Source organism: Podarcis muralis, chromosome 4, assembly GCF_964188315.1.
Source record: "Podarcis muralis chromosome 4, rPodMur119.hap1.1, whole genome shotgun sequence".
Taxonomy (NCBI): Eukaryota; Metazoa; Chordata; class Lepidosauria; order Squamata; family Lacertidae; genus Podarcis; species Podarcis muralis.
The window spans coordinates 35,816,892-35,888,980 of NC_135658.1; the positions used below are offsets into that span (position 1 = coordinate 35,816,892).

At 41.4% G+C, this 72,089-nt stretch overlaps 1 protein-coding gene and 1 long non-coding RNA gene across 2 annotated transcripts; one reads left to right on the top strand and one right to left on the bottom strand.

Moving 5' to 3' along the window:
* The first annotated feature begins 11,510 nt into the window (after positions 1–11,510).
* Positions 11,511–47,058, top strand: ZPLD1 (zona pellucida like domain containing 1). Its single transcript, XM_028725625.2, has 10 exons — positions 11,511–11,619; positions 25,339–25,559; positions 29,985–30,166; positions 30,898–30,970; positions 36,959–37,056; positions 38,859–38,939; positions 40,396–40,567; positions 42,034–42,142; positions 43,613–43,642; positions 45,415–47,058. The coding sequence occupies exons 1-10, from the start codon at positions 11,514–11,516 to the stop codon at positions 45,591–45,593; spliced, it is 1,251 nt and encodes a 416-aa protein (XP_028581458.2). The 5' UTR covers positions 11,511–11,513; the 3' UTR covers positions 45,594–47,058.
* A 4,558-nt stretch (positions 47,059–51,616) lies between these two features.
* On the bottom strand, positions 51,617–51,965 carry LOC144327378 (uncharacterized). Its single transcript, XR_013392463.1, has 2 exons — positions 51,739–51,965; positions 51,617–51,707 (listed from the first exon to the last, which is right to left on the bottom strand). It is a non-coding gene; the product is annotated as an uncharacterized LOC144327378 (long non-coding RNA).
* Between the last annotated feature and the right edge of the window lie 20,124 nt (positions 51,966–72,089).

The window sequence follows — 72,089 nt, forward strand, 5'->3', positions numbered from 1 at the left end:
GGTTACAATGCAGGAACACCTACACAGTTTACAGTTAAAGTTTACTGCGCTACAGGAAAGAGACTGTGCGTTAGACCAGCAGGAGAAGGTGGCTATTATTTTGAGTTCTCTCCCGGAAAGCTGGGATAATTTAGTTTTGTCTCTAGAAGGCATGCAGGAGCATGATTTATCAGTCAGTTACGTTACTGGGCGTTTGATTGAAGAATGGCAGAAGAGGCAAGAAAGGTCATTGGCTGCAGAGGCTTCTACAGACGGGCGGTTTGGAAGGAGTTCTCATGCCGTGCCAGAGGTGAAGCAAAAGCAGCGTACCGGTGAGGAGTCAGCGTTTGCTGTTAGACGTTGTTTCCGATGTGGGTCTTCAGCGCATCTAAAACGACAATGTCCGGAGTTGGTCAAGTCTCAGTTGCCGGTGCAGGAGCAGAGACGAGATCAGCAGCAGCAGCGTAAAAAGAAATTCTTCAAACAAAAACAGTCGGCTCAGCTGGTGACCGGCGAGGTCAAGATTGCTGATGAGAAACAAGCGGTCTGGGTGGTCGATTCAGGAGCATCTCGCCACATCGTGAATTCAGATGAATTGTTTGTTTCCAAGAACTCAGCACAGCGCAGCCAGGTGGCTCTAGCAGATGGAAGTACTTCCGAAGTGATTTCGGGGGGTGCAGTTTTTGTTCCTTGTCTTCGTGAATGCCTGCAAAATGTACTTTGTGTGCCTTCATTAAGGAGCAATCTGATGTCTGTAGATTGTTTGCTAAAAGCTGGGTTTAAAGTGTATTTTGAAGGAGACAGTTGCATTATTAAGAAGGCTGGTGAGATTTTAGGCACTGCTAAGTCAGAGGGAGGCTTGTTTTGGCTTAAAGCAGGATCTCAAGTTGCAGCAGTAGTCAGTAAATCTCAGCCTGCAGTGAATAACAAAGCTATACATGACAACTGTGTGCACTTATTGCATAGGAAAATGGGGCATGCTTGCTGGAAAAGTGTACTAAAAATGTCTGAATTGGCTGATGGGGGTAATTTAAAGAGTTGTAACAAGTACCTTGATTGTAATGTTTGTAAAAAGGTTAAAACCCACAGAGTCTCTTACCTCAGAAGTGACAGAGTTAGTGAGTCACCACTACAGCTGGTTCACATGGACGTAATTGGTCCATTTGCTGTAAGCAGGGGTGGATCGCGCTTTTCACTAACAATTGTGGATGACGCCACGCGTTATTCTTGGGTTTTTCCCATGAAGAATAAGGGTGACGTGTTCACTAAGTTTAAAGGCTGGGTGGCATCTGTGGAAAGATTTCTGTCCATTAAACTTAAAAGGATTCAGACGGACAGAGGTGGTGAATTTATGTCAAATGCCTTTAAAGATTGGTTACAAAAGCGTGGCATTGGGCATAGAAAAACGAACGTTTTTCCCCCAGAGGAGAATGGCGTTGCAGAGCGAAAAAACAGATCTTTACAAGATATGATGTTTGCCATGCTTGACGATGCTGATTTGCCCATGTCTTATTGGGGGGAGAGCATGCTCACCGCGTGTTATCTCCAAAACAGGCTCTTTCATCAAACAATAGGTACAACCCCGTACTTTAAATTGTTTCAGAAAAACCCCAAAATTGACCATTTGCATGTGTTTGGATCAAAAGCCTGGGTATTAATTCCAAAACAAATGAGGAAGAAGGGAGATCCTAAGACCAAACAGTTAGTGTTTGTGGGTTACCAGGAGCTGGGAAAAGGTTTCCGCTTTGCTGAAGGGACAAATGGCATTGTGATCTCCAGGAATGCCAGTTTTTGTGAACATAGTGGCTGGGAGAGACTACATGCCAATACTGAGGTTTGGTTTGAACCTTCCCAGGAGCTTCATGACTCTGAAAGTAGACACAGAGAATCAGAGTCTGAGGGGGAGGAAAGTTCAGATAAGAGCTCTCAAGAAAGTGGAGTTAGCCAAAGACCAGTTGCTAAGCAACAAAAGAGAGGTCGTAGTTCTGAGGAGGAAAGTGGGTCAGAAGAAAAAATTTCTCCCAGAAGATCTAAAAGACAAAACAAAGGAGTGCCTCCGGTGCGTTTTTCTCCAGATACTGCAAATGTGTTTAGTGTAAGTGCAGAACCCAAGAGTTTTCAGGAGGTGTTAAAGTTACCAAAAGAGGAGGCAGAGCTCTGGAAACAGGCAATGGAGGAAGAGATGTCCTCTCTGAATGAGCACAAGGTCTTTACACCAGTAGCAGCGCCTGAGGGGGCAAAGATTGTAGGCTGCAGGTAGATAAACAAACTAAAAGGTTTGCCAAGCAATTGTCCAGTAAGTTCAAAGTGAAAGACTTAGGCCCGGTTAGGACATATCTAGGGTTGGAAGTGTGCTGGGCCCAAGATGGCAGCTGTCTAATTAGTCAGCAGAACAAAGTTAAACAACTACTGACTACATACAGGATGCAGGATTGCAAAGGGGCAGTGGTGCCTATGGATCCAGGTTTCATAAAAACACTTCATATAGATGAGAGTCCTGAATTTGAACATCCTGATGTATATCATTCTGTAATTGGAAGTTTATTGTATATAGCACAGTGGTCCAGACCTGATATTAGCTATGCAGCAGGCATTTTAAGTAGATTGGTCTCAAAACCCACACTAAATGCCTGGAAAGGGGTAAAACAAGTTCTGAGATATCTCAAACAGACAATTGGCTATATGTTACAATTAAATTCTTCAGAGGATGAAATGTTGAGTTGCTACTGTGATAGTGACTGGGGAAATTTGCCGGATAGAAAATCTGTCACAGGACTAGTCATAATGGTCGGTGGAGCTTTAATCAGCTGGCGGTCACGCAAGCAAGACGTTGTAAGTGTGTCATCAACGGAATCAGAATACGCCGCATTGAGTGAATTGTGCAACGAGGTGATTTATTTCAAGCATTTGTTAGCAGATTTAAATGTAAATTGTGGAGAACCAGTACAAGTTTACATTGATAATCAAGCTTGTATAACCTTAAGTAAAACAGAGGGTTTCAAATCTCGTTCCAAACATATCTCTGTAAAATACCAAAATGTACGTTGCTGTGTACAAGACAATGTAATCACCTGTACTTATGTATCAAGTGAAGAAAATGTAGCAGATGTGTTAACTAAACCATTGGCAAAGATAAAGAACAAGCGAATGTGCAAGGGTTTAGGTTTGCTGGAAAAATGATCTCCTACATAGGTGTATTTGATGTTAATTGTTCAGCAGAATCTGTGAGGGGGTGTTCAGTTTCTGTTAATTGGTTCTCGTGGGAAACTTGCAGATTCTAGCTTCGCACAATTAACTCAGGCTGGTGTCAATTTACTCTTGGCAGAAAGCCCAGGTCTGCTTGACCTAGAAACTACTTACTCTGATTGGTTAACGACCAGCACTCAACTCTGTTATCAAGGGATTGCTAGCTCAGTTTGAAGTGAGGTGTGTTAGGAGTAGAAGTGCTGTGTATGGTTTTGAGAGAGAGAAAGAGAGGGTTTATTTTGCTTTGTTTTGTATGCAGAAACTCTGCTGGTTTTATTTTCTCCTTTTAATAAATCCTGTAAATAGTTATTCTGAGTCTAGCTGACTTGTCATTACTGCCGCAACTAGCTTCCTCGCTGTGCAGGAAAACTCTGCTACGTTTGGGCTAAAGCCAATAGGGCTATGCCTGACACTTCAAAGTTCCATGATTTAAAGCCCTAAATGGCCTCGGCCCAGTATACCTGAAGGAGTGTTTCCACCCCCATCGTTCGCTGAGGTTCAGCGCTGAGGGCCTTCTGGTGGTTCCCTCACTGTGAGAAGTGAGGTTACAGGGAACCAGGCAGAGGGTCTTTTCAGTAGTGGCGCCTGCCCTGTGGAACATCCTCCCATCAGATGTCAAGGCAATAAGCAACTATCTTACTTTTAAAAGACATCTGAAGGCAGCCGCTTTTTAAATGTTTTTCATGTTTAATGCTGTATTGTGTTTTTAATATTCGGTTGGGAGCCGCCCAGAGTGGCTGGGGAAACCCAGCCTGATGGGCGGGGTATAAATAATAAATTGTTGTTGTTGTTGTTGTTGTCATCGTCTCTGATTCACATCTAGTGTGGTGAGGTTCCTCCTGCCCACCATGAGTTGCTGCACCAGCAAATACATGGGTGGGGTGGTGCATACACCAACTCAGCCCAACGAAACATGGTGTTTTGCTACCTCTGCAAGGATTGCTATGCTGCTATAGATTTCATTTTCAGAAGCTGCATCCTTAACTCCCATTACTACAATGCATTATACGTAAGGCTGCCTCTGAAAATGGTTCAGAAATTTCAGCTGGTGCAGAATTCGGTGCCCAGGTTGCTCAGCAATCCTAGCCGAACTGCACTGGCTGCCAATTACTTTCAGGTTCCAATTCAATACTCTGGTTTTGACCTATAAAGCCTTAAACAGCTCAGAACATCATTACTTCAAGGACTGCCTCACCACATGTTAACCAACCCAAGCCATGCCATCATCTGAGGCCCTTCTTCATGTGCCTCTTCCACAAGAGCTCCAGAGCAGGGCAACATGAGAATGGGCCTTTTCTGCAGTGGCTCCTCGTTTGTGGAATACTCTCCCCAGGGTGGCTTCACTATATATTTTTAGGTGACAGGCAAACATTTCCCTCTAAATCCAGGCCTTTGGCCTTTAACTATAGTATCTGTGGCCTTTTAGAAGTGGGTGGGATGTTTCTGAATGTAGCTATGTGAGGTTTTTTCTTTGTATGTTTGGTTGGTTAGTTATTGATTGTAAGTTGCTTTGGGCAAGATAAAGCAAGTAACAAATTTAATAAATGATGATGATAATTAACATTTACTGAGCAGAGTATTTGTCACTAGACCTGTTCAAAAGTAATTAGCCACTAGTAGATGTATACCATTTTGATTATACATTATTTTGATTATTATGTATTATAATTATACAAAATTTGATATTTCTGGGTCATTTGCAAGCAAAAGCTAAAATCATAAAAGACAAAAATGTATCATGAAAATAAAGTTTAAAACAGAAAAAAATGCTAAACATGTCATAATTGCAACAAAATTAAAAGGGTTAAAAACATTTTGTAAATGAAAAGGTCTCCTGGCACCAGAATGATGGTCATATTGGGCCTCCATGAGGAGGCCATTTCATAACAGGGACACCAATATTGAAAAGACCTTGTAGTAGCTACCCACTGGACCTTATTTGGCAAAGCTACTGTGAGAAGGGCTCAGAAGCTGATCTCAGGGTTCTGGTAGGTATAAACTGGTGGAGGCAATCCTTTAAGTACCGTTGACTTCAGTGAAGTGGATGCATTTCTTGGGTGCGATCAAAACCCACAGGAAATAACTAAACAAGAAAATGCTGTGACCGTTATTTTGGACTTTCTTCCATTAGTTAAATGTTGTTAAATAGTGATAATGCCTCTTGCTTCCCTGGTTGCTGGTTGGAGGATGGAGAGATATGTGGGGTGGGGGTGGGGGGGAGAGAGCAGAAACCTCTGCAACGTAGCCTACTGTTCAACAACAGTACTGTTCAACTGTTCAACAGTAAGAGGCTTATCTCTTGCTCCACCTGCTTTTGCCTCTGGCCACTCCCACTTCTGCCTCTAGCTCCACCCACCAGTGGCATGCTTCCCTCAGAAAGTTGCGTATGAGCAATGTGGCCCTTGTGCTGATAAAGGTTCTACACCCCTTAAGTCTGGCATACACCCAACGCTCTGTGACTTAAATCTGTTTTGTTTCTTTCCTGCTGTTGGTATGAAAGGTGTTCCGTTTGCCATCTGCTCAGATTTGTACCTTTGTAGTCATTTATATGGAATATTCCAAAATAAAATAAAACCCAGCAGAATGATTTTTTAAACATACAGTAAAGCTGCAATAGGATGACTCACATATTAAGTCAGAAGATTAATTTTTTTAAACAAAATCAGTAAGTAAATCAAGAAATCGATAAATACACTAATGATAAGTAAAAATCACCACAGCATTAAAAAATTATTTGCAGCATAGTAAAATGAGCCACTGAAACCTTTCAAGTTTCACTGCATTATGAAAATACTCCAGTTTCCTATAAGCTGTTGCCTTTCCTCATTCTAATGAAGTTTGTTAATTTGACTACATGCATTATCTTTCCAATTTTTAATGTCTATTCTGTTATTGATGCAGCCTTTCCCCAAGGTTTTACTGGTGGTCACTTTGGCTGCAGTGAGAAGATTTATCATCATTTCCTTTTCTTATTCTAAAATTAATGATCAAACATGCCAAAACAATAAGATCAAGAGACTTAGCAGGATAATATAACAACCACACCCTGCATGTTGGTCAACACTAGCTTCTGGTATCCCAGTTTCTAGCTGCTTGATCTATTCCATTATGTTCAGCTGGTTTTGTATGTATATAGATACCTTGCTGGTGAATTGTATTCTGATGACAACTGCATTCACAGCAACATCACATATCACATTTTATCTCAACAAGAAATGTGTTGCCCCCTGTTTCTCGCTCTCTGGTTTTGAGTATGATCACAATTGAAAAAGGGTTAGAAATTTCTCACAAAGCACAACAGAACACTGATAACTGGCTGATGCTATCTCCAGGCTTTCTTTTCTCCCTTCTCTCTCTCTCTTTTGAGCAGACAAGATTTTCCCTCAATGAGCTGATGACAGAATAATATCTCCAGATTGATTGCTCACCCCCCACAGACCTCTTGAAATATTTCTACCCTGGAAAGTTGAAGATCAAAAGCATAGGTTTTTTTTTAAAAAAGGACACAGAACTGAAAAAGCCATCATAAAGAAACTACTCCGATTTCAGTCTGGTGATGAACAGGCTTGTTAAGCATTTTGAGAATTGGCAGCCTTTCCCATCTAATATCCAGACATACTTTTAAAAAGAATTTCCATAATGAGTGTCTCTTTCCCCATCAGAGGAGATGGAGTATTTTCTGAAAAAGTTCTGCTAGGCAGTGATGTTAAACACTCGCTTACATGCAGCAGCACAGGATACATGGAGTACAGCTGACTCAACAGCTACAGGGGATTTGGGTAAGTGCCCTTCATGTAAGCCACTTAAAAAAGGTCCAAGATCTTTTCGGTTAGTCTCAATGGATGTGTACATTCCCCCCAAGTATCCTTTGTATCACTTGTCAGGCATTAAGGGTTCGTGGGTAACTCCTGTTGAGTTGTTGGACGTTGATTATGGGCATGGAGAAGCAAAGTTCTGTCAAAGTCCCAGTGTGAGAGGAAGTGTTCATTTTTTTTTATCCTGGTTTGTAGTTGCTGAAATCCAGCTGCACATTGTTCTTTTGATCTGAGAAGTGCACTAGGACAGGAAATTGTCTTAGGATGGTGAAGTAGATCTAACACAAAACTTTGCAACTGGTTCCACGAAGCGGAACAGACAATCTTACCCGGCTAATGGTGTCAGTCTAGCAAGTTCGCACAATCAACTCAGTAAGAGATGCAAATGGGGAAGTTAGATAAGGGAGATTTCTTATCAGGATTCCATTGCAACTGAAGGGATTAATTCAATGACTGGAAGAGTAATCTCAAATTGTTGATGTGAAGACTGGACATTATTTTTGTTTCTCTAAAATGGCTATGCATTTCTGAGTGAGAAATAAGTTGGCTTTGAAATAAAATCCTTTTTTGGTTATTGACGTAGTTCAGAACAACATGTGGACATTAATAGTTAAATGTATTCTGAGAAGGTTTTCATCGTCCTCTGAAGATAACCAAAATGGGCATACAATCCCACTTACTATTACTCTCAATCCGAGGATATATTATAGTGAATGGCACATATTTCCCCTTTTTCCTCTCAACTAGATGATTCCCAAAATTGTTTCCAGTACGACTTCAAAGTTTCTTTGAGTGAGAGTCAAAGTACATAAAGGAATCAGTTTTCAATTTCATCATAAAATTTACCTCCCCGCACTGAGTTTTTAAATAAAAAAACTGTGGGAATTGTGAATTTAAAGGCTTAGGATTCTATTAGCATTTTGTGTGCTTACTTAATGAAATATCAGAAACCTTATATACCCAAAGGTGTATATATAACTTTTCAGGCTTAGATAAGCTTGTATTATACTTCAACCAAATAGCACATTTCTTTCAGGCAATTTCTTTTTCTGAAGAAATGAAATCAGGAATGGTTCTAAGTGATAAAGGGATACTACCTTTATTTTAAAGCTGGAAGTGAGAAGCTACAATATGATCTAATTGCTAATACCTTCAATCATATGTGAACAATTTATATTTATATGTTCACTTATTTGTTTTATCCCTCTATCATGGGAGGCAAGACTGGTGTCAACTCAACATACCGGTACAACCTTTTCTGTTCTGCCATCTGCCCCATGGAATGCATTGCAGAGTGAACTGTATTAGGCCCCGTTACAGATGGGTAGCCGTGTTGGTCTGCCATAGTCAAAACAAAAAAAAATTCCTTCCAGTAGCACCTTAAAGACCAACTAAGTTAGTTCTTGGTATGAGCTTTCGTGTGCATGCACACTTCTTCAGATTGGCCCCATCATGGTACATATTTTAGGTGGTTGGTGAAAACTTTGGTTAACTTTGTAATTTTTAATTGGATTAGCTTTATGTATATTTGTATGCTGGAGGAATTTGCTAAATTAGTTGTTTATTGTTTTGTGTTTGATTTGTTCTGTTTTAATGTCATTATCATCTCTTGTTAGCCACCTTCAGTCTCTTTGGAGAATACAACAGGATAGAAAATTTCATAACGGAATAAAGTATTTCTTTATTATTCCCTATTGATTCTTTCCTCACAACAAAAGTTCTCTAGTCCACCCTCTGCAAGCGTATACAGGTTAATTAAACCCAAATGATATTTACTTTGATCTGCATTCACATCTGGAATATGGGAATATCCTATAACATGAAGCTGCCTTCTACTGGGATCATTGATCTATCTAGTCCATGGATTGACTTCTCTGAAAGAAACTGAGCTTCCCTTCTGACAGTGGGGAAAACATCTTGCTCTGCAGAGATCATGAGGATTATATTGGGACCATCTGTATGCATTAAGCAACATGCTCACCAACATGTTATAGGTTCCCCTCTCAGAACTCACAAGTGTCACAAGATTCAGAGGCAACTTACTTTTCAGAATGGAGTTAGGAGACAGAATTGCAGTGCAACAACTCTGTTTTCTCACAGCTGGAAATAAGCTGCTCATTGCAAGATTGAAGAAAAATTGTTTCATTAGCATGAGTCACAGATGCATAGCTTTTAAAAAAATAATATTAAAAATCACTGCTGTTATGAAAATTGTGTCATTTGTTCTTTGAAGAGTAGATGTGTGCAACCAAACAAGCCGCTTATTAGAAGTTAATTTATAAAAATAAACATATCACATGCAGTGTTGGAAAAGGGTCAAAGTGAAATCACATAGGGAATCTAGGCTGCAATCCTAACTACACTTAAGTGGGAGTAAGTGTTATTGAACCCAGTGGAACTTATTCTGAATAAATATACCAAGCATCTTGCTATTATTTTTTCAGAAACTCTGCAGAAAGTTCTTTGTCCTTGTAAAATTCTTAAATAATGTTTGTGTAATGATCATTATTTAAAGAATAATGATTCTTCATATTATTAAATATCCCAAAGGAGCATAACTCAGCAGGTTATAAAACTACAAACAGTTCAATAGTTTCTGGTTGTCTTGCATGCATTTGGTGTCTGTTAATACTTGAGGGAGTGTAGTGGACTTCTATCCTGGTTATTGAAATTTGTGGCAAGGCTTCTGTCTCATTCCATTAGGAAAGGATTTATGTTCTCTCCTTCAAATAGATATTTCAAAGAATCTACTTGCACCTCTCATTCTTGAAATTGAAATGAACTGCACTAAAATTGAAATATTTTCATACTAGTTAGTTACACTGAAACCTCACAATTAGATGTAGAGACTTCAGGTTATACGTATTTTTGAGCATTTATAAGCAGCCTTCTTTCTGACTGAGTCGTGATATGATTCCAAAACAGGCTAGATAGCCAACTGGTTATAATGCTATTATCACATTATAATATATGCTTTTTGGAATAATCATTGGATACAACTGAATAAACTGGAGAGTCTTTAGTGAAGGGAAAGCAATAGGTGCTGGCACAAATGTCCCAAATGTCGTACTTCATATTTGATCAGTGGCTCAACGCCACTTTTCAGATTATTAAATGCTGTAGGAATGATTGCTTTGACCGCTAAGCCTCGCCATAGATTTGTTCCAATATTATTTTGATAACTGACTATACAGCATCACAGAACCAAAGAGCTTGCTGATATGAACATGAGCATTTATCCCATTGATACAGCAGACAAAAATATATAGGAAGAAAAGTGATAGCCACAGTTGCACATCTTGCAGCTGGAGAAGCCTGAATTTTTGTGCTACCTAAAAAGAAACAAATGTAACAAAAGCAAGAGGTCCCTTTTGAATCTGAAGGACTTCAATGTGAGCCAAAAGGAACTGCAGAATATAATCCGTAACCATGATAGTCAAATACTGGCAAGTAGAACATATGCTTACATTTTGGCATGTAAGCGGTATGTAAATTAAAACAACAGCAGCAACCACCACCGCTGCCCAAAGGAGGGAGGGATGTAGCCCAGTAGTACAGCATCTCCAGGGAGAGACCCTTAACCCAAGACTCTGGAGAGCCACTTACAGTCACTGTCGATGGTACTGAGTTGCATGGGCCAATGATCTGATTCTGCAGAAGGGCACCTTCCAATGTTCCTATGCTTTGCACACAGAAGGTCCCGGCAGAGCAGGGGTTTTGCATGCATAAGCTCCCAGGTTCATTCCCTGGAATTTGACAGGTCTTGGAAACTGCTGTTTGAAAACCTGGTAACCTGCTGCCAGTCAATGTAGACAATTCTCATCTGAGCAGACCAGTAGCTTGACTCAGTTTAATGCATCTTCCTATGTTGTGTTACTAGAAGAAGCTATTAATGTCAACAATCTATTTTGGGCGGCACGATGAGACTCCTACCTGGATATTATGCACACAATGTGGCACAGAAGCCAGCACACTTACAGAGCAATCCTATACATGTGTACTCATAAGTCCTCTTACTGTGCTCTGTCAGGCTTCTTCCCTCGCCTAGGTTCACAGCCTGAAACCCAACTGGGAAAACAGTACGGGGCTCTGTGATGTATAGTTTAAGCACAAAAACCCGGCGGAGAACCTTGGAAGAAAAGGAGTTCAAAGCTGTGCCAGAGCACAAAGAATGCAATGAACTGAATACAAGAGGCATGAAAATAATGCCCTCTCATTTAGGCACAGGGATGTAAGCACCAGCAGAGACATTCTATGCCATGAGGTGGGTTTCCTCCTGGCGAGCCTTTGTTGATTAGCCATTCTTTCATCCATAGACCTGTTGCTTTAAAATCAGGCAAGATGGTCAACTTCACAGCGGATCCTTGTTATTTCAGACCTGATCCAATGATCACGGAACAATCACAATAAGTATCTCTGGTGCAGTAAATGGGGACACAGAATAATCGCCTCATGTTTTCCTTAGGTTTTACAATGGAACGAGCATGGTTGCTGCTCCTGCTGACTGCAAAGTTTCTCACAGTGACCGCGCAGTTCAATGGATACAACTGTGATGCCAACCTCCACAGCAGGTTTCCTGGTAAGTGTTAATTGAAACATATTAATTATAAGTCCTTTGTTAGCTTGTTTGTAGAGACTACAAAGCTTTAAAGTAAATGAAGCATTTGGAACAAACTCCTCATTAACTAACTAATGGTGAGTGAAATTCCTCTGAAGTAGCACAGAGCTTGCTACCCATGGGCACAGCTACCCATAATAACAACAGGGTTCCATCCTCTTTCGTGAAGGCTGAGTTTCGTGCATTAATTCACTATGCACAGAATACTTGCACAGATTGCTGTTGACAATATTTAAAATGGATTTTCTTTCTTTCTAGAAGTATAGGAAGCAATTTCCTTGGGCCCAAACAAGATATGGCATCATTCAAGCAAGGTTTATTTTTATTTTTTATAAATACCTAATGTGCCACCTCCCTGATATGGATTGGGATTGTAGCAGAGGAATGTGTGTGCCAAAATGTCACCTAGCCCTATCAGGATTTCGACCTGAATTTGATTTCCCTGTGGCTGCTATTTAATCCTAAAACCCAAAAAACCTCAACCCACCTGTTCACGCTGACTATAGTTAGCAAACTACAGTTTCCATGATTTTTGTGTTGGGGGTGGGTAGCCCAAACTGGTATGATACTGCTTTATATGCATAGTGCAGAAGGAGGTCCTTGTCACTGTTCAAGGACACATTCTAACCAGACAAAAGCACTCAAGAAGGACACAGATCAGGACAAGTGAAGATTGTGGTTTGGGGAGAGATTAGAGCATTGAACAGATTAGACCCTTGCTAGAGATTTGCATCATTTGCTTTAGTGAAAGTAATAGATCTTATCAGGGCTTTTTTCAGCCGTAACTCACTGGAACTCAGTTCCAGCACCTCTCAGGTGGGAATCATTGCCATTATAAGAGAACAAGGGAGGTGTTCATGGTGAGTTCCGGCACCTCTTTTTCTAGAAAAATAGGACTGGATTTTACCAAAAAGTACAATGCAGCTAGTTGCCTTTAGTACGTATGAAACAGATGTGTTTCTGATTCTTCTATTACGTTATGTAAATAGGAATAGTTTCTTCTCCTCCTCCTCCTCCTTTTCTCTTTTGAAAGCAGCCAGTTCCTAATGCTTTTTCCTTTATCAAACTAAGTATGAAAATAGAGTCCAGATTATGTAGATATTGGTCTCTGTAGACAGAATGTTTGATTGTGATTGATGCCCACTGAGCTCTATGCACCATAGTAGGCAGAAATGTACCAGTAGCATTCTTGTCTGGATGAGGCTGGACCAGGAAGATGCTTTTGGAACGTGACTAGAGTAATGCACTGCACTCTGGTTGACTCTGAAAAGTGTTCAGAGAAGATACTTTATTCAATACATATTAAAAGATCGGTGTAGGTTATCAACATGTTTCTAAGCTTACCTTTGAAGGGATTAGGAGATGAATATTTGAAGGACCATTTATCCAGGTCTTCATTGCAGGCCTTGCTTTGTGTGCCCCCAACTTTGTGGTTATGTTGCTAGAGCATTTTAGTTGGAAGACCCTCCCCTGAAAGGTCAGATTAGGATCTGATTTTTTTTAAAAAAGAAGTTTCTATAACTTTTTAATTATTTGTGATAGAATTGGTTGAAATTTCCACCTATGTTTGCACCCTTTGAGACCATGAATCCTGCTACAGTTCCGAAAGAGTTGTTTTCTTGTAAGCGCATCAATTGCAGTTTTAGGGTGGGTTAAAAAGGAACCACTTAATATCCTGTGGTGTTTTGTGGGCAATTTACTAACATTTAGGACTTGTACTGCACCTCTTTCTTTCCCTCAAAGGTTAACATGTTATGCACTAACTCCCTCTTGAGGGGTAATAAATATTAGTGTTCAGCATAAGGAGATTGTTCTGATGGTGCAAGTATTTCTGTTTTCCTGAAGGAATGATCTCTCATCTCCTACCTCTGTATGTTGTTCTGAGGGTTCATCTGATCCTCCAGAAAACATGGGGAGAAATGGTGTTTCTGGAGGGAGGAGAGGGTGAATAAAGTTCCATTGCATGAGCAAGAGTTATTCCGCTAGCTTCCAACCAGGACTGGCTGGTTGAATCTGGCCCATTATTGATTTGTTTTTACCAGAAGTGGTAGCAAGACAAGAGTATACCTGTGAGTCACTCTTGAAGTATGATTGGAGATATGGCATTCTTCACCTGCTTTTTCACTTATTTGATGAGACTTCTGCCTGAGTGGTAGCAGCTCAATATTTTGTTTAGTATGTAATGAGGATCTCACTAAAGATATAGAAAGGGGCTGGAGAAAACTTGTTTTTCAATGCCAGATTTTCAATGCTGTGTTCAAAAAGATGCACATTTACTTAAATAAATAAAATGGGGATACTTGTGAATGTTATGCTCAACTTTGCATTTCATAATTAAGCCCATTAATAGATGCACTGGTGGACCTGGCACTGATTTATAACCAATGAGGTGCCCTCTAGAAGGTGCCCTCTAGATATTGTGAACTACAACTCCCATAATATAACATCATTGGCTATTCTAGCTGGACTGATGGTAGCTGTAGTCCAAAATACCTGGAGAGTACCACATTGGCTAGTTATCCTGGAACCAACTCCATGATTACAAAGAGGAAACTGGAACAAACATTGTGTAATAACATTATGAACACAACATTGTGAGTTATTTCCTTATGTTTTCAGAAGTGTTACACCTATTTCTTCATGCTTATTATGTTAGTGTTAGCCAGCTTTTTAGGGACGCGGGTGGCGCTGTGGGTAAAAGCCTCAGCGCCTAGGGCTTGCCGATTGAAAGGTCGGCGGTTCGAATCCCCGCAGCGGGGTGCGCTCCCGTTGCTCAGTCCCAGTGCCTGCCAACCTAGCAGTTCGAAAGCACCCCCAGGTGCAAGTAGATAAATAGGGACCGATTACTGGCGGGAAGGTAAACGGCATTTCCGTGTGCTGCGCTGGCTCGCCAGATGCAGCTTTGTCATGCTGGCCACGTGACCCGGAAGTGTCTCCGGACAGCGCTGGCCCCCGGCCTCTTGAGTGAGATGGGCGCACAACCCCAGAGTCTGTCAAGACTGGCCTGTACGGGCAGAGGTACCTTTACCTTTACCTTTAGCCAGCTTTTAGGAAGGTGTCTGCAAAAATAGGCATTTATTGCCTATAGATAATTCCAGATCTTTATTTTGAACAAGTGGTCACAGTTACTGCCAAGCCCACAAAGGGATCAGCAGCTAATTTGCCACTAAGGGTTGCATTTGGAAAGACTGTAAAAATAAAGCTGATTCTAGACTTCACCTAACGTTTCCACTGGTGATTTAATACATCACAAAAAATATAGTTCAATCATGCTTCTACAACTTTATTGATTCAATTAAAGGGACAATAATACTGGTGATTAATTTTTATCATCAAATTAGCAATAGTGATACATAGTGTATGCTTGGGGATTCCAAACACTTATGGACTATCCTTTCCATCATGCTGTAACCTTTGAATTATCATGAACATAGGAAGCTACCTCATATCTAGTCAGGTTATTGGTCAATCTAGCTCAGTAATATCTACACTGATTGTCAGCAGTTCCTCAAGTTTTCTGACCTGGCAGTAGCAGCTGGACAGTCAGGGTGGGCATTGTGGCATTGCTTACTTGGCTTTAAGAGAGAGAGCCAGTGTGGTGTAGTGGTTAAGAGTGGTGGACTCATAATCTGGTGAACCGGGTTCACGTCTCTGCTCCTCCACATGCAGCTGCTGGGTGACCTTGGGCTAGTCACACTTCTGTGAAGTCTCTCAGCCTCACCCACCTCACAGAGTGTTTGTTGTGGGGGAGGAAGGGAAAAGGAGATTGTTAGCCACTTTGAGACTCCTTAGGGTAGTGATAAAGCGGGATATCAAATCCAAACTCTTCTTCTCTTATTCAAAACACCATGTGTCTCTGCTGGTTACTGAAAGGGAGATAGAAAGCTCAGTGTAGTGCAGTCACAGTGGTGCAGCCAATCTGATGATGTTGTTGCTGCTGCGCTTGCACCACACTGAGCTCCCTGCTGTCTTGCTCTGCTCCTTCTCCCTCTCAGTAAAGGACAGCAATATGTAGAATTGGAAAACCAGGTGAGAAACCCCACACCACCCTGCTGGCCGCAACTGAGATGGAAACCCTGAATGGATGACACTTGAAAGTTGGCCTGTGAGCACAATCCTGATACTTACTCATTCACTACCATATATACACAGATCAAATATCTGAACGGGATTAATGCATTTAAATCTATCCTGCATTTCCATTTATTGCTGGTGATATTTTAGTCCAGGAATTAGGAGGAGGATATGACACCAGGAATTTAGCACAACCTGCCCCCCTCTAAAAAACCCATGACAGTATGATGCTGAGCCAGATAGTTGTTCAGACCAACCAGCAATGTCTACTCTGACTGGCAGTCACTCTCCAGGGTCTTAGGCACAGGTCTCCTTAGCCTTTCTGATATCTAATTCTTTTAACTGCAGGTGCCAGGGAATGAACCTGGCAGCTCTTGCATCAAAAATATGTGCTGTGCCACTGAGTTATTGCTCCTTTCTTTAGGGTATTGTAAGAATGGATTCTTGGATTGATACTACCTCCCACAGAAACCCATTATGAAGCTGATCTAGAGACAATTGCCATTTCATGCAATATGTAGAAGGAGCAGTACATTTACTTTAGACATTCAAGTCTCCTTATGTTGTCAAAAATGTAGCACGACAATTCATCCTGGCAGTCCTAGTAGTAATAACTAACAGTTTTCCGGCACTTTAAGAGTGCTAAATCATTAAGAAGATCTAATAACTTCCCCTTTATTTAAATTAATGATCCATGCAGTGGAGCATAAAGAATAATTACAACGCGTAAAGAATTAACAAAGGCTCCGCTATGTTCAACAATATTTACCCCATCTTACGGGCACTGAACATTGCTCTAACACTGCAGTGGTTGGCTCTTGATTATGATGTATTATGTTTACAACTGGAGTCATAAATATATCCAGGATTTCAATACATTTTAAGATATTTTCAGTCACCTTACTTTTCAGCAGGACTTCCACTGTTCATTTAAGACAATACTTCAGTGAAAATACACATTTGAGAATTCTTTAAAAACAAGCTCAAATTCTTGGTATCCATTGAGCATGTGCAAACTGTATTGGCAACCCAGAACACGTGCACAGCTTTGACATTTCCCCTGCTTAATAGAAGCCGTCTGCATAACAAGTTGCTCTGAAACTCAGAGCACAATCTGCAGTGCAACATTATAGCACTCATTCAGCCAATCAAAGTCAACAGCCTTGATATGCACGTGAAGCACAGTATATGTGAGAACTGGTTGAACATTTTACTTTGTGCACAACCAATAGAACATTTGGGCTGGATCTATACTGATCTGTAAAAGCCCTATATAAAAAAACGTAATATAGCTCTCAATGCAATTTTGCATTGATGACGGATTGCTGCTCTATAGCACCGTCTGGTGTAAATCTTTATAATGCATTTTTTTTTTTTTATAATGATTTTTTATTGCGTTTCTTTCCATATATTCACAAAGTCCACAACGTACAAAAGCCACAAACAAGAAACAAATTTAAAAAATAAGAAAATAATAACAGAAGAAAAAAGATAGAAGAGAAAAAAAAACAGGAAAAGAAAAAATATATGCTTGTCAAGTCATTTTCCATAATTTATCATGTCAGCTGGACCTCCTCACATCCTCCAGGCCCTGCGTTCCCTGTAATACAATATATGTCAGCAATTTGTTACCTTATTTCGCAACTTAATGTATCTTTCAGTTATTATGTTTCCAAATTCCAAAAGTTGTAGTTCAATTCTAATTCCTTTCAAAATAAACATAATATATTTGTTTCAAATTGTCTCCTCTTTTTTTATTATAACCTAGTTTAACCTTTATCTAATCAAATTGCAGAAGCATACCATTTCCTAATCGTGCACAATCTTAACATTCAAACAACTTATAATGTTTTTGCAAATATTCTTTGAATTTTTTCCAGTCCTCCTCTATTATTTCCTCGCTCAGGTCTCGGATTCTGCCAGTCATTTCAGCTAGCTCCATATAGTCCATCAGCTGCGTCTGCCATTCCTCCAGTGTGGGTAAATCTTGTGTCTTCCAATGCTTTGCGATGAGAATTCTTGCTGCTGTAGTTGCATACATAAACAAAGTTCTATCCTTCTTTGGCACCTTCCGGTCCACCATGCCCAAGAGGAAGGCCTCCGGTTTCTTAGGAATGGTATATCTAAATACCTTTTTCAGTTCATTATGGATCATTTCCCAGTAGGCCTTCACTCTTGGGCAGGTCCACCAGAGGTGAAAGAATGTCCCTTCTGCCTCTTTGCATTTCCAACATTTATTATCAGACAGGTGATATATCTTTGCTAACTTGACTGGGGTCATGTACCACCGGTATACCATTTTCATAATATTCTCTTTCAAGGCACTACATGCCGTAAACTTCATACCGGTGCTCCATAACCTTTCCCAGTCCTCAGCCATAATGTTGTGCCCTACATCCTGTGCCCATTTTATCATAGCAGATTTAACTGTCTCGTCCTGTGTATTCCATTTAAGCAGCAAATTATACATTCTCGATAGTACCTTGGTCTTTGGCTCTAACAGTTCCGTCTCTAGTTTCGATTTCTCCACCTGGAAACCAACTTTTTTATCCATTTTAAATACCTCTTGAATTTGAGCATAATGTAACCAGTCTCGCACCTTACTTTTTAATTTGTCCTGGCTCTGCAACTTCCAATTATCTCCAGTTCTTTCAATTAATTCCCAATATTTTGGCCAGTAGGCCTCCATATTGGGTCTTTTTCGGGCCTTGGCCTCCACCGGTGATAGCCACCTCGGGGTCTTACCTTCTAATATGTCTTTATATTTCATCCAGACGGCAAAAATTGCTTTTCTGACAATATGGTTTTTAAACTATTTGTGAACTTTCACCTTGTCGTACCACAAGTATGCGTGCCAACCAAAAGCATTGTCGAACCCTTCCAGATCTAGGACATCAGTGTTCTCCAGCAGAAACCAATCCTTCAGCCAGCAGAAGGCTGCAGCTTCATAATACAACCTCAAGTCCGGCAGGGCAAACCCCCCTCTATCTTTCGAGTCAGTTAGTATTTTAAATTTTATTCGGGGCTTTTTGCCCTGCCAGACAAACCTAGATAAATCCTTCTGCCATTTTCCAAAACATTCCACTCTGTCCACGATCTGTAGGGTTTGAAACAGAAATAACATTTTTGGCAAAACATTCATTTTTATAGCTGCGATTCGACCCGACAAGGTGAGTTTCAATCTTGACCAAATTTCCAAATCTTTTTTAATTTCCAACCAACATTTTTCATAATTATCTTTAAATAAGTTCAAGTTCCTGGAAGACAAATACACCCCTAGGTATTTCACTTTTTTAACCACGCTTAATTCTGTTTCTTTCTGATACCCCTCTGTTTCTGTGGATGTCAAATTCTTAGCCAGAACCTTGGTTTTTTGCTTGTTCAATTTAAATCCCGCCACCCGACCAAACTCAGAAATAAGTTCTAGAACTCTTTTTGTACTAGATTCTGGCTCCTGTAATGTTAAAACTAAGTCATCTGCAAAAGCTTTCAGTTTATATTGTTTCACTCCGACCTCTATTCCTTGTACCAGCCGGTCCTCCCTAATCATGTTCAGCAACACCTCCAGGACTGAAATAAATAAGAGAGGGGATAGAGGGCACCCCTGTCGTGTCCCTTTTTCAATTTTAAATTCCTCCGTCACCACATTGTTCACTATCAGTTTTGCTTTTTGCTCAGAATAAATTGCTTCTATTCCATTTTCAAACCCCCGCCCCACTCCCATCCCTTCCAAGTTTTTCTTCATAAACATCCAAGAAATGTTGTCAAAGGCTTTCTCCGCATCAATAAAGATTAACACCGCCCTTGTGTTCCTATTAGTCTGCAAGAGCTCCAAAATGTCGATAATGTTCCTGGTGTTATCAAACATATGTCTGCCAGGGAGAAAGCCTGCTTGGTCCTTATGCATTACTTCATTTAGTACCTTTTTAAGTCTGCTTGCCAAAATGTCTGCAAATATTTTGTAATCCACATTCAGGAGTGAGATGGGGCGGTAGTTCTTAAGCTGGGTCTTTTCAGATTCTGACTTGGGTATCAATGTGATGAATGCTTCTTTCCACGTTTCCGGTGCCCTCTTCCCTTCCATAATCTGGTTACATACCTCCATCAAAGGTTGTATCAAATAGTCCTTCAAAGTCTTGTAGTATTTGGAGGTAAGCCCATCCGGGCCTGGAGATTTGCCAAGTTGCATATTCTGAATGGCACCTTCAATTTCCTGCTGAGTTATTTTACAGTTCAAGATTGATCTTTTATCTTGACTTATTTTTGATAGTCCATTTGTCTTTAAAAATTGGTCTATCTCAGACTCTTTTTGCGGCCCCTGTGCATAAAGATCTTTAAAATATCTGTGGAAGCACTTCCTAATTTCTTCTGGTTTCTGAACCATTCTTCCTTCAACCTCTAGATTTGTAACCGTATTTGACTTTTGTCTTTTTTTCAGCTGCCATGCTAGCAGCTTTCCACATTTGTTTGCTGATTCAAACGATCTCCGCTTCATTTGTTTAATTTTCCATTCAATCTCTTGATTAATCAATTTCGAATATTGTGCTTGATGGAATTTGATTTCTCTCAGCACCTCCTTTGACTTTGGTTTAGTTCTTAATTTTTTCTCTCCTTCACTTATTTTCTCCAAGATTTTCTCCTTTTTTCCATTCCAGAGTTTTTTCTTGATTGAATTCTGTTGTATCAGAAACCCTCTCATAACAGCTTTACTGGCGTCCCAGATTGTTCTTTTCTCTACCGTGGTATTCAAATTTATTTCAAAATAATCCTTTAATGTTTTTTGGGCCTTCTTCACAATCTCTTGATCTCTTAGCAAGGTGTCATTCATTCTCCATCTGAAGGATCCGGTTGGAGTAAGTCTCAGTTCCATTTTCAGAGCATTATGGTCGGAGCAGGTTTTTGGGCAGATTTCCACTTTTCTTGTTTTAGGTGCCAGCCCTCTAGATGTCCATATTTGGTCGATTCGTGTCCATGACAGGTGGGCCTCAGAAAAGAAAGTTCCTTCTTTACCTAAGGGGTTCTTTGTCCTCCATATGTCAATCAAATCCATGTTGTCAGTCATTTCAAAAAAAGTTTTAGGGAGTCTGCCGTCTGTTGTTAAATTTTGATTTTGTGATTTGTCCATATTTGTTGACACCACTCCATTCATATCTCCCATCATAATGATGTTGGCATAGTCCATATAGTCCAGCATGATCTCATGCAGCTTCTTGTAAAATTCTGATTTTCCATCGTTTGGTGCGTAGATTCCTAATATCAAAATTTTCTCTCCTTGTGTTTGAATTTCAATTGCCAAAATTCTTCCTTGGTCATCCTTAAATAGAAATTTTGGTGACAGGTTCTCCTTTGCATAAATTACCACTCCTCTTTTCTTAACCTTGTCCGATGAAATAAATTCTTGACCTAGTCTTTTGTTAATTAGCACTTTCCTGTGGAGCCTGGTCACGTGTGTTTCTTGTAGACAAGTTACATCTAGTTGTTCTTTCTTTAAAATGTGAAATATCCTCTTTCTTTTTTCCGGAGAGTTTCCGCCATTTATGTTCCAACTAAATAGCTGCAGAGACATCCTGTTCTGTTTTGTTGTTCTTAAAGATGGGGTGTCTTCCTATTCTTCAGATCCCGAGGGTGTAGGTGTTGGCTCGCCTCCCGGCGGTGCAGGTGTAGGTGACGGTAGTGGCCAAGCTGCTCCTTTTTGGAGATCTTCCCCGTGGTCGTGCAGGAACTTTTGCTGGTCTTCAGTTGTTCTAATTTTAACCTTCTTTCCTTTATATGTGAAAGATAGTCCTTGTGGGAACTCCCACCTATAAGGGATTGCGTTGTATCTCAACAATTTTGCTAACTCCGTGTAGGTGAATCTTTATAATGCATTTTTAACATAACTGACCAGTGTAGATTAGTTTCTGGAATGCTTTGGACAATCTTGGCATAATCCTTTGCTCTTAAACAAAGCAAAAGTATGAGAGTACGATACTCCAGCCATCTTTTAAGGAGCAGTTCCTATGGATGAGCCCTCATGACATTTGCTCCCACACCTGGAATAAGAGCAGGACATATACAGTGTGTGAAACTCCCATTGTTCTAGGCGCATTTTGCGACAGGGAATTTCATTAGTGCAAGCAGTTTCTGAGCTCTGGGTACAGTACTGTGCCTAAGATTTCAGGCTGAAACTGCAGAGTGGAAGGAGGACCCTTTTCTGCCTCCCCACTTCCAACTACTCTCTCAAGACTGTACAAGAGACCCTCTTAAGAATATTAGGGGGGTGGGCCGGAGAAGGACTAATCCATGTGAAAAAGGAACATAATATTTTAGCTGCAGTTCATTCATTTTCTTTTTTAAAAATAATAATATTTTTTAGTTTTCCAACAAATTGAACACAACACTACAAAAAACCAAAAAAGAAAAAACATACAATAATACAATACAATAATAAAAAAACCCCACTGCAAAACACTAACATACAACTAACAAAACAAAACAAAAACCATTTAAAGCACAGTCCAATTTCAATATCTTATCTTTCTTTCACTAATTTCCATGACCTCCTTGCACCTCCCTTTTTGTATTCCACTTCTATTAATTGTTTCAGCAATTCCTTTCCATCATCCTCTGTTTTCTATCCTATAATTGTCTTAACACTTTCTAACCTTATTTTTCCCTTTAATGCTCTATTAATCTATTTATACTTAATTCCTTATGACATTTCTACTAAAGCCATATAACTTCGTTCCATCATTTTTCTAACATTCATTAATTTTACAGTATTTCTGTAAATAGTCTTTAAACTTTCTCCAGTCTTCTTCCACCGACTCTTCTCCCTGGTCTCGGATTCTGCCAGTCATCTCCGCCAATTCCATATAGTCCATCAACTTCATCTGCCATTCTTCCCTGGTGGGTAAATCTTGTGTCTTCCAATATTTCGCGATGAGTATTCTTGCTGCTGTTGTTGCATACATAAAAAAAGTTCTATCCTTCTTTAACACCAATTGGCCCACCATGCCCAGGAGAAAGGCCTCTGGTTTCTTAAGGAAGGTATATTTAAATACCTTTTTCATTTCATTATAAATCATCTCCCAGAATGCCTTAATCCTTGGGCACGTCCACCAAAGGTGAAAGAATGTAGCTTCAGTCTCATTACATTTCCAACATTTATTATCGGGCAAATGGTAGATTTTTTGAAGCTTAACTGGTCATTCATTTTCAGCTCTGTATTCTTGTTATTAAAAAAGGGTGCCTAGATATTCGTTGTTGCGCCCATAACCTAGGTTAAAGGTGCCATTTAGCTCCTAGCTTTCATCTCTCAGTTTCTAACACTGGACATATATCATTTGACTGAACTGGAGCAACAAAACTGAACTGCAGAGCAGACAAATCATTGGATGCTGGCAGAAGCCACCTAACAGAGCTCAGCCCCAGCTATGGACAAGCTTAACCATGCTGCCTTGCTCCTGCTTCCAAGCTATGGGTAAGCAGAGTCTTGCTGCCTATCCCTGCTTCTCAGTATCTGCCACCTAAGGCAGCCACTTCACTCTGCCTAATGGTAGAGCTGGCATTGCTTGGAGAAGCATGACATTCAGCTAAGGATGTACATTCAAATGAGCATCTGCATCGGGATCACAGAGGAGAAAGAAAGGTGTTTATATGAATGTTTTCTCTCTGAATAAGGCTGCAATGCTGAGTGCTATTCATTACAGCTGTAATGACTAGTGGGCACTGCTCTCAAGTGAAGCTGATAAGGATTAAGGCATTAATATAGAGGAAACAAGGATTACTATAATATTTTCATAGCATTTGCTGATTTATTTTCTTTTACCTTTTCTAATAGTTCCTAATAATGTGCATATTGTTTTCTATCACCTACCTATTCCACTGTGCTGCTTGGAATTCTAAATTGCTATTAATAGCTGCTGTGTACACTTCCGGAGCCAAATGAATTGGGTGCTCAGAATACTTGCTCATCTGCATCCTACATTAAGTGAGAATATCAGCGAGCAAAATGGGAGAAGAAATATTGTTTCCAAGGGCTAATTTTTGTGTAAAGGCTGCATAATGGTTCCTCGCAAGATTTAAAAAGTGCATATACTACATCATTTCGTGTTGCTTGAAAGCTTTGAATGCCCCATTTAATGAAGCCAGCTTTTTCATTATGATTCTTCTACACCTAACCTTTTGTTCATGTAATGCTGCATTAAATGTCTGCTGTTTTGCATGGACCTTGGAATGGAATATGATATGCAAAATAGGAGTGGTATCAATTTATTGCCACATTAAAGCTTTTTGGGGAGTATTTGCATGTTCACCATGCTCATCCCCTGAGGCGGAAAAGGCCCTGAATGTGTCTGAGAGGGGAGAGTCTCTTGTTCCTTTCCACAAATGAAGGGTATAAAAATGGTAAAACAAAGTCACAAGGCAGGCAAGGTATCGTGTGTGCATGTGTGTATTCTAGTTGCTGCCCTATCATGCATGAAGTACCATGTGATGCTCCTAAGGTATTAAGATAAACCAATCGGTCTTTGCTTTGAATTTCATCTTTTACAGTGTTGTAGTTAGTTAGGGTGTAAGAGAGCGGTGTACCGGACAGAGAACACAGGGAAGAGTAGCTTCGGGACTTTTCTTTTCAGAGAAGGTACAATGATGTAATCAGCTGGGGCAACAGGGTAATCAGTGGACCATCCTTGTGCTTGCCAGTGAATGTGATGATAAGGAGACTTTCATGTTTTCCAGCTGTTTGTGACAGATTAGCATAGAGGAAGTCAGAGAATGAGGAAAATTATCAGGCCTTTCCTTTGGTAGGGTTCCTACTTCAAAGCCGTGGCTTTTATGGTAGTCTTTTCCTTGCAAGATTGTTTGCATTTCTAAAAGCCAGTTTCAGCAGGCTGAAGATCTTTTGTTAAAGCTCAGGGTTTTCTACATGCTTATTCTCTAAATATCTACAGTCATACCTCGGGTTACAGACGCTTCAGGTTGTGCATTTTCGGGTTATGGACGCGGCGAAACCCAGAAGTACTGGAACGGGTTACTTCCGGGTTTTGAGCTCATGCATGTGCAAAGGCACTAAATCGCGCTTTGCGCATATGCAGAAGCGCCGAATCTCAACCCGCGCGTGTGCAGACGCAGCGCTGCGGGTTGCGAACGTGCCTCCCACACAGATCACGTTCGCAACCCGAGCATCCACTGTATTCCATGACTGTCAGCTGATCCTAATAAATTGTCTGCTGTGTATTGATGTTTTTGGGTGTGATGTACACCACGGCTGGCCCAAGGCATTTTGGCACCTGAAGTGGACCCCAGAGTGGCATGCCCCTCCCTGACAGGGGAGAAGGGATGAGGGAAGATCTATATCAGGAACAAGGGAGAAAGAAAGATGGACATCGGGAGCTGCTACCCTAGTGAATCCTGCCACCCACGGCAGTCAAATTACCTTGCCCACATCACTGGTGCAGAGCATAACCTCTTTAGTACTGGTACCCACCCTTAATGGGAACTCTTTGTCAAAGGAGGTCCATTTGTTTTCACATGAATTGCTTTGTTTTTAGATCACAAAATATAAATATATATAAATATATTTCAATAACTTCAATGTGTTCCCCCCTTCACTTTTCATTTCAGCGGAACGAGATATCAGTGTCTACTGTGGAGTACAGGCAATTACTATGAAGATTAATTTTTGCACTGTCCTTTTTTCTGGTTATTCTGAAACGGATCTGGCATTAAATGGGAAACACGGGGACTCCCACTGTAGGGGATTTATAAACAACAACACATTTCCAGCGGTGGTCATTTTCATAATCAATCTCAGCACTTTGGAGGCCTGTGGGAATGCTTTAATGGTAAGATGCAATTCTTTTGAGGCTACGCAGTGAGATGGAGAAGAATTTCAGTTCAGTTTTCATTTTAGTTTGATTGTAACTAACTCCCAGCTCCCCAAACAATATGCTATTCTTTGAAAGCCACACTTCTCCGAATTCCGTGAATTAGTAAAAACACCAGACAAAAATGCATTCTGTTTGCAGAAATGTGTGTATTAGGCAAAATTGCATTGAAGGTGTGTATGTTAGAAGAAGTTTGCAGTGAAATGCTGATAATTGTTAATGAGAATTTTTTTTTTTTTAAATTGCAAACTGATTCATTGAACTTGGAAAAATAAGAAGCGGGAGGAAACAAAAACTGGCAGATCATGCTTGGTTACATTTCACTGCTAAAAAGAGAGAGATGAAGTATGAAATAGAACATACCGCACGAGTGAGGGGTGTAATTTGCAAATACAAATGCCTGAAGTTTAAGAATGAGCAGCTCATTTTTTTTTTTTTGAAGATTGATATGCAGTTATTGCTACAATCTTAAGTCTTACTCTTCCACTTCTGAATAAAATGTTTAGTTGTAAATGAGCCAACACATTTGCTGTAATGTTTTGTGATAATGGGACTGTTTGCACCACCCTCATCATTTCTGAAGGTGGAACTAAGCATAGGGAAATGTGTAACTGCCGGTGTAAAAAGCATCTCTTCATCCCCTCCTCTCTTGTGGTGTCATGTAAAAACACAAAACATGGCATTTCACTCTGGGTATCCCCATCCCCACAACTAGCATCCAGTGAGATGGATCTGGAGGGGAAACTTGGAGTGTGATGGCTTAGTCACATTCCTTCTGTACCCTCATGTTTTTTCAGTCAGTAAACATTGGAGTTGTGAGTATGCACAGATAGCACGTTTGTGGCTTTTTATTTATATTTTATTTTTATATATATTTATTTAATTCCTAGTATTCTGAAAATATTCTGGGAGCATGGGAGATTAGAAGAGGAATTATGCACATGCCTGAGCTATGTGAACCTGATCATTGTGCTGAAATCTTGCCTGCATCTAATGATGGTTGTCACGGGAAGTACTTTGACACTGTGCTTCTCTATCTGCTACGTCTCTCCTCTGAGATGAGCTCACAAACTGACAGCTGGATAGATAGGATCAAAGTCAATGAGTTCTTCATTCCTTAGCTGGCCATTCAAAGAATTCTAGCAATTCCAGTGTTTTTCTTGCAATAATGATAATGATACAGCATCAAGTGAAGCACTACAAGGTCAAATGCTTTGTGAGCTGGAGTTCACTGCAGAAGATGTATAACTGAGAGCGGACAATTAAATGGTTTATAAGAAAGCTAATTGAAATGAAAATTCTATTATTTGCATATGCAAATATTCTGACACTTGGGTGTCACGGCAAAGGGCTGATGTTAGTGTGCAAGGATAAGGGCTGGGTCATGCCATCCATTTTCTTCCATGTAAGCATATCTTGGTTATCTCTAGCTTTGAACTTGTGTAAAGAACAGACATAGTGACTATAAATAGATTCATGGCAGTAGGGATGTTGTGGACTACACAACAGAGTGGGCAGAGTCCAACAAAAGACTTTTGTGTTCTGCCAAAAGTTCTGGATAGCTAAGGCAAGTTTTTTTTTTAAGGATTCAGATGGACAATATAGACCACCAAAGTTTCTCTTTAACAAGTATTATTAACAGGATGAGGAAAAGAAGAAGGAGAAATGCAAGATCTCACAACTCCATCTGCTGCTGGAAAATCCTTTACACTTCTTGGGCAGGCAATGGATTGAACTCCTTACAGGTGATATGTGCAGCATCAATGTTGACAGCAAGGTCTGCACTGAGATTCCTCTGACCCTTGTTGGGCTTGGGCCTCATACTACCTGGGAGTGCAGACGACACTTGAGCACCTTTGCCCGGAGTCACCTTCCCATAACCATGTCTAAGTTTATGTCTAACAAGGTTAGGGGAGTAGTCATAACATATGGCAGTCTACAAAGGGATGAGATGGTCTAGATATCTCCATGCTATGCTGCTCAACACTGAAAGCACCCAAACTGATTTTGTGCCTTATGACTCACATGGGGATGTAGGTAGCTCTGTCTCTAAAGGACATATGGCTCCACCTCTCCCACTCCTTCAGCCAGGTGGCCTTTCTATAATAAGTGCTGATTCCCACAAGCTGTGATTAACTCTTAGAGAACTCTGCTTTACAACACTGCACTGTTTTAACTACCCAAAAGTGCCAGATCAAGCTCTGCACCTGCGCAACTTTGAGGGCACCCAAAGGGGAAATTTGCAGACCATTGCACCTAACTCCCCATAATACAGTGGTCTTCCAGATATGTTCCAATACACCGTGCTACCAGTACATTATTAATGATAGTTCTAGATGGGTATGGTTATTCAATAGATGCTAGCCCTATTTATGTGTTCATAGAATGTTTAGGGGGAGTGACCATGCATGTACTGGTTCTGACCCAAATCTCCCTGTCTCTGTTGGTACCCAGTGGGACTGACAGGGCAGAAAGCAGAAGCACCAACAGTAGGGGAAGTCAGAGTCATTGGCAGGCAGAACCCATTGATTCTACTTTGGTTCCCATCCACCTTCTTGCTGAATTCTATTCAGGCAACACTGAGGTGAAAGAGGAATTTTGGAGTGTTGGTGGTCTTATCTTTCACTATGAGTTGGATGAGGGCTCCATTATTTATTATTATTATTTATCATTTCATTAGGTCTAAGAGGGTTTTCTCCCTCTCCTTATTATCCTCAGTACAACCCTCTGAGGTGAGTTGGGGTGAGAGTTGGTGATTGGTCTAAGGTTTCCCAGTGAGCTTTATGGATGAGTGGGGATTTGAACTCCCAGTTCCTATTCTACCATATTGACACTGGTTTTTCTCTCTTTCTCTGTATTTTTACCAAAAGAATTGAAAGTCTGGCACTGCCTCAAGTAGCAGTTTGATTGCTTGGAGCAGTTTAGTCACACTCCTGTGACAGAATGTGTCAGAGGGTGCCCTAGGTCCCAGCTCACAAAGGACCAACGCCAGGTCGTTGTTATATGAAATAGTCTTTATTTAAGTTTTGTTTCATTCTTACATTCTCAGCGTGCACCTCTACGTCTCGAAATCTTAGACCGCCGAAGCCCCGTCTGAGTCTCCTCCCCCGAGGCACCAGTTTAAGACCCTAGCCTTGCTCCACCTCTTCCTTTGTTCTTTCCTCCTCTGGGTCCTCTTGCCTGTCGAGGACTCGCCTTTCCCAGACTCTTCAGAAGCTGAGTCTCCCGAGTCCTCCCCCAGCCTCCGGCGGGCTTTAGGACCTGGTTCCCACTCCGGGCTGTCAGCAGTCCCGCGCGCCTGTACATTTGAACTTGGCGCGCGCGCGCAGCCCGACACCTTCCTCCTCACTGCTACACAGCTCCTGTCGCTACTCTCCTCCCCAGGGGTGCTGCCTGGCTCTGACTTCCCCTCCATTCCCTCACTCTCCGACGGGGGCATGGCCAGACCTGACTCCTCTTCCCCCCCACTGCGCTCCGGTGGGGAAACTGGTCCTGATCTCCAGCTACTACTTTGGGAGTCTCCACTGGCCCCTTGCTTCTGGTGTGTCCCCTCTGGGACCCCCTTCTCCCTGGCCGTCGGCGCCCCCCTCTGGGAGTCTTCTGATTCACTGGAGAGGCTTATGGAATCTCCCGATTCACTGTCATTCTGTCCTCCGCTACCTTCAGATTCCTCCCCCTCGCTCTCCATTTCCTCTCTCCCCTGTGGCTCAGTCCCTGAGCCCCTGACAGAATGCCTCTGGCATCATGCTGCAGTTTCATTCTTAGGAGCATTTATTCTTAGGAGTGGGGAGATCTCTGCCCCTATTGTGGCTATTGGTAAAAAGGAAGAAAATATCTCAGTTGTTATCACATTTAAAGGTAACACCATTTCCTTCAAATGCCTGCCCCTGGAAGTTGCTGAATATTGCCCCCACTTTTCTGGGGGATACATGGTTCTGTGAAAGTATTGTGGGGGCTTATTTCAGAGCAGACTAATAGATTGAACTAAGGCTGCGCAACAAATCGCTTTGATATATTTGACAGAAATGGTAGGTAGCTATTGCTCCCATTTGTATCTGTCATAGCATCAGTGGGACAGCAGAATGTATGCCTCTGAACACCAGGTGCTGGGAATCACAAGTGGGGAGAGCACTGTTGCGCTCAGGTACTGCTTGTGGTCTTCCCATGGTTCATCACTGTGAGAATAGGATGCTGGACTATGTGGGCCTTTTGCAGGATCAAGCATGTTGCTTCTTATGTCCTGATGTAGAGTTTGTGGTGCATCATATAATTTACAAGGATGATTTCTTAACCTTTAACAGTCATATCTTCACTATTTTAAAAATTCTATTTTCTTATAAGATTGCCTCCCCATAATTCTGTTTTCTGACCTTATCTAACTAGGTAACCTCAGTTCCAGGAATTAATGCTTATGGCAATGTATCAACAGTCCAGATAGGCAATGTTTCGGGATACATAGACACCCCAGATCCACCCACAATCATCAGCTATTTACCAGGACTTCTGTATAAATTTAGTTGCAGCTATCCCTTGGAATATCTGGTCAATAATACACAACTTGCTTCGTAAGTATGAGCATGATATTGCAAGAAGTGATTGTTCTGTGTATCAGGAAGCCTTTGCACTGTATTTATTGCCATTATAGTAGCTGGCTGGAGCTTTGCATGGTCGTTATGCCCTGTGAACATATCAGATTTCTGATGAAATGCTTGGATTCTGGTCATTTCCCCCTCCATAATTAGAAGCGACATCCAATTTGAGAAGAGGAAAGGAAGATGATATAGAGAAGGAAAATAATGACAAGAAGGAAAGTATTCCAGGGATTTGGTTTGCTATAGAATTAGCACGGCACTGAAGGCTTTGTTTTAGTGTTAGCTTTCATGATGAAAGTTCTTCTACAATTCCTCTTAAAGATAGAGTAGTACTTGTACATAAGCAAAGAAATATTTACTTTCAATTCTTTTTGCACAGCAATATATTAGTATATGTAACACAAGCAAATGCTATTTCTATGTACTGTATATCACAAGAAGTTATTTTCCCCTATCAATTTGCTTCTTAGCTAATTATTTGCCTGATCCATTGTTTCAGCAATGCCCATTGTTTCAAAGCTCTGACAGGGCTTCCACTATAAATTCCGATTTGCAGCAATTTAAAAACACAAGATTGGGGGGGGGGGGGATACTCTTGGTGGTGAATTCCAAAACCTGATTTAATAGTGAAATATGGAATTGCAAAAAAATAATAAAAATAGATGATTCCATCAATAATACTTTGCTTTCTAAATCTGTTCTAGATCATCAGCAGCTATATCTGTAAGAGAGAACAATGGCACATTTATTAGCACTTTGAATTTGCTCCTCTACAATGTAAGTATTAAAAAGCAGAAGTTTCTTAAATAAAGCAATGGCTGCTCACCCGCCGGCTGGAGGAGAGTGGCGGCTGTGGCAGTGGGGCGACCTTCTAGGGGTTGACATCACTTCCTTCTTTGCTGGTGGCGCTGACTCCTGGGACTTGCCCTCAGTTGCAGCCAATTGTGGGCAAGCTTGGGAGTGCGGTTTAGTGAGTGGACCAGAGGGAAAACTTATTTCATTTGGTCTGCTCTCTGGCTATAAAAGCCAGCTACACCCTCTGCTAATGCACCTACCATGACCGACTTATAGAATGCTCTAAGTGGGACCAGCCCCTCTATTTCATCCTTTCTCCCTCTGCATTTCCAACCCATCCAAAATAGTTGGTCAGAATGCCCACTAAGCATGTTCAGTTCTCCTGTGGCTCTTTGGAGTTCTCAGATTCGGTTCCTCCACCTGCACTTCTCGAAATCTTGGGGTTCTCCCACAGCTGCCTAGCCTTCCACTTGGGTATGGGTGGTACAATTGCCTTTAACAAATATTCACACATGCTCTAACAAGAATAGTTCAACTGGTGCCTTGTGCCAGGAATGGAATCAAGCTGGTCCACACACCCACCTGTTCTGGTACCTTCCACTCCACAAGGAAGGACTTATTCTGGTTACCCAAACTGTGTCTAAGTCATTGGTATGGTGTAAAATATAACTACTGCTGTGGAAGATGTAAGCAACTTCACTAGACCAGTGGCGTAGCGTGGGGGGTGCAGGGGGGGCCGGCCGCACCAGGCGCAACATCTGGGGTTAGGGCAAATCCACAGGTTAGGGGGCGCAAATCCACGGGTTAGGGGGCGCAAATTACTTGCCTTGCCCCGGGTGCTGACAACCCACGCTACACCACTGCACTAGACCGCTGCTAATACTTTTTCTTTGTGGTTCTTTTGGACAGTGGGTGGGCTAAAATTTTAAGTACCTCCTCATGACTGCTGATTTTCTCTCTCATCTTATTAGCATGATAATCAGATTTGAATATATGTAATTTTGTAAACTTGTATTGCATAAACAGGGACATTGGAAAGGAAATTTAAAAGACTTTTACTGGCTTTTATTTATAACAGCAACACTAATCTTCCTACTGTTATTTTTGTGTTGATTAGAAATTTTATTCATCCATTCAAATGTCTGATTTAAAAATCAGCTTTCCATTTCTCAGGCAGCATTTTAGTAAATTACAAATCCATTTTTTTGGATTATTATTCATGTCATCATGGACCTGGGTTATAATTCATGCAGATGATTTAAAAGTCTGTGCTTTCAACTTGGGGTGTAATGAATGTGCTATAAATATCATAGCAGAATATTTCCAATTGCGTTTAAATGAATTTCCTGTTTGCAAGTAAGTTTTGCTGTCTGACAGTTCAGAGATATGTTAGACTGGAGATGATATTACTTCCATTTTTTAAAATACTGAGTTTTTTTGTAAGAAAGTAGAAAGTTTCCTAAAACTTTAGGAACAAAAAACCTTGTATTTAGGGTATAGGGGATTTTGCTTCAGAAAAGTTCAGTTAAAATGTTCTTCTTAGAACACATGAGAGTATGTCATATGGGGCCAATCAACATTCCAATCTTGCCCAATAAACACTCCATTTTACAATTTTGCTTTTGTAAGTCATCCTGTACATTGATCCTGTGAATAATATCTTGGAGTGATTTCTAAAAGCAGTCTAAGGATAGTCATAGGAGCATCTTCATCTATGGTGTGAAGCCAGCTTTGCATCATTTTGTTATAGAAACATGTTCCAACAAATGAATGCTGGATTGCTGAGTTACTGCCTGTGTCAAAGAGGTGTGTTAGCCATCAGTCTTGCTGTTGCCCCATGCCTTGTACATCTGGTGGGCTGTTACCCTTCAAAGAACTACATATGTATTCTACTACCTTCACTTAAAATAAAACCACAAGATTATTTAATTATTTTTGCAAAATTGCTCCCGAGAATGCATGTGGTTGTTAGTGCTGTCATGGGTAGCAGCCAATAGGTGCTCAGCAGAACTATCTTTTCTTCAGCTCAAACTGAACCACACCGCACAGAGAGCAAGGGTAGAACTCCACGTGCATGAGTAAAATCATTGTTGAATCGATATCTAAGATATATTGCATGAATTGTTGTGGGCCAACATGAATATGTTTCAAGATGTAATACTGAATATTAAGCTACTGGATTTTATTTGTAAGCTAGGATCCCCATTTCAGTTTAAGACAACAGTAGCCCTGTGCAGTTGTTCTAATCTCCCACAGGATTAGGATCACGTTTGGTGGGATAACTTCTGAGCGAGCAGCTTTCTTTACTCATGTAGATTCCTGCATGATTTTGAATCTTGAAGGAGCCAGCAATGGGAAATGGAGCTTGTTTGCCTTTCCTTCATCACAGTAGGATGGGGACATTCCTTCCATTAGGCAGAGTGAGGCAACCACCTTAGGTGGCAACTTCTGGGATACAGCAGGGACAACTCCCTGGATGTTCTTCGTGAGCCCCCTGGCCCAGGAGCAGTGCATCCCCTTTTGCCGCTTGAGGTGAAATGGGAATGTGCTGCTCCCCTCCCCCACTGCTGCCTGCAGCTCTCTTACCTGTGTTGCATGGTGTTGCCCGTGAAGCGCTGGCAGTGGCACTGGCTTCCGGTGAGATCTCACAATATCTTCTTGGGTTTCTGTTGCTTGAGGCAGGTGCCTCACCTTGTCCCATCAGTGGGCTGGGCCTGCTGGCCATAAACTTTTGTTGGATGACAGAGTATTATGTACCATATGGCCTCTTCTGCTCCTCAGTATTAGCTTGTTGCTCTCAGAAGCAGTGGAAGTATTGAAATAAGACTCAACTTCCAGTTTAGTTGGCTTTTGCATGTGGAAAAGAGAGGGAGCCATCTTGTCATTTGTGTCAGGTAGCAGAAGGTCTTGAACTGGCCCTGCGTTATGGATTAGGATGTCTGAATTGGGCTTATTTTTTAAATGTATATGGGTGTTGTTCAAGCTTAAAGTTACAGCTCTGGATGAGTGGGTGAATTGTTTTTCTTCCTGCTGGGATTTCCACTGAATTCATACATCTGCATTAAGTTTGCCATTGGCTTTATTGAGATTTCTTGGTGAACATGATATGCTCACGAGTAAGGGTTTTGTTAGGGTCAAGACCTTGCTCTGTGAGGACAGCGGTTAATTAAGCATGAATATGAAACATATTCATTTCCATACATTTAAAATTTAATATACTCAAGTCAAACTGTGCTGTGTGTGCATAATGAATTGAGGTACAATTCTTCACCATTACCAGAGGGTGACTTAAATACTTCTAGAGAAGAGCACAGTCTGAGGAAGAAATGCTAAAACTGTTGTTTAATTCACTTCATTATCCAAAACTTTCTTTTTGCTAACAAATCATTAGTGGTGTAAATTAATAATGCAAGTGTCATTATTATATATGTACTTTAATTAACATTTGACCATTTTTATACAACAGAATGTGATCAAAATCTGAATCACACATACAGAAAATAAAGCAGAGGCAGAAAAACTCTACTAGGCGGAAATAATAAGGTGATATTTTGGCCCCTGGAGGCAGAAGGAAACTGCAGGCAGTGCAATTAAGGTTCACATCACAGATTTGACTAAAGGGCTATATTCAGTTTCTAGTAGAGTACAAAGGACGCCATGCAAAACCAAGACCTCATTGCTGCCTTAGCTTAGGCCATGACTAAGTGTGTCTGACCCTATAGATGCTGTTAGACTCCAATGCCCTTCAGCCTCAGTCAGATGGCTGATGACAAGGGGTGATGGGAACAGGAGCCCAAAGCATCTGAAGGACCACCATTGGTGTCTAGGACTGCAATCTTGTGTTGCAATTCTAGGCACATTAAGAAAGAGACTCAGTGAGACCTGTTCTCAGGTACTTGTGCATAGGATTGCAGTGATAGTTCCATTAGATTCAGGTAGGTAGCTGTGTTGGTCTGACACAGTTGAAATAAATTAAAAAACTAAAAAATTGTCCAGTAGCACCTTAGAGACCAACTAAGTTTGTTCTGGGTATCAGCTTTTGTGTGCATGCACATTGGAGTAGTTTGTGAGTGGGCTTGTTATCCAACCAACTTCATTTCTTAAGGTACACAAACCATAACTGTTAATGATGTTGGGTGGGGATTGATGGGAGATGACTTCCAGCAACATCTGGAGGGTTACAGGCTGCCCACCATCGCTATGCCCCTTTACTTGGTAGTATATATCTCTGGACTTAGCGGGTATTACTTCTGTGTATAGTGATTCACTATAAGTTTAATAACTGTGTGCTTATCAATGGGATTGTAGTATCTAATTATCTTAGGCTTCCTCTTGAATCCTAACTAATGGCAATGGCAGTGGGTTCTGGGGAAATTATTTTGGATAGCTGCAAAAGAGGGAATAATAGGATTAAATTTACTACTACCAGTTGAAAGATTGTAGCGTCATCATTCTAATATTAAGTAGAACTCTTTGGCAGATTTTATTTTTTACAAAATGCTGCTAAATTGGATAGAGGGATTATTTCCATGTTAATGTGTTCCACCACTTGGTTTATAGATTCTATATGACACATTTAATGATTTTGTTTTTCCATTCACATATCATGGCTAGTATTTGATTTAGTTTCTTTGCAAATTGTCTGGCACGGCTTGCTGTTGCCACATATCTTTCCACTAGATATGATCTCGATATATACTGACATCCTTTGCCTCCCGTAATCTACAGCATTATTAAACACAGTTCACTCTAAGTGCATTTGGTCATGTTGAATTATGTCTGAGTGCTGATCCACTTTTATGTGGTTCTCGATACATAAAGTGAAGCAGTGAAAGGTGAAGCCATTCTCATGCACAAGTCCCACTCATTATTTAAATGATCCCAAGGAAGGAGATCGTTTCTGATGTATCAGGGCTAAACTAAGCAATCAGTGGCAAGCTTAGCAAATCTAGGTTTCCACTTCTCTACTGCAAAGGAGGCAGAAGAGATGTGGAAAGGCAGGGTTGCTCAGCTTTCCCCTGCCTACTGTTTCACTTTGTCGCCCAGTAGACTGCCTTGAGAGACATTGTTTCCAGATCTGTGTTTGCTTTCTCAAGTGGGGAAAAGAAAGGAAAAGTAGAGAAAAGAGTTTGGGGGAGGAAAGTGATAGCAGGGAAGGATGGATCAAGTACTCTTCACTCTATTCCTGTGACTGTAACCTGTTTTAACTGATCTTAATTCCAAATCTTAAACTGTTGTAACCTGCCCTAGGGCCTGCTGGTAAAGGGCAGGAAGTAAATTTACTACTACTGGTGCTACTCCTTCTGTTATGACTGTCTTCCTGTTAATTGGTCCCATTTTCATGACTATGGAAGTGAGAAGTGATAGCCTGGGTTACCAGACCTGTGTTTGCTACCAATATCCAATAACGCAATGAGGATTTAAGGATATCTGCCTGGAAGCAATGCTTTCCAAGAGGATTGCAAACTGTCCCATTGTTACCTGATCCTTTCAGTGAGAAATGTTCTACACACATAGGTAAAGGTAAAGATTAAGGGACCCCTGACCATTAGGTTCAGTCATGACCAACTCTGGGGTTGCGGCGCTCATCTCCCTTTACTAGCTGAGGGAGCCGGCGTGCAGCTTCCTTGTCATGTGGCCAGCATGACTAAGCTGCTTCTGGCGAACCAGAGCAGCGCACGGAAATGCCGTTTACATTCCCGCCAGAGAAGGTGCTTTCGAACTGTTAGGTTGGCAGGAGCAGGGACTGAGCAACGGGAGCTCACCCCAGTGCGGGGATTCGAACCGCCGACCTTCTGATCGGCAAGTCCTAGGCTCTGTGGTTTAACCCACAGTGCCACCTGCGTTCCAGTTCTACACACATACCTGAGACTAAATTTTGAGTTTGGTAGCCTCACCAGCTGACTGCAATCACTTCTGTTATATAGGATCATAGTGTTGGTGTGTAATAAGAACTGTTTGCTTTTCCAGGACTCCACCTACAGAGAGCAGCTGATTATCCCCAGTACAGGGTTACCGTTGAAAACAAAAGTTTTTGCAGCTGTTAGAGCAACAAACCTCGATGGCAGGTATGGTAAATGATATGTCTCTCCCGCTCCCACCCCCCCACAACAAAATCTGTGGTCCTAGAAACACAACCTCCTTGGCAGAAGTGACTCTTCGTGTGGGGTGAAGCCAATACATCAGCTTCCTGGCAGGTGAGTCACTGTTGCTTAGGAGAGGTAAAAGGTAAAAAAAAAAAAGGTAAAGGACCCCTGGACGGTTAAGTCCAGTCAAAGGCAACTAAGCTCATCTCGCTTTTCAGGCTGAGGGAGCTGGTGTTTGTCCACAGACAGCTTTCCAGGTCATGTGGCCAGCATGACTAAACTGCTTTTGGCGCACGGAAGACCGTGATGGAAGCCAGAGCGCATGGAAACACCATTTATCTTCTGGCCGCAGTGGTACCTATTTATTTACTTCCACTGGTGTGCGTTTGAACTGCTAGGTTGCCAGAAGCTGGGACAGAACAATGGGAGCTCACCCTGTCGCGGGGATTCGAACCACCGACCTTCCGATCAGCAAGCCCAAGAGGCTCAGTGGTTTAGACCACAGTGCTACCCGCCCCCTTACACCTTTACCTTAGGAGAAGTAAAGCAGTGGAGAGAGTGCTGCAGTGCAAAAGCACTGGTGGAGCCTATCTGGCACTCCTGGCAGTATGCCTTTAATGAGCAAACCTCCTTGCCACCTCACTCTCCTCCTTCTCTTCCACAAAACAAGCAACAGCAAGCTGCTTCTGGGAAGCTAGCCTAGCAGCTCTGCCCTAGCTTGCAAACTGCTTCTGCTCCCTGGGATACAAGGAGGCATGGATATATGGAGCTGTCTTACAGTAGGCTAGACCATCTCTCTTGGTGTTGTCTATTCTATCTGGTAGCAGCACCCCAGGGTTTCAGATACAGATGGATTTATCTGTCCATTTTGGTTCCTCTCATTTTCTCATTTTTCCAATCTTAAATCCATCTCTCCTCATTTCCACAGAAATTTGTTGTTGTTTTTTTAAAAAAATCACCATGAAAATCCACCAACATTTAGATGCACATTTCTCCTAAAAATACAATTTTGCTTGCGGTTTTAACAAATATATACATTCTGCAAACCATTTCTCCAAATATAATGCCTAGAGAGTAACAACAACAACAACAACAATTTATTTATACACTGTCCATCTGGCTGGGTTTCCCCAGCCACTCTGGGCAGCTCTCAACAGAACATTAAAAACACGAATATTAAAAACAGAATATTAAAAACTCATCAAACATTAAAAACTTCCCTAAACCGGGTTGCCTTCAGACGTCTTCTAAAAGTCAGATAGTTGTTTCTTTCTTTGACATCTGATGGTAGGGCATTCCACAGGGCAGATGCCACTACCAAGAAGGCCCTCTGCCTCGTTCCCTGCAGGTAGGGCTTGCTGAATGTTCCAGCTAAGTTGCAGAATGTCAGTGGTAGTTACACTCAGTGAAAAATGCTTTTCTCTTTCCTTGAGCACAAGATGTAGCAGCCTCAAATTATAAAAGAGGCAAATGTGGTTTCTAGCTAAATGATCTCATGAAGTCTGAAGTAGCCAATGAAATGATAGCAAATCAGTACCACTTCATAACTTCTTGACTATAATAGCTGCACCAATTCCTAGGTGAGCCTATAGCTTCACATTAGCTATATTGTACTCATTGTTCAGTGATTTGTTGCAGTTAAGGCACCAGGGTATTGCTCATCTTTTGAATCATAATGGAAGATGGTGGCACATTATCAACCAGCACTTTCAATGGATGTGTGTATATATATATATGCTGAATCTCAAGAAATGCTTAGCGGTTAATTATCTTTCATTGCACAGATGGAATGTTTTGATGGACTACTGCTATACTACTCCATCTGGAAATCCAAATGATGATCTGCGATATGATCTCTTCTTTAGGTAGATTTTCTTCTTCTTCCAAATATAGTGTTTCTCTGCCACACTACACTGTTAAAACAGATTAATATAAAATGTATTAATTATTTTCAAAGTTTGTTTTTATATATAAAACATGTATAATGTTACTATAGTAGTGAAATAAATATTGGCTCACGTCACAAGAAACCCTATAAGAACTGAAACCTAAGAAATACGTGCATAAATATTCATGTAAATAATGACTATCATCAGCAGGTATCAACTGAGCCTATTCTACCCAACATGCTTGTTTCAATATATGCACACTAAATATATAGCCCTAAGTTGGTTTACAGGAGCCTACACAAATGATCAAACTACCCTGGCAGGGCACCCTGGAGTAGTTTGGTGATCAGTCGGGTGATACTGTTGACCAAGCTACAGTAGGGTGCCTCACTTGTCATCAGTGATATATAGATCACGTATATATGATGTGATAGTTTTAAAAAAGCATTTACCATAATGGCGATCCACCTGGCAGGGAATGATATTTAATTCACATTCATATGTTGGGCTGTTCCATCCAATTCTGTGGAACTATAGAGGAATATAGCACAAGTTTGGCCCTCATTTCCACACTACAGTAGTACCTCCATTTATGTAACCCTCTGGTTACATAAACTTCGGGATGTGCATGTGGCAAACCCAGAAGTATTTTATCAGGTTTCGCCATGCGCACATGAGCAGAAGCAGTCCTCAGGTTGTGGAAACCTGGGGATCTGATCAGACCTCCAGAATGGATCCCGTCCGCAAATGGAGGTACCACTGTATTCGCAAACAGTTTTTTCCTGGAAGCAAATAACAAGGAAATGCGCGCTAAGCTTACACTATACTCCACTAATGTTCCAGAAGTGGCTTTTACGTTGTGTGAAAGCTCAAATATAATACAGAACATAACAGTTAGGGGCAAGACATGAAAATAGAATAAACTGCCATGGGAATGCAGCCTGGCAGTCTAACTTCTACGCCATGCTTTGCATGTAAACAGGTTAGCAAGAGCTAATGAAAAGATGAGGATGAGTAATTGAACAGATCTTCTTTTGAGCTAAGTATGAGGTGTAGTACAAAAGCAAATGGACTAATATGACAAGGATAAAGCATGTGTCAACTGTACATTACAATCAAGAAATGGGCTGCAAATATAATTTTAAAAATACGGTATTCAAAAGTTGAGCCAATGTATTTAATTTATGTTTAGTTCATTAATATTTTTCTTCCATCACGAAGCTCAAGGAGTTGTACACGGGTTCCAGGTGATCTATGCAAGCACTGGCCAGAACCAGGCCTGTTCTGGTGCCCTTAGACCCATGAAACCAAAGGTTTCTAACACCATTTCCCCACCATCTAGTAGTAGTCAGGATGCTTTAGTGTTTTTCTTTGAGACTCTAACCTCCTGGGAACCAGAAAACATCACTCCTGTTTCAATCTTTTCCTCCAGCTGCGACAAGGACCCTCAGACAACTATCATTGAAAATGGCAGGAGTCAAATGGGCCGGTTTTCTTTCGAGGTGTTCCGCTTCGTGAAGCACAAGAACCAGAAAATGTCCACAGTTTTTCTCCATTGTGTGACAAAGCTGTGCAGAGCTGATGATTGCCCCTTTCTTGCTCCTGTAGGTTTTGGAGTCTTTTGGTAATGCTGCAATTGGAACAAAACTTGGAATGTTTTGCACAGTGGAAAGACAAGTGATTAAAACAAAACGAGCCATTGACTGTCATCCGTAACATATTAAAGCAATTGTCTCTTAGAGATGTGTTATAAATATGGAGGCTGGGATATAATCAGCTCAAGCAGTAGTTAACTTACCATGCTATGGCAATTCCCCCACTGCCAATGTATGGCAGAAAGGTTAGATTTGTTATGAATGATCAGGTTCACATTGTCAAGCAATCATGTAACAGCTGAAATTATAATGCAGGGAATATGTAGAGGGAATCATAGTAAAGGACAAGTTCACTTTCCCACCAAGCTTGTAATGAGCAGAGCTTTTATCTAGAACAAGATCTACTGATGAGGGGGATGCAGAAATTACATACAAGAACCTGATGAATCACACCAAATGTCATACCCATTTAGTTTACTTATTTCATTGTATTTATTTCCTACCTCCCCCCCCCACCAAACAGACTTCCCCCTCCACATTTAAGAGGCTCAAGGTCACCCAGTGAGCTTCATGGCTGAGTGGGGATTCAAATCCTGGCCTCCCAGATCTTAGTCTGACACTCTAACTATTACAACACACTGAGTTTATCCAGAGATCAGTAAGTGGAACTGCTTGATTGATTCCCATTTGTCCCCTGTGCCATTCTGACACCCTCTGAAAACCTCCTGTGGTTTGGGGAACAGAAAAGCATTGAAGCTGGCACAGGAGTCTTCAGGGAGAACGCATTCAAAGCACCTGTGTTTGCAGAAGGGCACTGCTGGGGCCAAGCCACAGTATTCTAGATATTATATTTCCACTGTTGGAGAAGGTAACTTTTTGCATACCAGATGCTGGAAACCACAGGTAGGGTGAGTGCTATTGTGTTTAGGTTCTGCTTCTGGGCTTCCTGTAAGCCACTGTGAGAGAAGGACACCCATTAGATGGGCCACTGTCCTGATCCATGTTCTCAAAACCAGTCCTGAATATATAAGGAAACAAAGAGGCATGGACAAGACTGCACTCTCTTTCAAGAGTTGTAACAAAAGATTGCACGCAACAAAGTTAATAAGTACATAGTTTCTTTTCCAATACAGTCGTACCTTGGATCCCGAATGCCTTGCGACTCAAACGTTTTGGCTCCCGAACGCCACAAACCCGGAAGTGAGTGTTCTGGTTTGCAAACGTTCTTTGGAACTTGAACGTCCGACGGGGCTTCTGCGGCTTCCGATTGGCTGCAGGAGCTTCCTGCAGCCAATCAGGAGCCGTGCTTTGGTTTCCTAACATTTTGGAAGTCAAACCGACTTCTGGAACGGATTCCGTTTGACTTCCAAGGTACGACTGTACAACCAAAACGAGCTTGTTTTAAAAATGTTCCATATAGGAGGAATGTACTTCTCTGTCCACTGAAATCATGACTGTTTTCATTGCCCCTCCAGATCTGCAGTAACAGGAAAAAAAGAGATGCAGTAAAGAGAACCACTTGGAGCCCTCAGAGTACTTCTGGAAGTGCTGTAATCTCTGCTGGCCCCATCATTACTAGAACTGGTAGGCATGATCATATCATTGCATGATTTCAAAAACACAACCATTTTCCTGTTTAAGGATAATTTTCTGTGAGTGACATCTAATTAAGTCCTACTCATAATTTTGGTCTTGCTACTTAATCTTGACAGTTTTCTTAGTTCAAAATGCAAAGAATCCTTGTTTATTTATATGCATCATTATACATATAATATTGCACACTTGAAGTAACTAGCATGTATGCAGAAGCTTGCAACAATGCATATAATTGCATAAAAATATGTGGGTATTCATTAGGGCTGTCCAAGCCATTCAGTACCTCTGATTCAGAGCCGCCCCCAATAAGGTCAGCTTGCTCTGGATCAACTTGGAATCCACCTGCCCTATCCTGGATCCAAATTAGTTTAATTAGTTTTTAAAAACCCAACTAATTAAACCGACCAAGAGGGTCTGTTCTGCAGGACGCTCCTTCCTAAGTGGCTTCTCTATGGGGAAGGCATATTTGTGAGCACCCTGCGCCATGCTGGATTGATGCCTCTGCTCAACAGCTGTTGCATGGAGGCATCCATCCTATATGGTGCTACTTCACAAGCAGCTTTCCTGCAGGGCTTTTCTGCACCCAACAACATCATTGTCTCTGCTCAGCATCGATCCTGTAGGGTGGGGTGTTAAGCAGGAAGGAGAATCAGTTGGTATTGGGCTTCTACCTTCACCTGGGAATATGCAGCCAGCAGTCACATAGACTTCTGCCTTTCTTGTGGGTTTTCCTGCCCGATGCCTGCACTTCCTTTCTGCCTGATGTCCCGATCCCTGACAGCCCCAGATTCCTCAGAGCTATCCAACCCAACCTGTGGCTATTTCATCCCCACTTGACTGATCTTGCCCTGGATCCCTTCATATGGGCTCAATTTGGCTTGGGCCTCAGCCAAATCTGGTGTACAGCCCAAGTATTCATGCCCTTATGAAATTATGCTGCAGAAATAGAGTACAGCATGAGCCTGACTCTTTTACATGTATTACGGGTATGATATCAATAATTTTGCAATATAAATTTACATATAATTAGCCCTTTAAAAAACAACAACTGTGCATGAGTGGCTCAGACATCGCAGGCACTCAGTGCAAGGGGCTGTCTGATGCAAGCAAAGTTTGTTTGAGTTATAACTGTCAAATGCTGTTTATATGTTTGAAACACATATACCCTCCACCCCAAATGTGAACAACTGTTTATAATCTCTTAGCACTCCTTAAAGTATGCAGCACAGCACTGATGATAAGTCCTAGTAAATTCAATGGGACTTACTTCCAGGTACACAGGGGCATTTGTATTATAACAAATGATCTAAGATTAATCTGAACAAACAAATTGATGGTGACAAACTAATAATCTCGTAAAAGTTGTTTAAAGTATCTTAGATTATGTATGAGCAGGAATATGCTGTTCAAATAATATTTTTAAATTTACAACGCACCTATTTTTGTATTTTTGTACAGATGAGACCCCAACTAATAATTCACAGCTTGGTAAGTTGTACCAATAAGAGCAAACAACCATTATTATTATTATTATTATTATTATTATTAAGCATTTGAATGTTACACTAATGTTGTTGTTGTTGTTTAGTCATTTAGTCATGTCCGACTCTTCGTGACCCCATGGACCAGAGCACGCCAGGCCCTCCTGTCTTTCACTGCCTCCCGCAGTTTGGTCAAAGTTACACTAATAATAATAATAATAATAATAATAATAATAATAATAATAATAATAATTTATTTATACCCCACCCTTCCTGGTTCAGAAAACCGGGCTCAGGGCAGCTAACAACAAATTTAAAACACTTAATTGTAATACAGTGGTACCTCGGGTTACATACGCTTCAGGTTACATATGCTTCAGGTTACAGACTCCGCTAACCCAGAAATAGTACCTCGGGTTAAGAACTTTGCTTCAGGATGAGAACAGAAATCATGCTCCGGCGGCATGGCATCAGCAGGAGGCCCCATTAGCTAAAGTGATGCTTCGGGTTAAGAACAGTTTCAGGTTAAGAATGGACCTCTGGAACGAATTAAGTACTTAACCCGAGGTACCACTGTACAACATAGAAGCAGCATAAAATACAGTATAAAAGCATGAATGACAATAAAATTCAAAGTTCAAAAATCAATTTTGGGGAAATCCATCCAATAAACATTAGATAGTCACCAGGGCTAGCTGTCCGAATTAGTCCTACTTGGGCCAGCAAGGAGGCCAGGGGAGAATTAGCTGTGGGGTCCCAGAGTGGGTAATCTTCATAAAAGGGGAGGGGGAGGGAAGAGAAGGGAAATAAAAGAACAGGCTGAATTCAAATTAAAGGCCAGGCGGAGTAGCTCTCTTACAGGCCCGGCGAAAGGAGGTTAAATCCTGTAGGGCCCTAATCTCATGGGACAGAGCATTCCACCAGGTCGGAGCCATCACTGAAAAGGCCCTGGCCCTGGTGGAGGATAGTCTGACTTCCTTAGGGCCCGGGACCTCTAAACTATGGTTATTCATGGACCTTAAGGTCCTCTGCGGGGCATCCCAGGAGAGGCGGTCCCGTAAATACTAATTTAATTAGACTACTGTCTGATATGTTGTGGTATTGTTATTATTTAAAGACAGAACTGAATGGTAATTGTTAATTTCTTAGGACCAGTTTCTAAAAGCTTAACAAATTCTACCCTTAAAAAAAAGGTTCGACATTTAAAAAACTAGCTGTAATTCTCCTTACACTACTGCAATGAGATATAGGTCCATATATTTCACTGCTTGTCTTCCATAGGAGGTTTTGAGACAAAGAATTACTTGAGAATGTGGTTATACTACAGCGCTTAGATAGGTGTTTAATAATCTGTCCAAAATTATGCATTTTAATTCCTGCTGATTACACGTCTGTGTATACACTATACCATAAAGCACATTCAAACAATGTTATTTCACTCAAATAATTCTGGGCAATGTAGTTTACCCCTTCATATTTAAATTCCCAGCAACCCTTAAGAAACTACAGTGTCCAGAATTCTTTGAGGGAGCAATGTGTTTTGAATGTGCTTTAAAGTTATAGTGTGTATGCAAGCTGCAGCCCCATTCACACTTTCCTAGGTGTAAGCCCCATTGAAATAGTGGAGCTTACTTTTGAGCAGATATGTGGACTCACACTTATCTCTCACACTGGAATCAATGGGACTTAAGTGTGAATAAATGGGAATTTAAGTATCTTTGGTTGGATCAATTTCAGTGCCTGTAAACACCTCCCTTTTCATTTCTTACTCCTTTGTAGGTAGTCCAAATGGATCTGCTTTCCAGCTGAATTCAGTCACCAGTGCTTTGATTTCAGGAGTAGTAATTTTAGGAATTATGAGCACATTTTTTTTCATATTTTCCCTCACCCTCCTCCACAGAAAGTGGTCCAGCAGTAGCCTAGTTTTGAATGGTGTACGAAACCCAGTTTTCAACTAGAAGGAACAAATCATTTGGATTTTCTCTGTGGGATTGCCATGAAATGTGTTCACTTTTAAGCGTCACCAAGGCGGCATTCTGCTGCTTTCAAGTTCCAGCTATTCTTACTTATAGCCTTATAAACGCTATTGTATAGATAATAAGCAGTAAAGGTAATGATTGTTCTTTTTTCCATTCGTGTATGCGCGTGACAAAGCTATTTGACATTTTGCCAATGGGATTATTGATAACCCAAACGTTTTTAAACCTCCAAGTGGGATCGTAAAGTTTAAAAATTGCTCAAGGCAGAAACCTTTCCCAAATGCATTCAAATTATACAAACACGAGCGCTATGAAACATGCATAGTTAATGAGCTCCTTTGAAAAGGACGACCTTTATTTTTTTCTCCCTTCAGTTTTTCTACAACATTATACGTTTTATGCCAAACTTTTCTGTACAAAATCTGGCACTTGAAATATAGTTTTCATTACCAACTGGGCTACAAAAAGGAGTTACAAACCATTTAAAATAGTAAGTAGTTAAATTGCTTTGAAAACGCGACCAAGTGCTGCAGTGAGGTGAATTCTGCTCTGTTTCAGGGTACCTCCCCATTGAACAAAGAAATGGCCACAATGGGCACATGGCTGACTTGTGTTTAATTATATTTTGCCTATGCAAAAATGTTTTATATCGCAAATTTATGACTGAATTGAAACTGCTAATTGTTTTGTGGGATGTTTTTGGCAGTGTTGAAAAGCACCCTACTGATTTGGTGTTTTGTTCCCTGGAGTTGGGGTTTTCAATTGCTTTGAAAACGTTCATCTATTTATTTCCATTACACTCTGTTGCTCTCTCTTTGCATTGAATTTGTTTACCTTTAATGATGTCATCTCATAGCCAACTCCATCTCATGGTGGCTACATCCCATCATGATGTCATCATGTTCATTAGTGGCTACCATCACCTTTGCAAATTATCCAGGATGCATTGCCCTCACTCTGAATCGATACTGTTGGCCCTCAGTGACATCAGCAACAAGCCAGATCTGATTGGACTCTATAGAGTCATAGCATCATCCTGTTCACCACATGACAACTGATTGTTGGAATCACCTAATCCAAGAGGGAGAAAGTAGCAGTAACAAGAGGAAAAGAATGATACTGAAGCAGCAGCAGTGATTTAGAGAAACAATGACACTGTGCTGAAAATACACTTGCAATGAAAGCATTGCTCAGTAAATATTTCTGTCCCCTGCATATTTTTCACATGGAAACCTAAATCGCAGAATAATCATTGCATTTCTATGCAAACTCAAATTCTTGTTTCAAAATGTTTTTGATTTTTTCATTGTTAATTAATTCAGTCCTAGTGTGAATACTGGATCAGAATTCAATTCTGGTCCACAAAAGATGTAAACATCTCTACAAAAGGTGTTTCTAACTCTTAAAATAATTTTAAAAATCAGTCATAGGAACCCTAAGGAAAAAAACACACTACATGCCTTTAAAAATGATGATGAGGATAATAATAATTAAAAGAATGCTTCAGACTGGAAGGTACCCAGTTATTCAATGCTTAATGGACCTTATCTAGATTCAGTAAATAGTTTGGGTTTCCCCCCCTTCTTAATTCTAATTCTCTGTCTGGGATGAAGAGGACCTTCTGTCTAGGACTTCAGTAACCTCTTTTAGGAATGGAATATACAGGAAGGGTTGTCCTGAACTTACCACCACTAAAGGAAAAGAAAGCAAATAATACCCAGTGTCTTCAAAAGTTTTTGAGACTTCAGGGACAATTCCATTCTGATCCTAACTATGATTATATAAAAGTAATTTTACATTTTGTATGCATGGAAAACACAAGAGGCTGCAATCCTAACTGTACTTAGGAAAAGGTACATTTTGGATTGCCGTCTCTGCATGATCTTTACTGCACAATTTCTCTGTATACAAGATCATTTTTTACGGTCTGTAGAGGATTTGTTCCTTAGGAAAAGTGGAACAAATCCATAGAGTCTAGAAAACTGTGAACTTTGAAGTCTGTTTATTGCCTTGGGAAAATGACCTATTTAGCTAGCCTGAATGACTCATTAATGTATGGCCTCTTTCTTGAAGATCCCAGAACTCCACAGTGAATGCAGACATTCAAATGGTCTTTCACAGAAGGACTAGTATATTTATGATAGTGGTGACAGTTTAGGGTAGCCTTCCGCAATGGGGACACACACACACACATTCTATTTTCCTCTTACAACTCCCATCACCCCTGCCCTGACCATTGACCATGCTGGCATAAAGCATCTAGAGAACCCAGGCTGGTCTAGGGCTATTTGTGTCTTCATTAAGTGGCACCCTACTGCATCCTTAAAACTACCACTGAAAAAAGCTGTTCAGGTGGCAATTGGGCTTCTGCTAGCTCCCCAGTTAGATCATCTGTTTCCTTCTACACCTGCTGCAGAAATCAGAACTCTGGATATGATGCACATCAGGTGAGAAGGGAACCAGAGATAAAGACAAAGCTCATTTGTCTCATCTCTTGAGTTAGAGGCAGCTGTCAGCAGGGCCAGATCCAGGTATGAGTGGTCTATTGACATTAGGCAACCTGTGGGCCACTTCCTATATTGGTGCCCTTCCAGCTGTGGTAGGTGTCTGTGAGCCGCCATTTTACATTTTCCACAATGCCCCAGAGAACCTGATGCAGCATTGCTGTGGGCGGTTTGGGAAATTTAAGGTAGTAGTTCATTGTGCTGAGGGCCCAGGGCAGGTGCCAGTACCAGTAGGCCTTGCCAACAGCTGTGTGAGGTGTCAGGTTCTGACACCAGGCCTGGATATCAAGCTACAGGAGAATCTCTGGGTTGTGAACTAACATGTCTAGCTGCAACTGCCGAACACATGTGACCATTAGTTCCGTGGGCGACTTGTTACCTTTAACTGTATGAAGTGGATTCTGCCTCAGGTCAACCATTTGAAGGATTTCTTTCTCTGTTCAATTCCTCTCAGCAACATTATATAATTGTCCTTGAGATAACTACTGCTTAGGAAAGGAAGCCTTTTAAAGAAGAACAGGCTATGCATCTTATCAACATACATTGCCTCCTCACACTTCTAGCTCATCTAGTAAACTTCAGATGAGCGGAACCCAAGTGACTTTGTTTCTATAACCAGGTATTTAGGAGTAGCACCTTAGAGATTTCTGTGCAGCTCACCAAAATATGTAAGGGGTACTGATCATAAATGAGGGTACATAATGGCAGATGTATAGTGGGATGTAGTTTGGATGCTAATTTTATCTCTCAAAAGCTAGCAGTCTGAGCAAGTCGAATGGCTGCAAATTGTACCTTTTGGGTATTGTCAAGTTTCCTGTGTTAATTTTGTCTGTCTTTTTCTGTGTGAACTTAACACAAGTGGTTAATTATCAGGGCTATTTGAATATCATGACTAAATACAGTTAATAAACAACAACAACCTGTCATATCAGTTCACTTTGGACCTCTAAAATGGCCTATAAAGTTCATAAGATATCCAACCTGCTATAGAGTTGGGTCTTTCATAACAACGTTGTGCATGGTTTCCTCCAGTCTTAATACCTCAGAAACATGTTTTTGCACTTCAGGGTTTAGATCTGATGACATGTAAAACATGATTGTTTAATAAAATAATTTGGAAGAAAAGTCAGAACAATGCTTGTATGAGTCCTTTGTTGAGCATCATCATGCCACAGCCACTCTGGATGACTTCCCATAAAAGCTGGATTTTGCTACAGATCACGTTTCATCAGCAGGTCTTCACAGAGCATAAGGTAAATGCATTTGTGTAGAGCTATATTTTAGTGACAGAGCATCTGCTTTGCATGCAAAACATCCTGGCTTCACACCTCAGCATCTCCAGATACGGCTGGGAGAGACACACTCCCTGAAACCCTGCAGCACCACTGCCGGTCCGTATTGGCAATGTTGAGCTAGCTAGCTAGAGCAATGATATGGCTTTCTATAAGGCAGATGGTGGATAAATTCATTCAGTTCTCATTTAAAGGCAAATTTACTGAATTTGTACTTTTAGAATCAATACACAAACTGAAGCACAGCCATCCTTCAAAATTTGTACTTTTCTGAATTTTGCAATGCAGTCCTCCAGTCAAGTAAGTTGCAAATGCTAAAGTGTCAACAGAACTCTATATATTCGTGGCACTAGCATACAAAAACACTTTATTTCAGGGAAAGTTGCTTTGCAAAAAATGTGAATATTAGGAAAAGTTGCACGTAACAATGTGCACATTAAGAGAAATATGCAGTAAAATGCTTACAAAATTTCATGAGGGCTTTCCCTCACCCCCAATGCCAACCGGTCTGGAAATATGGAGAACTAAATTTGAGGTTGGGGGGAAAAAGAGAAACCGAGAAAAGATGAGAGTGACAGATTTGCCCATTTCTGCCACAGCTTTTGAAAAATGCTGATGTGGTTTGTGAGGCATGGGACCTAAGGAAGTACTCAACCCACGAACACTGTGGAGCAGCTGAGAAGGAGGATCCACCACACCCTCCTTCCCTGAGTGAGATGTGAGGTGGCAGGTAAGGAAGGGGTGTGGCTCCGTCACTGTCGTGCAGGGATATAGTTGCCACCAGCCTTGGGTGCAGCTGTGAAAGTGGGGCTTGGAGAGCACAGCTGGCCAGTCAGCATCTGCCACCCCTGTGTGGTGCTAACAGAGCTGCCCCATGGCTCAGTCACCACCTCACTTCTTCCTCAGGTGTTGCCCCTTCCCCTCCTACTATCATTTGGCCCCTAAGTATTTATTGCCTCAGGTCCCGCACCTCACAAGCTATGTTAGCAGCTTTGAACCTCGTAGGTGTCCTTATAGGGAAAAATTGTCTCTGGGCTACCAATCTGGCACCCCTGCTTGTTGTTCAGTTCTGTACAGTTTCCTGATTTTGTTCTTGTTTTTAATTGTCCTGTTTGTTCAGCTGCTCAGAATCCCTCTTGTACCGATTGCTTTATGTGCGCTTTGCTCGGCAAGGACTCATTAGTGAGATATTCAGCGCCTAGCTTGTTGTTCTTGTGGCTTTGATTGACTTTGTTAATTCTGCTTACAGGTGTATCTCAGACAGGCAATAATCTCTCTTTACGATGGTATGCAAATTGTTTGCTTTTTACTGCCTTCCACTCAGAAAACAACTGCGCTGCATCCTCCCCCTGGCTGTTTATAATAGATGCCCTTCCCTATTTCTCCCTGTGAGGGGGAAAATATGCCTTTCCACGATGGTATGTGTACAATCAACTTAAGCACCTACACATTTGTTGATCTGATGTCGTAGGAAAAAACCATGCAGTGTGAGTGGCTCATAAATGTGTGAATTGTAAGTGGGAGGCAAAACATTACAATGCATATATATCTTGAGGTTTTAAGACATATTGGATTAACCATTATGGCAGTGCACAGGGTCCAAGCCACACTGGGTTAACTTTATTTTGCAAGGTGTACACCTGCTCTGCTCCACCATTACATGACAGGAAAACAATGATCAGATTCACTGCAACATACCTACTTCTGGACTGGGACAGTAACTTCAGCGGTCATGCAACACATTACACTTAGCATGCATCTTTAAAAGTTTGCTGGTCTCTCCCTCCCCCCCCCCCCAAAAAAAATGGCATGTGAGCCCCTCACTTGGATTGGTGTACATTGAGGAGGAGTTTAACTCTTTCAACCCCATACCACCACCTCCGCTGTGATTTCTCCCAGAGCTGTTAGCCACAAATAGCACTTTCAGATTAAAAAAACAGCCAGCAATGGACTCTCCCCCCCCCTTGCTTCCTCCCTTCTCTCCTCTCTCTCTCCTCCCATCAAATCCTAAGAACCAGGCACACTGGCTGACCCCTGCAACTGAGGTGGCTATGTGATGCGCTCATGTTACCTGTGCACACTGTGCAAACGTCACTGCAGGATATTGAGGGGGCCCGATCCCCTCCTTGATTTTTTTTGGGGGGGCCCAAGGCCCTCAGTTAATAATAATAATAATAATAATAATAATAATAATAATAATAATGATATCTTTATTGTCATTGCCCCCTCTCGGGGACAACGAAATTACTTGGCTGCTCCATCCACCCAGGTAGGGCACTCCACACAAAATCAAAACACTATAAAAACACTATAAAACACTATAAAAACACTATAAAAACACTAATTAAAACAATACAGTATAATACAGCAAGGAAGATTAGATGACTTTCAAAGTCCAGGCTTCCCATTCAGGGCCGAGATCGCTCTGGAGAAGAAGCTGTTCTTAAGACGGCTCGTTCTTGTCTTCATCGTCCTGTATCTCCGTCCCGACGGCAGGAGCTCGAAGAGACAGTGACCAGGATGCGATGGATCTTTTACTATGTCCAGTGCCTTCCTATGGCACCTTGTTCCCCTGATACGAACTAAAATTAACATTTTGCCCCACTGGCGAAAGTTTAACCTGTATGATTTCCCCTATGGGCAAACAGCCACTTCATGGTGGGTGGGTGGGAAATAGAAATTTCAACTGAGAAAATGTGTGTGAAGGTCCCAGGTCTAAACCCTGGCATATCCACAAAGGGCAGGGAAAGATTTCTGCTGGAAACCCCAGACAGCTGCAGCCAGTCTGTGTAGACAACACTGAGCTTAGAAAAGTTGAAGACCCCAGATTACATATGGTACCTTCCTATGTTCCTATGAGAGCAATTTTGTTTATTTATATTTACCGTATTGGCCTGAATATAACCTGCACCTGCAAATAAGTCACACCTTTAAAATTTGGCGGCTTGGGGAAGACTTGGGAGCCGTGGACAGGACGGGCACCATTGCCCTGTGCTGCCTCCTGGGGATGAGGGGGAGCTTTGCCGGTGGTGTAAGGTCATGAATATAAGCCACACTTTAGCTTTTCACAATCAGAATTTGGGAAAAAGTGCAGTTTATATTCAGGCCAATATGATACTTAAGTTTTGGGGGACAGACCAGCTCAGTGGCTGAGCATTTACTTTGCAAACAAAAGGTCCCCTTTCTATCTCTGGCTTCTTCAACTATAATAATAACAATAATAATAATAATTTATTATTTATACCCCGCCCATCTGACTGAGTTTCCCTAGCCACTCTGGGCAGCTCCCAATCAAATGTTAAAAACAATACAGCGTTACATATTAAAAACTTCCCTGAACAGGGCTGCCTTAAGACGTCTTCTGAATGTCAGGTAGTTGTTTATCTCTTTGACATCTGATGGGAGGGCGTTCCACAGGGTGGGCGCCACTACCAAGAAGGCCCTCTGCCTGGTTCCCTGTAGCCTCACTTCTTGCAATGAGGGAACCGCCAGAAGGCCCTCAGCGCTGGATCTCAGTGTCCTAGAAGAACTAGAAGAAACCAATAGTATAATGAACCTTATACTTGTTAAAAGGCAGCTTTCTGTATCCCTGTGTTCTATTTTCCTGTTAAAGGGGAGGGTTAAAATCCGCTTCCCCCAGTGCCACAGTCTCAATCCTCTTTAGGAAGCATGCTACCACAGGCAACCAGAGAATATGTTTAAATAAATATTTGGAAGAAGAATGGTGTTTTAGCTAATGCTTTAAACTGGGCAAAGTCTTCTCACTTCATTTCTCACATATCCAACAGTGATGTTGATTGCATTTATCACCTGATTCTCCCGGCTGGTCTCACGGGCTTGCTAGATTAGGGCCAGAGATAACAAGACTCTTGCATTTTATTTGGTAGCAAACAGAGAATAAAATATAGCATCACTAAACTATCAAATCTTTGTGACTGATACAGAGCCACAATCGGTTTGTTAACAGTCAAGCTATTTTGTTCCCGAAGCAGCATGCTTTCAAATCAATATAAGTTTGCATGAGGGAATGCTTTTTGCCACTATTGTACGTCTAATGCCAGCAAATTTACTGAGGCATCATATAACTGGAGTCATTAAGGTTAGCCTACGTAATGTCGTGGTGTCAGCAGTGCGGATGTAAGCTCACAAGCTGCTCCAAATTAGCATTGCTTATAGTGTTGTTTATGGCAGACTGTGGCTCATAATTGTGGTGTTTGAGAAAAGACTTCCTTGGCAGTTGTCACACTTCACATCCAGCTGTCAGGAAAAGAAATATAATAGCATTAAAGATCAGCATTAAAAATACAATGAAAGTGTCAGGAATTTATGGACCTATAGGTAAATAAATAGTCTGAAAATTCTTGCCTTTATTCTCATAGCTGTTTGAAGGCACGAGTTTAAGGGGTTTGGGATTTCTAAAGAGTAGTCAAACGACGTTCTTTTAGGGTGGGGGAGTCATTGCAGCTTCTAGATTCTAAAACTTCTTGTTTTTCCATTTACCAAAAACTCCAGCACTTGAGTGGATAAAGAACAATGAGACCTCTTCAGTTTTCATCCTCTTTGAATGCACAGACATACATGGATCACGGCTTGCTGGCCATTATATGTGCACATCTCCTGACATCTCTATGACCTCAAACGATTACTATATGGAATAGAACTCAATGGAAAACCAGAATGCTGAGAACTCCTGACTGTTACAGGGCATTAGCATAATGCTGGCTTTCCTTTCTTATGCAAAGAAGTTTACTGGGTTGGGCAGCAGCTGGTTCATTGTTGCTTATGGGTTGGTGCAGTGCAAAAGCACTGGCAGGAACATCAGACTGCCTCCAACCACATGTTTGCACTTTGCCAACCTCCCTGGGTTGGGCAGCAGCTGGCTCATTGTTGCTTATGGGTTGGTGCAGTGCAAAAGCACTGGCAGGAACATCAGACTGCCTCCAACCACATGTTTGCACTTTGCCAACCTCCCTCCTGCCTCACACCTCCTTCCTCCTGGTAAGCAACAGTGACACACCTGCCTAGAACTTAGTGTAGTGGCTCTTCACCATCCAGTGAATCATTTCTGACAGTAATGCTGCAATATAGTGTATAGCAACACCCCCCCCCCCCATAGCAGAGGAATCCAAACTAGTGCCTCCTTTTCAGGGGAAAAAATATACTCAAGGGTCCCTGGAAATCTACCTTCTTTAAGCGAACAAACAGAAAGATGCAGTGACAAATTTGCATTCTCTTATGTGCCATTTTGTGTGTTTATTTGGAAAATAAAGCAATCACTACAACTTTAACTCTAAGTAACCATCATTATACAACAGATGAAGCCTGTGCAAATGATTTTCTTTTCTTTCTTTATGCTTCCACTGCCCCTTATTTTTATTCGACACCCCCAATCACGCCTGGGACTTCTACCGCCCCTGTGGATTGTTTCAGAGCCCCCCCGGGGGGGCAGTATCGTCCACTTTGGGAAGCACTGGTCTATAGTTTTAGGTGGTTTGTTAAGATACATATTTTTCTGTGAGTGTTTAGAGGAGAAGCATGATTAGTGTTATTAGTAATTGTTATTCAGTTATTTTTTTAAAAATAAAAAAGCATTGTGTTATTTTCACAGATATTATGTATTTTCATCTGTTTGCTTTGCTGCAAACTGCCTTGTGGATTATGCAAAGGGTGGCATATAAAATCATGTAAATGAATAAATTATGCCCCATGGCAATTCTTTCCACAGGTACGGTAGCGCCCTTAGGATGACTGGATATTGTTTTTCATTATTAGTTTATTTACTTAAAATATTTCTAATTCATGGGGGGAAATGGAGGCCTACCACTAATAACAAAATGTAGCTTGACTAAGAAATGGTATCAATCAATAGCCTGTACTACAATTCTTAAATCAAAGGTACACTGTATTTGTTGGAATATGCATACGTTGGAAGGTATATCATATAGGGCACTTGACTTTGTCTTCCTTCTCCATACCTTTCCATTCTGTATGGATATCATTCTATGTTTCGAAAGTCTTGAGCCTCAAAGCAATGTTTGTTCTGTAAGGTCAGAAAAAAGCTTGACAACAAATTGGTTTGGAATTATTGAGCTAGTTTTTACCCTTTAGGCTGGGATCTTTATGAATGAAACAACAGTGAATGAAAGGGTGGAAAACCCTCAAAACAATCTATATCTCTGTAGAATACCATAAAAGCAAATATTGCTGTAGGGAGGAAAACCCATAAAAATCACATCAGGAGTTTCTCAGTTGTGAAATTCAATTACAGAAGGGTTTTGCTCCTGTCTACAGTGCCAATCATTTCCATAGCATCTTCTCATATAAAAGGCTGGAAAGGGGAACCATTAGTAGGTTTTGCATTGTGTTAGCAAACTGTAGCAGAGCCTAACCATACAATTCAAGGCCATCTATAGAATTGGTTTGCAGAATTTCTAAGCAGCCCCCTAACATAAGTGAGAGCATCACATACAGACCATTCTTCAGTTGTCTAATAGAAGGAATATATTTTTTGTGTCAAGAACAGGGAGTTAAGGTAAAGGAAATGATCAGTAATATACTGTTATGGCCACCCAATCTCTGCCAAGCGGTAGCAAGATTCCAGGGGTCTTGACAGTTCCCCAGGGTTGTGTTGAGAAATCAAGGCTCAATAGAGACTAGTGTCTTCCTAAAATATGGGAAGGAACTCCACCCCACTCATTGTCTCCAGAGGAAGATTGCTTGACTTCAAACCCCACACATACTATTTTCAGAAATTATGGGGAGAACCTGGCACTCAGGAATTTTAGGGGATCCTTGCCCCCTGAAAACCCACACCAATACTGTAAAACTAAGTTGGGGGTGAAACCTTTCTTTTGGTTAATTGCTGTTTACAGCTATTGCTGGAGCGAGTGTATCCGAACAAATCTAAGAAGAAGCACACCGTTTGTACAAATCTGATGGTTTTATATATATTAAAAAGAATTGTGCACTTTGTTTCTTCAAAATTGAACCTGGGGCATGTGCTGCCTTCCTGAGAGGCCACCAATTGGCCCATGCGACCAAACTTTAGGCAAGATCTGTAGCGATTGCTCTTTGGTTGAAACCAGTGGCAATGTTTAATAGCATGAGCTGTGTTTTTGTGTGCTTAATGACAATCTCTGATCCGGCTGAAGGTACTGTGTGAGTGGCAAGAAACTGTTCTGCTATTTAAAATAAAAATCCCCAAACCTGAGAGAAACTTCTTTTTCACTGTTGTTGATACATTGTGAGACTTTTGAATGACTGTGATGGGAAGTGTCCCCAGGGGTGGTTAAGATGTCTGGGGAATGATTTCACCTGAGAGAAACTTAGGGCTGGCCACAATGATCAGATGTGAAAAGCTGGAGCTGGGCTCATTCTGGGTTGAAGCACCAACACAACACAGTGTAGCTGGTGTGTTTTGTTTTGAGTGCTAATTTGGATTAAGGGGAAGTGGCGGCTGCAGTGTCATATATATTTTTTTGGACTCTTCAGGACAAAGAGGTTTATACCTGGAGAGATGCTTTGTTCTGTGCATTTCACATACCCTTAAACATTTCTCAGATGAAAATATGGACATATTCTACATCAGTGTCACCTCTCCCATCCTGTGCCTCCTCATCAGAGGCTGGGGCAGGGACACAGATGCAGAACAAAGGAAACCGGAGCCAGGCAACCATAATGGATGCTCTTCGGTGTCCACAAATGCTCAGTGTCCCTAGTAGCCATGGCAACAGCCTCACAGACAGGCCATGCCCCAACCACTCTGCCACCCACCACTTTCTTTATGGGAGACTTTATGTGAGTGCAATCCTAAACATGTCAGCCCACTGAGCTCAATATTTCTAGGTTAGTGTGTACAGGATTCCAGCAACACATTTCAAGTATTCACAGCCTAAAAACCATGGAAATGCAAGCATATAAACAAACTGGGTGGGGAAGAGGATATCCTCAGCCTAAAAGCTGTGGTGTGGGAACTTCTGTGCTCCATATGCATTTTGTTGGTGAGGAAACATGGATTTGAATGTTTTTCTCTCCATAAAAAAGAACTACAAAGTGCTTCATAGCACAAATGTTTTCCCTATAGTTTTGGTTATTTAAATTTTTTTTAAATCCACTCGGTATGTTATTCTGATGTTCCCAGGTGGAAATACCAGGTATCATGTAAGTAAATCAAAAGTTTTATTTGAAGAGAGATATCTTCTAGGTGACACTCCTGTTGTTTCTTATAACAATAAACTATTGCTAGATAATTGAGAGTCAATATTGTTTTCATGAAAAGCCATTGATGTTTTTCTGGAAATAGCTTCTCTTCATTCTCTCCCCTCCTCCCTGCTGGGTCTGGAGAGTTTCCTTTTATTATCAGAGACCTGCTGATGATTGATTCTTGGAACTCAAAAGTGACATTTGAATAGTCTCAGCTTCTCTGACCTATTTCCCATAATTGCCTGATAAGGTATACCACAATGGTTTCTGCTTCGGAACAACTATATCTGAAAAAGGTGGGTTTTTTTGTTTTTGTTAAGGGGACTTTAATCTCGCCTCTGCCGGTTGGCAGCTGTGCTTTACCTAAAAGTTGAAAGGGAAAAGTTACTTCATTGCAAGCCAATCCTGACATTATTCAGCAGTAAGCACTACCGATTTGAATGAGACTTGCTTCAAAGTAAATACCTGTTGTCTCCATTAATCAAAATATATCACGGTTGCAAGGGTAGCCACTCTTTGCTTGGACATTATTGTAATACATTCACTAGCTATATATCCATATATATAGTGTAGGTTATGGCAGTTCGGCCTTGGGTTGAATAGCGGTGGATCTACACACAGGAAAAAATGCTATAAATAAGTTGTAAATTAAATCATTATAACCAAAGGGGGGAGAACCCCTATGTAAAATCTCATAGAAAAGTTTTGTGCTCCACAGCACCATCTGGTGTTGCATGTTTATAACACATTTGAAATGCTGTTTTTTGACTAATGCAGCTGAGTCCTAGGAATTGTTTGGGTGAACTCTGGTTGGACTTTGGGTGCTTCTCATCTGATTGTCCTTTTTCATCTTCTCTTAATTGGACTGGCTTTTGGCAAGTTTAGGCTTTTCAATTTGGCTGCCTGTTCTTGTCATTTATGACTGACAGAATTTCTTCTTCATCCCATTAATAAATACAACCTTTTCACCAATTCCAATCTTCTCTTCAATCCATGTATGGGACAGTTCATTTCAGAATTCACAAAAATTAAATTCTTCAAGCATCCTTACATGAAGCATGGGATATCATGTTGCATGGTCTGATTTTCTAACATGACTACTTCAGGATAATGAGAACAATAATGTGAGACTAATGAGTAATATTTGCCAGACACAAACTTTGTACAATGTTCCAACTTGCCATAGCTGATGAACATGGACTCTTTCCATTGTCCAACCTGCTGTTTTGGTACGTGTTCCTTCTTAAAAGTGTGCAGATCTATCAAATATGGGACTTACTTGACTCTTAAACTTTTTTGTATCAGATGCTGGTTACGTATTCTCTGAAAAATGCCATTTTGCAGAAGTTCTGCACTATCAGTCTATATCTATTCAACAACATCTCATCAATTACGGGTAGCTGTGCTTTAAATTGAAAATATGGGACAGGCACCCAGTGCACTAGCCTTTGGTAATATATTTGATTGCTTGCTGCAGAATGATGTCATTTGTTTTGACTTCTGACACATTTTCTCCAAATACTGGGCAGCTTTTCTTTATCAAAGTTGACATGGGTAATATCAAATTCCTCATCATTTTCTCTGACAGTACTGTCAAGTGCCCTGGATAATGTGTCTCTCAGATCTTTTCCTGGCCTGTACTCAACAGTTAAGCCATATAGCTGAAGTTGGAAAATGAATTTGTGGATGCTAGGGGACGACATCTGCCAGCCCTATCATTGCAACAGATAACAGAAGCTTATCAGTTTCTGCAACATCTGCCCTTGCATAGATGAGCACATGACAATTTTTGCACAGATATGCCAAGGCCAAAGCTTCCTTTTCTATCATTTGTGTTGGCAGCGTTTTGTGAGAGCTCTAGATGCACACACAACCCGTCTCCAAAAAATTTTGTTGTTATTTTTGCAACAGTGTTGTTAAATTCCCTCTTTTGAGGAAGAGGTTGATAATTTGGTTTATCTTTTATTATCAAAATTAATTTAGTCTAGTGATTGTTTTGATTGATTGATTGATTGATTGATTGATCTATTTGTGGCCCATTTTCAGTGTCTTTTTCCTTGGTATAGACTGCATAGACTGCTTCTTTTAGTGTATTTTTGGTTTCTGTGGAAGCCGCCCAGAGTGGCTGGGGAAACCCAGCCAGATGGGTGGGGTACAAATAATAAATTATTATTATTATTATTATTATTATTATTATTATTATTATTATTACCATTCTCAAGCAGAAGTGACAGTTGCGGTCAGGCGTGGTCACAGGCAAACTGGGGTGGGGGTGGGGTCTGAAGTTTCCTGTTTGACCAGCTGTTTGATATTAGCTTCAGTCAGTGATGAAACCCTGGCAACATTTGATTTTACACTGGCCCATCATGGCCATGCCTGGGGGTGGTGTGTTGGTGGCGGACCTGAGACCTGGTTTCAATCAGGTGTATCTCCTGGGCACCAATCTCATCTGCAGCATCGGAGGCATGAAATACTACCACAAATGTGCTCACACAACACATTTGAATCTCCATCGGGCTCACGTGTTTATTTTCACCATGATTTGAATCCAGATGCCAGCTCTTATTCTTCTGTTCTCAATAGAAAAATGATTCTGCTTTACATTTTGGGAATCACTTTGATAGCAAAATAGTTGTCAGTGAAGCTTCCCTTTTGAGCCAAATATTGCTAAGTAGCTCTGATAAAAGTTTGGGCAGAGTTTTCCTCAGTTTTCCTCCAGCAAAATGTTCATTTGCCTGTTATCAAGGAGGAATAAATGAGGCATTACCATAATAATTTTTTCTCATTGAAATAAAGACTGATCTCATTAAGGTATGTTTCCATAGAAATAAGCTAGGCACTAGCAATGATCTATTTTACCCTCAAAACATAACATAACAAAACAAAACTGCCTCTTAAAAAAAACACATTTCCATTTGCACTCAACTATTTTAAGAAAGCAAAAATCAATGTAGTTTAAAGTGTTTTTGTTTGCAAATTAAACTCCCATAGAATCAGGTTAATTGAAAAATGTTTATTTGCTAAGAGGCTGTAAAATTAAAGTAGAAAAGTGATCAATGTTCAGAAATGGCACCTCATTTTTACTGAGCCTGTCAGTAAAATCAAATAAGGAGTTTGCACCTAAGACACACCCAAAGTGACTTAGTCTAGAAGTGTCTGCCTAAAGCCAATATAATGACTTGCGAATCCATTAAGGTTTAAGTCTTGTTCATTCATTCAAAAGGATGCTGTTGGTGTCAAGTGTGTTCTGGGGAAGTAGGGGCACACATATGAGTTTCACTCCCAACATCCTCCTCTGGGTATTGAAAGTGTGAGCCAGTTTAGCATAGTGGTCAGAGTGTCAGACTAGGACCTGGGAGAGCAGGGTTCAAATCCCCACTGGGCCACAGAGCTCACTGGTTGAGATGTTGTTTGCAGATGACACAGCCTTGAAGCACGCTTTAGGGAAGCTCGACAGAGAGTCATCAACTATTTTGCCTAAACCAGCATGGAATTTGGCCTGACTACCAGCCAACAGAGGCCAAAATCACCAGCACTCCACATATCAGCATTGGTGACCACACGTTTGAGCTGGTAGACGATTTTGTTTGCTTGGCTCCACCATAACCAGCAACCTTTCTATTGACGCTGAGCTGGGCAAGCGCATAGTTAAGGCAGCTACAGCAAAGGCTGGCCTCTCCAAAAGGGTATGGGAGAATGGTGCTAACTACCAATGCCAATATGAAGGTCTACCAGGCTTGAGCATGCTGCTTTATGTGAGTCATGGGCAACTTACACCTGCCAGGAGCGACCTCAGTGCCTTCCATATGCACTGTGTCAGGAAGGTTTTAGACATCACATGGCAGGATCAAACATCACATCAAACAAAGATGTGCTCTTCCAAGCCCACATTCCCAGTGACATCTACACTGGCTTTGTCATGTAAACAAGAATGGAAGATAGTTGGATCGGGAAATGTTTAACGTCTAATGTTTTACCATTTTTTATGTGCTGTAAGCCACCCAGAGCGGATGGGGAAACCCAGCCAGATGGTCGGGGTATAAATAATAAAATTATTATTAATAATTATTATTTAGGATCCTCAAGGGTGTGCTCTAATGGAAGCTGGCTTCAGGCACCAAGCCCATTAGCAGATCAACCCTGGCTCTGTAGGCAAACATGATATGAAGGCTGGCAACATTAACCCCACTCAGTGGGAATCCCTTGCAAACGACCACAGTGGCTGAAGATAGGTAGTCAGGTCATGTATCCACAGCAGTGACTAGAGGAGAAATGACTGCTGGGAGGAGTGCAAAGAGAAGAAACACCATGGTGCCTTTGAAGCAGTGAATCTGGACACCTTCATCTGCCCCAGCTGCCACAAAACATGTCTCTCCTGTATTGGTCTCTACAGCCACAGCAGGCACTGTAACTCTCCAATGGTTTGACTTTACCCCCGATGGCACATTCTTCCATTGTCTCTTGATAAAGACAGATGCCAGCAACTAGATGGTAGGAAGGAAGCTGCCTTATACCGAGTCAGATCTTTGGTCCATCTAGCTTAGTATTGTCTACACAGACTGGCAACAGCTCTCTGGGATTTCAGACAGGAGCCTCTCCCAACCCTAAAGGTAAAGGTAAAGGGACCCCTGACCATTAGGTCCAGTCGTGGCCGACTCTGGGGTTGCGACGCTCATCTCGCTTTATTGGCTGAGGGAGCCGGTGTTTGTCCGCAGACAGCTTCTGGGTCATGTGGCCAGCATGACTAATCTGCTTCTGGCGAACCAGAGTAGTGCACGGAAACGCCGTTTAGCTTCCCGCCAGAGCGGTTCCTATTTATCTACTTTGACGTGCTTTCGAACTGCTAGGCATAGCTGTCAACTTACAGATTTCAAAATAAGTGACCAGCAGCCAAAATAAGGGACCTGCAGCCTCACCTGTTCCAGGCACTCCAGTCTTCCTGTCCTCATGCAGTCTGGTCAAACTCATGCTGGTAGCTTCGAGAACACTGTCCAACCAACTTTGTAACCAGAGGTTCAACTGAATAGAATCTGAATCACATGCACCACAAGGCCTATGCAGCCTCAACTTAAGATGACTCCCCGGCCTGGCTTTGCACTGCAAAGTTTGCAGCAGCACGTGCAACAAAATGGCGTCCAGCATTCAAAAACCCCCTCAGCTTGCATTAACTAGCCACACACAAGGCATTCAAGCTCCACCCCCCAGTCATTCTTAGACTTCTTATTGGGTGAGCAACACAGCCAAGCAACACAGTTGGAGCCTCCCTCCTCCCTGGCCAGCAGGGAGGGAGGGAGAGGAGCTACTTCATTTGAAATTTAAGGGACATCATTTAAGGGACATTTAAGGGACATCTATCAATAAGGGACAGCAGCGGGACATGGCGCTGGAATAAGGGACTGGCCCTTCAAATAAGGGACACTTGACAGCTATGCTGCTAGGTGGGCAGGAGCAGGGACTGAGCAATGGGAGCTCACCCCGTCGCGGGGATTCGAACCGCCGACCTTCTGATCGGCAAGTCCTAGGCTCTGTGGTTTAACCCACAGCACCACACCACCTGTGTCCCTCTCCCAACCCTACCTGGGGATAATGAGGATAGAAGCTGGGACCTTTTGCTCCCAAGGCAAACTGAGCTATGGCCTTTCCATGTTACTGCAGCAGTATATGTAATCTTTTTATATGTGTTCATCCCACAAAACTTTTTTAGCATTTAGAAGCTGACTTCTGTATGGGCAGAACTGATTTTATGAGTTCTTATCATGCATTTGTCAGCCATCCAGTATTTGGGGGTGAGTATCAAGTAATAATAATGTGCACAATTTGCCCAATCCACATGGCGGAGAGCATTTTAACTTGGCAGCAGTGCTATGTGATGCACCTGAAAATAAGCAGCTGCCGTTGCAATTTCTGTAATGTCAAAAGGGCACCTTCTGCCACCTGGAACAATTTGGAATCAAGTTTGAAATCAAATATACCTTTTATTCAATGCCACTTTTCATTTAATTTACAGATGCAGGAAATGCAGAAACATCTGTAAACATCTGTTGTGAAAATAGTGTCAAACAACACAAAATCATACTAAATGCTGAACTGCCGTGAACCTATTAAATGCATTGCTTCAGAGTGTTTTGATAGCTGCTTGGATGAATAGCTTTCCAAAGTGATTTCATCTGTCAGTGGAACGCAAGCAGCTAGCCGATAACAAGGAAGGCAGCTTACCTGTTTAAAAAATAGTATGGGATACAGAACGAAGGAGAGACCTGATCATTCTCCATGGTTTGTGGAGGTATCTGCTGGTCTCCATGAATGCTGAACTACAGTGAAGTGCAGCTATTTTTATTTTATTTTATTTTTTATAAATATTTTTTATTGCTTTACTTTTTTTAAAACACGAAATATAACAACCTTTCAAATACATATCAAATACATTTGCTCCATAGAGCTTGTGACTTCCCTCCTTCCCTTCAACTGGTTTTCCAATTTCTAATAAATTGTAGGCACATTTTAACTGCCAGTTTCTGTCCTTCAATAAATAATAATAATAATAATAATAATAATAATAATAATAATAATAATAATAATAATAATAATAATAATAATTTATTATTTATACCCCGCCCATCTGGCTGGGCCTCCCCAGCCACTCTGGGCGGCTTCCATAGAAACCAAAAATACAGTAAAATATCACACGTTAAAAACTTCCCTGAACAGGGCTGCCTTAAGATGTCTTCTGAATGTCAGGTAGTTGTTTATCGCTTTGACATCTGCTGGAAGGGCGTTCCACAGGGCGGGCGCCACTACCGAAAAGGTCCTCTGCCTGGTTCCCTGTAGCTTTGATTCTCGCAATGAGGGAACCGCCAGAAGGCCCTCGGCGCTGGACCTCAGCGTCCGGGCAGAATGATGGGGGTGGAGACGCTCCTTCAGGTATCAAGTCCCTTTTCGTCCATGGTCAGATACTATTTTTACATTACGTTACAAAATTTATTTCAGTCCTGCTAGTGTCTTCACATTTTTGCAATGATCTTTCAAGTACTCAATAAATTTACTCCATTCTCTTTGGAATTTCTGGTTACCCTGGTTCCGGATCCTAACAGTCAGTTTGGCTAACTTTGCAGAGTCCATCATCTTCATCTGCCACTCCTCAATCGTTGGTAATTCTTTTGTCTTCCATCTTTGGGCTAACAAAGTCCTTGCAGCCGTTGCAGTGTACATAAATAGTCTTTGATCTACCTTTGCAATTTCTTCTCCCATCAACCCAAGCAAAAATGCTTCAGATTTTTTGGGGGAGGTATATTTTAACAAGCTACCTCAGATTTTGCTTGAATTGGGAATTGTGGCTTTGTTTCAGCTTTCCATGAATCCAGGGCCACAATCTGAACACAAATATTAAATGTTTTGACAGAGACAACGGTGATTTATTTTCTCTGCTGTAAATAAGACGCTTCTTAGATTAGGAAGAAGCTGTGTACAGACTGTTATTTCTACACCCACACAAGGCACACAGCGCTGTTCGCGATACTCTGCTCAAAGCTGGGGAAAGTCCAGAGGCACAAGGAAGCGTGCTGGACGTTGGAATCTCATGTTTTCATTCATCTGTTTAGGCTTTATTAATAACCCCCATTAAAATAATGCTGGACATAGGTTGGAGAACATGAGGAGCAGGCGGGAGCCACCATTTCCTACTTCTGCCTTGACAAGCATCATGGGCCAGCCACCAGTGTAAGCTCCTTGCAGCTCGCCCAGTTGTGGAAATTGGCAGGCTGGAAGGGGTGCACTGTCTATCCCTTGTAGGGAGTGTTCTGCAAACATCAGCTTAAAGTCAGGTGGGTAGAACAGGGCCTGGAGCTCAAAGCAGTACTGATGAAAGAGATGAGCTCAAGTGTGGATGTGTAAGAGAGGCAAACTTGGACAAAACGTCTATACGGGAGAGATGTCCTGAGGCCGGCAAGAAGCCTCGATGCAAGAGGGAAGGCATGCAGGAATCCCTCTCAAACCCTGGGAATTGCAATTGCATGTCAAGACCCCGAGGCCTCACCCCATGAAGAATAATGACACATGAACACAGTATATTAGGTTAATGGTTAATGGGCAAAAATTAGGCCACAACTTTATTGGTTACAGAATGTGAACAGTATTGGCTTAGGCAATAGAAATGAACAACTATATCTGACTCCTGCCTGCCATGCAGGGAGTCCAGTAAGGGTAAACCACCAAGAGGGGGAGCTCCCCCATGGTTCCCGATGGGGTCGTGGCATGGCCCTAGCCCCTCCGCGGGATTCGGACAAGATCAACACCACCGGATCCCTTTAACGGAATACCCTTCAACATGGAGGGGCAGGTTATGGCCACATCTCCCCTCCCTGAAACAGAGACATACCAATGCCTAACTGCCAAACCTTACAAAAGTTGTGACGATTCCTATGAGGTAGCTGAAAACCAAATGGCCAGGGCCAATTTGCCAAATGGGAAAATTCCTACCAGGCCCCTCAAAGGCGACCAACTGCCAATGCTGTAAACCTGAAAAGAGGGAGGGAGGGAGATCCGGAAAGGCAAGCCAGTGGAAGTTCCCTGGCTCACGCTGGAGTTTAAATAGACCGGGCCATGCTGCCCCCACCCCACCCCGGCCAGCTGGATTGGCCAGCCAGGGGAATGACGTGGCTGGGAGCTCCAATGACACAGGACGTTCCCCGCGTCCCGACGCCAGCGGGACACCATGCGGTCTGACCGCAACCCCACCTGGCCTGGAAGCAGAACAGATTTTTTTACCTCACAGAGCAATCATTCTCAGCACTCTTGTCAATCTACAGTTCCCAGGATTCTTTGGGGGGAGTCACAATGTTCTTTGGGGCTGCAAATGTTTGTTGGTTGTGTTTTAAAATGTCTGGTGTGGATCTGCCCATAATGAGCAAGCCAGCACTATATTCGATCACTTTAGATGGTACAAGGTAATGAGAAAAGGAGACAGCTAACAAAGGAGAAAAAGACTGAAAGGTTTTCCCTTGGAATTTTTTTAATTTATTTTTTAAATAAAGTCAGTCAGTCGATGCACAAAGAAGCAAATGGTGATACGGAGTTGCATATACAATAAAACCAAAACATTTGCCTTTTTGCAATTTTGTAAGCCTTTGTTGGGGGATACAGCTGGCAGAAATGGGGTCATAAAAGCCACCAGCAATGTGTGCTCTTCTCCTTCTATGTGTTTTTTTTTAATGGTTTGGGATGGGAGTGGATAATGTTTGAATGGTGCTTGGGACACTACTGTAATGCATTGGCAGAGGAAAAGGGCTGCAGGGGGAGCGCACCGTCCCCAGCAGCGTGATCCCAGTGGGGTGCCATTGCGGCTGCCCCCCGCCCATGCTGGGCACAACGCTCCCACAAGTGGTGCGCCACGCCCCCTGGACACGCACCAGCCCTGCCCCTGCCTGCTCTCTGCCCCCGGGTGCCGGAGCATGAAGCTCTGCCACTGCTGTAATGCAATGTTACTTTAGCCTGGGCTGATGTGAATGTCAGTGCAGGGCTGTAGGCCATGATATTGCATTGGCACAAGACTACCAACTTTTCCTACCTTGCAATTTGGGGCTGGGCGCACAGCAAGTTGTTAGAATAAACTGTAAAATAAACAAGTGTGTGAACACCAGAACTTGGCAGCTAGATATTAAAGTATCTCACAGCATCTAGAAGAACATCCACTTTTGTTCACACAGATAACAATAATACCAATGTCTGGATGATAACCAAGCCCTAAAATGTGATTGTTAAGATAAATTCAAGGTTATGGAATATTGCATTTTAGCAGTGCTATTTTTCTAGAAAAAGAGGAGGGGGAATTCACCATGAAGGCCTCCCTGGTTCTTTTATAATGGCAATGGCGCCCATCTGAGAGGTGCCAGAACTGAATTCTGGTGAATACCAGTTGAACAAAAGCCCTGCATTTTAGAATATACAAGGAAACAAACAACAGGAGTGAAGAGAAGTGCAAGGAATGAATACAGAAACATAAAGAAAAGTTCATTTCTAAGGATATACTGCCACCTTGCAACTTTTATATTAAGTACAGCAACTCAAGATCATTTTTGAAGGTGAGCTACCCATCAAAGAAAACATGAAGTCAACAAGAACAATGTTGCACGCATATATAATATTAAACAGCCTCCTTGGCTATCCAGACTTTCCTTTTATTAGAAACTTGATTTTCCTTTGCTTTGCACTATCCTGATAAATGTCTTAAATTAACCGTAAAATTACTGCTCATACATTATGTTTTGGGTGTGAATATCTGTCTCTGGTAATCAAATTAAGTTTCTGGAGAATATCTGTGTTCTTCTAGTATCACACTTTGGAAAACCCCGAAGGCAATGCAATTCAAAGCAGCCTCATCATACAAAGTTCGTAGCTGGACTCTTTATAAGTACTATGCACTTATGACGGATGAATCATGGTTTGCTTAACACTGGCATCCTGTCTTCTTTCTCCCTATTGCTACAACAGATATGTGTACAGTTCTTTCATTTCACAAGACACAGTAGTGCCCATTTCACATAAAATTAAAATCTAACCCTAGACTTCAGGTGGCCAATATTACAGGTACTTAACCTTTCTTCAGAATTTTTTCTATTTCATATTAGGCAGGCTTGGAAGTTTCAAAGTTTTTAGCTTTGTTTACAAAATTCAAGTAAAATAACGATGCTAAATTAAAGCACTCCAATTCAAACATGTTTAATGCAAATTACCCAAATTTGCATAAATATCCCCCCCCCCCCCGAAAACCCACAACACTGGGTGAAGCACATATGTAGCATGCAGGAATCCTGGGTTCCGTCCCTAGTATCTCCTGGTAGGCCTGGAAAAGACTACTCTCTGAAACTCTGGAGACCCACTGCCAATCAATGAAGATAATACTGAGCCAGATGGTCCAATCGTCTGACTCAATATAAGATGCAGTAGTGCCTAATAGGGGCGTGGGTTCGAGTCCCACACTGAGCAAAAAGATTGCTCCCATCATCCCTGAGCTCTGGCCTTGCTAGCTAGGGGTGATGGGAGTTGTAGTTCAACAACATCTGGGGACCCACAGGTTGAGAAAGGCTGGCCTAGATGGTCCTTGTGGTCCCTTCCAGCTCTGCAGTTCTGTGAAGCGGTGTAAATGATGAAGTTCAGTTTGCAAACTTTAAGAGAGTTCTCTTATCCTGTAGAACTGTATATCCCCCGTCAGAAACACATAGGTTCACTTTTCATTAATCTGTTCCATGCTGTGACCTTCCAAGTATGGGTATCCATCATAATATATACCATATGGCTTTTTAAAGTTTGGCCTTTGGTTTATCCCACCTCCCAACCCTGCAGAAGAAGAAGACGATGACGACTTGGCTTCTTGAAGGTGCTCTTTTACTGAACACTGTACTAAGAAAGGGAGACTTCCATACTGATGGCATATGTTACTCTGGCCCAGTGAAGTTGAGTCTCAATAAGCCCGATTTCCATGCCAGCAAGTTAAGACCTTTTCAAAACATCTGTCCTAGAAATTCTGTCTTGCCATTTCATGTTACAAATAGACTGTAGGCAGCAGCGACTGTCATCACACAAAGTAAGGGAAAATAAACTGTGAGTTTATGGTACCATCCTTTTAAACCCCTTTCAAAAGTTAAAAAGGTTAAAGGCTTTACTCCCTTTTAAAGGTTAGGTAAACTTGTACGATCGTATTTCCTTCAAAGTCAGACAAGTGGTTATGAAAAGTTTATGAGCTTTATGTTGGGTAATCATCCTCATTGTTTGCTTCAGCTGCATCCCATGTAAAATGAATTCAGCTAAATGGGCTTTTATGAGAGTCTTTTGTGGATATGTTTTCCTTTGGAATCCTCCCACCAGCTTCCTAGTGGTTTTTAAATTACAAAAGTCTCAAAATGATCATTCGGTACCCTTCCTGCTTTCCTAAACATAAAGATGAAAAGGAAACCTCGTTCTCATGTAAATGCCCTCTGAGACTAATTACACTGATTTCACTTGACTAGCACTTAGATCTGAATTATAGTCATGAATAAGTTAGATCTTAATTAAAGTCATGTATGGGGTGCAAAAGGCAATGTTAGACATGCAAAGAAGCTGCTTTGTAATAAGTAGAAATTAGTATTAATAATAACGTGTATATGAGATTTGGCTTCCAATTTGTCTTGTGTGTTGTATTATCAATTCACTCCTCTCTCTTTTTGCCATGTATGCCTGGAGATTTTGTGCACCATAGCAAACCACGATCCCTAACAGACTCCAGATAAAGTATTGTTTATTGAAAAGAAAAGAAAAAGCAGTGAACAAAGCAAATCCATTTCTGGAACACTGGTGCTTAAAAGAAGAATGGAAAAATCTGTGGCCTTCCAGATATTGCTGAGCTGCAACTCCCATCATATCTAACCACTGGATATGTTGGCTTTGGTTGATGGGGGATATAATCCAACAACATCTGAAGATCCATAGCTTCCTCATCCCTGGTTTAAAGCATTACTTCAAGTATTCCTGGCTATCCTCTGGGACACTTTCCTTTCTGTAATCTCAGTATGGCCACATTCTCATTGTCTAGGATGGTTTATTCCAATTGTCCAGTTCACTGCAGCTCCCTGGTTTACTTCTTAATGAAAGAGAAAACAGTGGTACCTCTGGTTACGAACTTAATTTGTTCTGGAGGTCCGTTCTTAACCTGAAACTGTTCTTAACCTGAAACACCATTTTAGCTAATGGGGCCTCCCGCTGTTGCTGTGCCGCCATCACGTGATTTCTGTTCTCATCCTGAGGTAAAGTTCTTAACCCAAGGTACTACTTCCGGGTTAGCGGAGTCTATAACCCGAGGTGTTTGTAACCTGAGGTACCACTGTACATATAGCCAAGGATATAGATCCCCTGCTTCAATTACAGGATCAATTTAGAAAATAGAATTCCTGCATTGTAAATCTTTTTATACCATCTTTGTTAAGAAAATTCTTCATATTTTTCACAAGTGTTTAATAGACACACAGAGAGATTTTGTAAGGCTTGGTTAGTTTCAATCAAAGTGATTTATTGCAGAGGAAAAAGCAACAACTGAATAATTTTCCATATTTTTACATCACATTATATGTTATATACTTGCCAGCTTAAACTACGCACATGAGATCAGAGGAAACAATCAATCCACTCCAAGAACAATGATAATCAATATTATTGCTTAACATGTTTCTGGGTGAACACTGTACACATCCAAACCAACTTTAAATTAAAACACTGTTCAAAAGCTAAGAAGCATCTTTCCTAATGATTCTGATAAATCTGGTAGCAGGAATCTTTAAAGTTCAGTGTACTTTAAGTGAATATCAAAAAGCTTTGACTGAATAGATGATAAGTTCTTATCTACTTGATGCCGCCCCCAACATCTAGCATCCCATAACCTTTCTAAAAAGTCTGATAACTATTAGGTCAGATTCAATACATGGAAATGAGGAGATCACAGGTCTCAGTATAAACACTATAGGAACATATAGCAAAGGAATACAAATATTGATTCAGAAATGTTTCTGACAGCACAATCCTATACAACTTTTTTTCAAAAGTCCTGTTAAGTTCAATGGGGCTTAACCCAAGAAAGTGGATAAAGGATTAAAGTGTGAGTTTCCCCGCACTTTAGGGGAAATATCCTGCTATTTTCCTTTAAAAAACAATGATAAACAAACCATAGTATGTATCATTAATATTTTGACAGTTGCTATGAATCAATATTTTTTTTTTAGGAATATGTTTAGTTCTAATGAATGCACGGATCTTCTGCTTTCAGCAATAGCTTCCTCCAGCATTCAGTCCAATGGAGCTATCACAAATGCATGCAAATTAATACATACATATGGATTTACTCCAGATATTGGACTGAATGTTGCACCCTTTGTGTTGAGAGATACGTGTGCAGATTTGAGAGCCCACAGATACCTGGATTTGAAAAGTTTTTATCTCACCATTTCCCCAAAAGAGAGTCTAAAGCTGCTTACTATAATAAAATGTGTGTGTGTCCCTGTGCACACACAAGTTGGGTTATTACTTTTTGTGGTGTGCCTTTTGTGGGGGCTGAAATGTTTGAGGGCACTCCTTGGTGAGAGGAAGCTGTACCAGGGGCTGGTGGGTCTACAGTTCCACCCCTCCTTGGATGATAGTCTTGAATGGGGGATAGCAGCCTGGGTGAGAGCCAGTTTGCTGTCTAGGACACTAGCATATCTGTGTGATTGATGAGCGGGAATTTCATATGAGTGGTTTAATTGCATCCTGATGTTTTTGCCACACATTTTTAATACAGTGGAAGGAGTAGCTGATGATCAAGCGGGTGATGCTGGAGTGACAATAGATGATTGTAATGTGTGCAAGTGGAATGGAATGAATAGGGGATATTGTAGGATTTGTGTAGATGACTGCAAAAAGATCAAACTGATCCATCCTGAAGGAAATCAACCCTGAGTGCTCACCGGAAGGACAGA

Coding starts and splice junctions, on each gene's coding strand:
- ZPLD1 (XM_028725625.2), top strand. CDS start 11,514: ATGGAACGAGCATGGTTGCTGCTCCTGCTGACTGCAAAGTTTCTCACA. Junction 30,971..36,958: donor TGAATTTGCTCCTCTACAAT/GTAAGTATTAAA, acceptor TTGCTTTTCCAG/GACTCCACCTACAGAGAGCA. Junction 37,057..38,858: donor GCAACAAACCTCGATGGCAG/GTATGGTAAATG, acceptor TTCATTGCACAG/ATGGAATGTTTTGATGGACT.